Source organism: Camelus ferus, chromosome 21 (genome assembly GCF_009834535.1).
Source record: "Camelus ferus isolate YT-003-E chromosome 21, BCGSAC_Cfer_1.0, whole genome shotgun sequence".
NCBI lineage: Eukaryota > Metazoa > Chordata > Mammalia > Artiodactyla > Camelidae > Camelus > Camelus ferus.
In genome coordinates this window covers 20,434,936-20,493,150 of record NC_045716.1, presented here as the reverse complement: position 1 = coordinate 20,493,150, position 58,215 = coordinate 20,434,936, and the positions used below count along the sequence as shown (strand labels likewise).

General features: G+C 43.4%; 1 protein-coding gene across 1 annotated transcript; it reads left to right on the top strand.

Annotated features, from left to right (window-relative positions):
• The first annotated feature begins 4,797 nt into the window (after nt 1-4,797).
• On the top strand, nt 4,798-30,838 carry LOC106730838. The gene is made up of 8 exons (XM_032464765.1): nt 4,798-4,834; nt 5,244-5,422; nt 17,403-17,481; nt 18,105-18,467; nt 23,836-24,135; nt 26,022-26,132; nt 26,469-26,614; nt 28,668-30,838. The coding sequence occupies exons 1-8, from the start codon at nt 4,798-4,800 to the stop codon at nt 28,776-28,778; spliced, it is 1,326 nt and encodes a 441-aa protein (XP_032320656.1). The 3' UTR covers nt 28,779-30,838.
• The last annotated feature ends 27,377 nt before the right edge of the window (nt 30,839-58,215 follow it).

The following is a 58,215-nucleotide window of genomic DNA, read 5'->3' as shown; positions in this document are numbered from 1 at the left end:
TAGTAGATAAACTCTTCTGCTCCTTTTGTAAGAGGAAGGGCATCCACCAAAGATGCTCTCCTCTAGTGAGTAGGAGCAGGATACCAGGCTGGTCCCTCACTCTGAACAGGCCAAGTATGTGGTAAAAGATCATCTCTAAACCTGAATGCTGCCAGGCTTGATCAAACAGCAGTTGCCTATGTCCCGGCTTGAATTCCCTAGAACATCCTGCTGGTGCAGTGGGACCACTACTTGGGCTGGATAGAGAAGGCGAGATTTGATGAGCTGGTACACCCAAGAAAAGAACCAGAGCCATAAAGGACCATAAAATTACAGAAATATTAAAAGTGCCCCACAGAAGAGTTCAGCCCCAGCATTAAAAAAAGAGGAAATGTGATACCACACAGGATGGAGGAACCCAGACCCATAATTAAATATTGTGATTTGTCTTCTTTTTGTCAACTAGTAGAAGAAAATTTGCAAGTATTTTTCTGAGAAGATGTAATGAGATGGAGAAAAATTTATTCACCCAAATTCCAGAGGTTGAGGAAGTCAGCATGAGGAAGACATGAGACAAGCAATTAGAGTGAAGAGGCTGGATTCTCTCTCTGAAGGAACAGTCACTTGCCAGGAGAAGTTGACTTTGAAAGGAGACAGTGAGGGAAGTACTGACAAGGTGGTAGAGGCTACGCAGTGTGGTTCCTCTTGTGACAACCTCCAGATGTTCAGTGATGTTATTAGGCTAATAAGATGATGAGCTCAAGTGGATCATTTCAGTGGAATGCAAATAGGGCAGATCTGAAGCATCAGGAGGGATTTAGTGATGGAGAAGGCATTGGGAGGGGAGTATGAGGATGTCGAGTTCAAATATTACTGAAGACCAAGGATGGGGCTTTTGATCATCCTAGGATACAAAAGTGAGTTTCAGACCATGCGTAATCAAGCTGACTTCTGAGTTATGTACATGTTCATTCCAAGAGATGCCAGATCAGATGACTCCCTATCATTGGAATATTCAAGGACAAAGGCATCATTAATCGGTGGTGCTTGGGGGTTTTCTATATCAGGCTGGAAGAGTCTGTAACACCATAAGTCAACCAAGCTTTGGCAAGGGCTGAGCTGATGTTCTTCCTCTCCTCAGACATTGCCACTCCTCCCCCTACTGGACCAACTCTGGACAGAGCCCCTCATTATGAGCCAAGTATGGGAATTGAATCAACAACTTCCCAGAACATCCCAAACAGCAACTTCTCTGTCTCTCTCCTCCCCCAGACCTCATGACTCTGATTAGCAAGCATCTCTCTGGGCCTTTTCTTCTTAGAATTTTACTCCATCCACAAGAAAACTCAATTTCTCCTTCAGACACTATGTCACAGACCCTGTCTGTATTGGCTAAATCAAATTTCTACACATCTCTAGATCTAATCACTCCCTATAAGCCTAGTCTTGTTTGGGGTAGTTGGGATGAGGGGGTGAAGGACAGCATGGATGGGAGAGAAGGGAAGAGTCTTTTCCCTGGACAAACCTTTGTTTGTCAAAGCCAACAAGTTAACTTGGAAGAGATGCTCAGATTCACTAGTCATTAGGGAAATTAAAGTGAAAGAAGATAATCACTTTTCATATATCAAACTGGCAATCAAGATAATCATGGCCCGTACTGACAAGGCCGTGGGAAAATGGGAACTCTCATATACTGTTGGTAGGAATGCAAATATGCACAGCCTTTTGGGAAAGTAATTTGACAGTATATCAATGCTGTCAATGCACAATGCATTTTGACATCGAAATTCTACTTCTAGGTAGAATATCTTAACAGGAGCAAAGCCATCTAAATGCTCAGGAAACCATGTTTAAGGGTGCTATGGCTAAAATTGCTTTTTACCTATCTGGTCTCTATCCTTTTTAACTATCTGGAGGTAGTGATGTGTCTAACTAAAAGTTGACATTTCCCAGATTCCCCTGTAAGACAGAGAGCCAATGAAATGTAAATAGAAGTTACTGGGAAGGATTAAAGGAAAAGCCCTCTCACACTTTCCCTCTTTCCTTCTTTCCAGTGTTTGGAACTTGTACATGATGGTTAAAGTTCCAGCAGCCATTTTGTGACATTAAGGATGGAAGCCACAGACAGAACAGAAAAACACAAGGAGCCTGGGACATTGATGCTTCATAGAATTACCATTCCCGCTCTGCCCTGCTTCCTACAGATTTTTTCTGAACACAAGAGAAAAACAAGCCCATTATTTGTTTAGGTCACCATGATTAGATCTCTCTCACTAGCAGCCAAATATATTTCTAAAAGATGTGGGAGTTTGTTGCAACGTTGCTTTAAAATAAAGGAATAATGTAAACAGTTAAAATGTCCCTAGCTTCCACTTCCCTGAGGTTTTCCAGATCTAATTCCTGTCTCAGTACATGAGAATCCTGACACTGAACCTCTTCTTTTCTTAAAGCAACTAAAGCTTGGCTCCACTTCAGCTCATTCCTCCCATGCTGCTAAAGAACCACACTTGTAATGCAAATATTTTTAAATTTATGAAAAAGAAGACATAAAGTAAATAAGATTCAATAATTATAAACTGTATATAAATCCCCAAATAATATCAACAAGAACTAAGAATTGGGAGCAAGAGAGAAGAAACATACTCAATTCTCATTGAACATGGGAAAGGAAATAGCACTAAATAACAGGTTCAAACTCATTTTTATTCATTTATAAGAAACCACTAGTCAAATTGAAAATAGGATATTGATCATGATAATCATTAGAAAGTAGAGAAGGCAAAGAAATAGAATCTATATCAGTTGTCTGCAAACACTTTAAGCAGGGTTGCAAAAAATAAGTTAAAAGATTTTAAGCAGGCAATCCCAACATATGTATATTTATTAATTTGTGAAAATTAATTAAATGTGAAAATTAATTTTCACAGTTGCATATTCTAAACCATACACCAAAAATTAAAATCTATAAAACTATGAGATATCCACACTCATGAAATAAACAGTATTTTATTTTTTTCTTTTCAGAGGGGAAGCAATTAGGTTTATTTACTTATTTATTTTCAATGGAGGGATGGGGGATTGAACCCAGGACCTTGCATAAGCACGCACTCTACCACTGAGCTACACCCTCCCCCTAAACAGTATTTTAATATCTCACAGTTCATGATGGTTCATACAACATTAGCTAATACCTCAAGGCCCAATTTGCACTTAGAATAAGAGTTCTTCTTCGTCTTATTTTTAAAATTTGATTATTATTTTTTGGTGGGAGAAGGTAATTAGGTTTATTTATTTATTTTTAGAGGAGGTACTGGGGTTTGAACCCAGAGCCTCATATGTACTAAGCATGCACTCTTCCACTTGAGCTGTCCCCTCCTCCCCGAGTAAGAGTTATTATTAACAGAAGTGGAGGCAAATCCGTATTTTATATGGCATTCTTGAATTTTTTGAGAGTTTAAATTTTTTAAAGCAAAAATTAAGGCTAGGGGCATTTAGACTGTTATATATTACTCTTCTATTTTAAAGCAATGTTTAAAGCATCTGTATCTGTTAGAAATACACTTGGCAGCTAGGGAGAGATACCTCATCATAGTGACATAAATAACTTTGAATTTTTGGTGAGTTTCTTGTCCAGTTTCATTGGGCCATCTGTTTTGCCCCATAATGTGCTGACAAAGCACTTCACCAGGTGTAGGAGGAGGGTCAGCTGTGCCTTTTTCTTGTTCTTTGCCTTACCTGTGTTATCTCTAGTCCATAAATGTCAGGAGAGCTTTTTAAACAACTCGACCACCCTGTGCTGGTTAATTCACTGATATCCATGCCACCTAGAGAGCGATCATCTGAAACCGACCCGACGAATGAGAGGGCTGTTCTTGACCTTGGTCTTGGAATCTCATACTTCCTCCTGGGGTAATTTACTCACAAGTGACTGACAAGCAGACCAAGCCAGAGTGCCCGGGAAATTCTATTACACGTTACATGTGGGTTTTTCTTTCTTATTGTAAATAAAAATATAAATAGACATTTTTCTATTTTCTTCTACTACAATGGATCATCTCACATAACACACTGTATCTAAAAAGATAGCTATTTTTTTCTAAAAGGCACAGAAAAACATACCCAAAAGAACTATACAAGAATGCTTATAATCAATTAAAAAATTGGCAGAAGAACTGAATAGACATTTTTCTAAAGAAGACATACAAGTGGCCAATAGGTACATGAAAGTTGCTCATCATCTCTGATCATCAGGGTAATGCAATCAAAATCACAATGAGATATCATCTCATACTTGTTAGAATGGCTGTTGTCCAAAGGACAGGATACAATAAGTATTAGTGAAGCTGTGGAGAAAAGGGAACCCTTGTGGACTATTAGTGAGGATGTAAACTGGTGCAACCACTACGGAAAACAGGAAAGAGTTTCCTCAGAAAATTTTAAAATAAAACTACCATGTGATCCAGCAATTCCACTTCTGGGTATATATCTGAAGGAAATGAAATCAGGATCTCAAAGACATATTTGTCTCCCCATTCCATGTTCATTTCAGTCGAAACATGGAAACTCCTGAGTGTCTATCGATGATGAATGGATAAAGAAAATGTGAGAGATACATATGCAATTCTGCCATAAAAAGAAGGAAGTTTTGCCTTTTGTGACAACAGGAATGGACCTTGAGCATCATATGTTGGGTGAAATAAGTCAGAGGAAGGCAAATAGTCTATGCCCTCATTTACATGCAGGATCCAGAAAAACTGAACTTGTAGAAATAGAGTAGAATGGTCATTGCCAGGGCTGAGGAATGGGGGAGATGGAGACATGTTGGTCAAAAAGTCCGAACTTAGCAGGGATATGAGTAAGTTCTGGGAAATCTAGTGCACAGCTTGGTGACTACAATGAACAGTAAGAACTGCATTCTACACTTGAAACTTGTCAAGAGACTAGATCCTAAATGTTATCATCAGACACACACAAACAGTTACTACTTGAAGGGATAGAGATGTTAACTATCCTCATTGTGGTAATCATTTTGCAGATTATTCATGTATCAAACCATCATTTTGTCCCCCTTAAACTACGTATATGTTGATAATACCTCATGAAAGCTGGAAAAAATAGAATGTTTATGATGGTTCGCTTTGCGAGGTGTGATTTTTATCCTTCTGTACAACTTTGTTTTCCAAATTTTATATAATCAGCATGGATTATTCTTATCAGAAAAAAACACACATTTTAAAAACCTTGTATGTCCTTTGGCTCATCAGGCAAGGAGAGACTCTGGTGTGTGCTGAGAGGATTTGAGAGGAGAGCGCGTGCTGGGAGGGGCAGGGGCGGGGCAGAGGAGGAGCCCGGGTCTAAGGCTGTCACTGGGCAGTCATGGATTCCTTATGCTGCAGCTGGTCCCACATTCAGAGCTTGGTGCTCCAAATCAGCCTCATTCTCGGTGAGTAACAGGACAGGTGGGGCAGTTTCTGGGACGGTGTGGTGGGAGGCTGAGGAGTCAGGTGTGAGGGAGACAAGTGGGCAGCTGGGGCTTGCATGGTATCAGCTTCCTGATTCCTCAAGTTTCTTTAAGGGTTGAGGGAGAGGAGAGAGGGACAAGGGCCCTTCTGGGATGCCTGCAAGATCCTCAGGACAGAAAAATCCTCATCAAAACTTTACTTCAAAAGGCAGTTATTTACCTGGCTTTGCTGGGCTGCTGCTGCTGACATTCCGACCAATGTCTCATCTTCCAGCTTCCTGTTTGGCAGAATGATCTCCATAATCTCAGGCCCTTTTGTCTGTCCCTACCCATCCCCCAGCCTGTTTCCTTCCTCTGTACCCAGGCTGAAGAGGGCAGATGGGGTGAGTGAGGGGCCAGGACAGCCTCCCATCACCCCATCGTTCAGGGACAGCTGAGCTGTGGCATCAACTTCAGAGGTGGGGGAGGCGGGGGAATCGGGACCCCAGTCTCTCATCTGCTGGTGACCTTTACGTGTGGTTACAGGCTGTTTCTAACTCTTCATGGGGGCTGAGGGTAATGCTGCAGATGTTGCCCTGTGTGTGACTTGTGGGCTGGCCCCTTTCCTACTTAAAACTTTTTCACGGTGGAAAGAGGGGCTGAGCTCTGCAGTCAGACCCACACCCACGGGGCCACAAATTCTGGTTCTGCAACATTTCAGCCATGAAATCTTGGGCAAAAGTATATATCCCCTGGGACAAGTGGCTTTACCTTCCTGAGCTTCAGCTTCCTCACCTGTAAACCGGATGGAGTAACACCTAACTGAAGGAGCTGTTTGGGAGATTAAGTGAAACCGAGTACATTCTGATCAGCGTCTGGCACAGGGACACAGATTACTCATGTATGTAGTGTTATGTTTTCTATCTTGATGAAAGATTTGCAAATAGACACTGTAAAAGACAAAAAATGGTATTGTTTCCTTGTTTCATAATTGAGTTTTAAACAGTTTAAAAACGGAGGTGGTTTTCCTCTGGGAATCAAGGGGACTGTGGTAACACAGAGATGGAATGCTCCCCTGAGCTCCCTGCTCCCTCCGCCTCCTACACATGGTAAACACTGTAGGAGCCTTTAAAAAAAACCGGTTTCCCCATACAAATCAATAAGAGAAATACTACCACCATCATTGATAACTGAGCAGAGGGTATGAACAGGTGAAGCATAAAAAATAGGTAAGATAAATAAAAAGAAAAGATTGTCATCTTCACAAATAAACAAACAAATGCAAATTAAGAAGACTAGATATCATGCTTTGCCTATCAAATTAACACAGTTTTTTTTTTCTCTTTAACGAGAATACTCTGATGGTAATGGGCAGTGTGACAGTCGCTCTCATATATTATGGGAAGCTTTTTATATGAGTAAAAAGCTTATTGGTAGTTCATTCGATGTGTCAGAAACATTTAAACATTTAAAATGTTTATAATTTTTCCTTGGTAATTCCACTTCTGGGATTTACCCAAAGGCAAAAACCTTCATGCAGAAGAATATTATGCACAAAGATACTCCTTTTGGTCTAATAATGAAAAAATTAGAACCCAACAAGAGGGTAAATTACATAAGGACAAATTACAACACAAAGGTGGTGACAATGACTGCTATAGGTCAGCAATGTTGGCTGGACACGTGGGAAGACGAAGAGGACTTGGTTAGAAGGAAAAACAGGAATAAATAACGTGTTAAGCGGCTACCATACGCCAGATCTATACTAGGACTACTATGCACATTGTCTCATTTCAGCCTCACAAGTCACACCTGACAAGTTTCCCATAGGGCTTCCTAATGAGTCAGGAAGGGTCAACGCAATGGAAGCCCCCCTGCTAAGCACCAAGCACTGTGACATATGTTGGGAATGTGCTTTACACATAAGCCCCATTAGGTTGGTGACGCTATCCTCATTTTGCACTTGAGAAAACCAAGGCTCAGAGAAGTCAATCGACCTGCCTGAGATCTCAGAACTAAGAAGTATCACTAGGATTAACAGCTCCGGGACCACGTCCTGTCTTAGGCTGCAGAGAGGTGGATGCAAGCTGCACTCACTGCGACAACTGTCTTAACCCTCCCCACCACTCCCGCACACACAACTCTGACCTCTTCGTTACTCTCCTCTCACTACTTCTGGCTCTCTGTTCCTACCCCAGCCTCTAGGAAGATTAATGTATTTGCATTTCTTAATAGGGAAGCAGCTGCTCTTTTTCTGCTCATCTCTATTTGAATTATTTTTCCATTTTCTACTCAACAATGGTAGCACTGTTTCCTGCAGGGCTGTGGGGCCAGCGAGCAGTTCAGGGAGACCCAGTGGGTTTTTTTTTTTTTTTTTTTTTCTTGAGACGTAGTTACATCTAGGCTGGCTCTTCTGTGCTCTCAGAGCACTTCCACTGTCTGCTGTTGTGCCATTTGTCAACATCCTCAGAGAGCTGTGTAGGTGGCAGGGTGAGGGGTACACAGGAAGCCACCTCTGCCTCTAACAGCCCTCAGTTTGTGTGCTCTTGACTGCTGAACAACCACTGAGGGCCGGAAGTCCCTCATACAGGATGTAGCTGTTCCTACCTTGCCCAAGCAGGCATCAGTCGTGTGAATTCTCAGCAGACTGAGAGCAACCATAACCAAGGTGCATGGAGTCCTACATGACAGGGGAGGGCAGGGAGCTGGGTGGGTCCCAGTGGCTCTAACCAAGACATTCTTTCCATTCCTTAAACAGTGACAAAACAAAAACTCTTTCCTGTAAATGCATCTTGGATGAAAGCAAGTGCTGGGTTCATGATTAATTCATTTTCATTAACAGTTGAAGTTGACTGAGCTAGTGAATGCTTGTCCTTTATTTAAAATAATTTTAAGACATTTAAAGAATATTGCATCATACCATCATATTTAACTTCAGTTCCTTAAAAATTTGCAAAGGCAAAATGTTATGAATATATATTTATTTGCATGTGTCCTCAAAGCAGGACACAGGATGTGCTGATACAGGAGAGAGCGAAATGACCTTAGTTACATGGCTCTTACCCAGCCTTTCAGCCATTATTAGATTTGGTCCTTTTCCTGCATGTTCTGATGGGTTCTGGAAGTGCACTAGGAAGAGAATTAGAAATCAGAAACCTCGATCTTGTAAGGCTGGTGGTACCAATTTCCCTCTAGTGGGTTTTCTCAATTTCTTTGTAAATTGTGACTTTATCTCCTTGTTCATAGTAAAGAATATTTTCTGTAGCCTGAGAGAAACAGCTTAATAAATTCCTTTAAATATGAGAGAGAGAGAGAGAAACCAAAAACCAAAAACAAAACAAAATAAAACAAAACAAAAACAAACCCAAAAAAACCAAAACCCAAAAAACAACCCAGGAGTCAGGCAGCTCATGAACACACAAGAATTTAGCTCCAGCTTCACAGCTGTGTGACTCTCCTGCAGCTCTCTCCATCAAAGGATTCATCTCTGGAAACTCCCTCATTCCTACCTTTTCCTGAACTCTGTAATGATTTGTTTCCCTGTTCCAAAAACCAAACATTGCTTTGTGGTAACAGACTGTCTCCTGCTCTCGAGTGTTTTGTCTGAAAGAGAACGAAGCCCTTGAATCACTGCCAGCAGCACACAAGCATGATCTAGTGTCTCCTATCTTTCAAAAATCCTCCCTTGAAAACCTAAATACCCAAAAGTGGAAATTGAGAAGCAGGAACTAATCACACATACGAAGGAAATTAAACAAACAAACGAAACTATTTTGCATTAACTGTATACAAATATATTGAAAACCGTGATGAAATAGATAATTTTCTAGAAAAATGTAATCTACCAATACTGAGTCCAGAAGAGAAAGAAAATCTAAACACATCAATTACCTGCTATGGAAACACACTCCTGTGTTTCTCCTCTGCTCTCGCACTGCCCCCACACTACTTCTGACACTGGACATATGAGTTCTTTTCCCCACACCATCAATTTTGTCATTTTCCAGATACCAGCTGAGGGTCCTACAATTTAACTCAGTTTTAACACCCTCTACCTGCTGCTTGTGTGAGATCCCACAGGTTAAATGTCCTGTCCCTTATTCTCTCCCCACATCAGACACTAGTCAAAAGGCCAGGTTGTTAGCTGTGCTTTTGACAGACTGGTTCTAAGTCAGAGATTTCCATTACCTTCTTGTCAGGTTTGATTAATTCGCTAGAGCAATTCACAGAACAATGGGAAATCATTTTACTTTATTATAAAAAGATGTAACTCATGAACAGCCAGATGTACAAGATGCACAGGGCAAGATATGTGGGAAGGGACACAGAGTTTACCTGCCCTCTCCAGGTGCGCCACCCTCCTAGCACCTGCTTCACCAGCTCGGAAGATCCACCCCAGTCCTTTTGGGTTTTTATAGAGATGTCATTATGTAGGCAGAATGATTAAATCATTGACTTTGGTGATTAAGCTCCGTCTCTAGTGCTTCTCACCTGTCAGGATGACAGTGTGTGGGACTGGAAGTTCCAACCTGCTAACAGGATTGGTTCCTCTGGCAACCTGATCCTAAGGAGCTTTGCAAAAGTCATGTCATGAACATAAATTCAGCTGTGGTATAAAGGGGCTTGTTATGAGCAAGATACCCATTTCACTTTTATTCCTCTGGAGCTATATCAGAGCTAGAGCAATAAATGAAAGCAGGAAGTGAATTGCAAAGATTTTAGGAGCTATATCCCAGGAGTAGTGGACAAAGACCAAATATATAAAAGTATATATACACACACACACACCACACACACATACACATATACACACACACACATACACACACACACACATACACATATACACACACTGTAATAACACATTACTTTGTTTTAAAAGCAGAGTCAATTGTCTCAGACCTACTCTTTAAAAAAGTAACTGGCACAGGTAGTTTCATAGCTTAATTCTAACCAATGTTTATGAACTGGATGATTCTACCATCACCACTGTAATTTAACTGTGTTAGGCATCCTAGCTGATAAAGCTGATAAAACCAGCTTGATTTAACACTTCATGAAGTAGGCATTCTCCATTCCCAAGAGTCTGGAGAACTGCAAAATAGGGTGGGCAGAAGGAAGCTTTCATAGGATAAAGAGTAAGAAACATGGAAAGGAAAAATAGAAAATGAATAAGGAACAAGAAAATAAGCATAGAGCCTACAGCTGGCCTGGTGTTTGGGGACTGGCTGACTGGATATTGCAATTTCTGGTCATATGGTACATTTATAAGAAAACAAAGGTTAGCTAAGTTTCAATTTGCTGACATGGCATCCCAGGCAGGAATGGCTCAATCTTGGGCCTAGAAATTTATTTCAACAGACCAGAGAAACAAATGAGGTATAAAAATTTCAAAGAAGAGGGTTATATTATCATTACTTACAAATGATTTAGTTTTTTACTTGAAAAATCCAAAAAGATCCATAGGAAAATTATTACAAATAATAGGAGAACTCAGGAAAAGAGTTGTATACTGAATTAATACAAAGAAATAAATGAACATGTTACATAATACTAATAACTGGGAAGACATGACAGAAAAATAAAATACTTATGTATAAACTTAATAAGAGATGTGTAAGAGATATGTGACAAAGAATTTAAAATGCCATTGAAGAATACAAAATAATTCCTGAACAAATAAAAAATAGCATATTCTCCAATAGGAAAATTAAATTGTAAAGAAATCAGTTATCCTGAAGTTAATCTATAGATTACATGTGATCCTAGTTTTAAAAAATTTACCAACAAAGTTTTAAAAACAAAATACAGGTAAGCAGATTCCTTATATGGAAAAATATGAGGCAAGAATATCCAAAAACATTCTGAAAAATAAGCATAATTGTGGAATAGATCCACCAGACATTAAAACATACCACAAAACTACAGTTATCAAAACAGCAGAGCATCAGCACATTAATAGAAATAGAAAGCCCAAAAGAGACACAATAAATTATTTTGAGACAACTGGCTAGCCATCAGGGAAAAAAAGGTTATATTTGTACCACATGCCTTATACCAAAATAAATTCCACAAGGACCAAAGATTTAAATGCACCTAGAAATTTCCACTTGGAATTGGATAATAGTGATAGTTTCACAACACTGTGAATATACTTAAGACACTGAATTAAATGATCAAAATTTTAAATTTTGTGTTATGTATATTTTACCACAATAAAAAATATATCACACACAAAAAGAATTAAATAAAAAAAAGGGATAATTTATTTAATAACCAAGAGTGAGAACGGCTTAAGTATGACAAAGACAGGCACATAAACAATCAAAAACCTCTGTAAGTAGAAATGTTGATAGATTTGACAATATGAAAATAAAAATTTCCTCATGGCAAAAAGGATTACACACAGAAAAAATGTCACAAATTGGGAAAAATAGTATAACTTGTATATTAAAAGGCAAAAAAGGAAAAGTACTTAAATGTTCATCAGTTGGAAAAAAAAGAGGATCAATAACAATTTAATACATTCTATGAAGCCAGTGCTACCCTGATACCAAAACCAGACAAAGATACCACAAGAAAACAACAGACCAATGAATGATGAATACAGATGCAAAATCCACAATAAAATGCTAGCAAATTGAATCCAAAAGCACATTTAAAAGATTACACACCATTACAAATGGGATTAATCCCAGGAACTCAACTGTGGTTTAACAGAAGAAAATCAGACAGTGTAACACATCATATTGATGGAATAAAGGAAAAAAAAAACAGGATCATCTTAATAGATGCAGGAATGGCATTTGATTTAACACTCTTTCATGATAAAAACTCTCAGTAAACTAGGAATAGAAGGAAACTTCCCTAACTTCCTAACTTGACAAAGGGCATTTATGAAAAGCCCACAGTGAAGATCATGTTCCATGGTCAAAGACTGAAAGCTTTTCCTTGAAGATCATGAACAAGAAAAAGGATGTTTGCTTTCACCAGTGCTATTCAACATTGTATAAGAAATCCTGGCCAGAGCAATTAGTCAAGAAAAAGAAATGAAAAGCATTCAAATTGGAAAGAAAGAAATAAAATTATATCTATTTGCAGATGACATGATTCTATCTATAGACAATCCTATAGAATCCACACACATGCAAACTATTAGAGGTAATAAATTCAACAAAGTTGTGAGGTAAAAAAACAATACACAAAAATCTATCATGTTTCTATATGCCAGCAATGAAAAAAATCTGAAATGGAAATTAAGAAATCAGCTCCACTTATGATAGCATTGGAAAAAAATATATAGCAATAAATTTAGCGAAGAAGGTGAAAGACTTGTATGCTGAAAACTACAAAATACTGCTGACATAAATTAAAAAATCACTAATGAATGAAAGACATCCCATGTTCATGGGATATAAGACAATACTGTTAAGATGGCAATACTCCCCTAATAAATCTATAGAGTCAATTCAATCCCTATCAAAATTCCAATAACCTTTTTTTTTTTCAGAAATATAAAAGCTGATCCTCAAATTCATATGGAGGACTCACATTTCCCAATTTTAAAACTTGCTACAAAACTATAGTAATCAAAACAGTATGGTGATGGCATAAGGATAGATATATAGACCAGTGGATTAGCATTGAGAGTCCAGAAATAAACCCAAACATCTATTGCCAAATGATCTTCAATGAGGATGTCAATGTCATTCAGTGAGGGGAAAGAATACCCTTTTCAACAAATGGTGCTGGGATAACTGCAAAAGTATGAAGTTGGATCCCTACTGATGTCATATACAAAAATGAACTCAAAATGGGTCAACAATCCATTGAAACTATAAAACTATTAGAAGAAACATAAAAGTAAATCTTCATGACCTCAGATTTGGCAAAGGATTCTTAGATTTGACATCAAAAGCATGAACAACAAAAGAAAAACGGATAAATTGAACTTCATCAAAATTAAAAACTTTTGTGCATCAAAATATATTATTGAAAATATGAAAAGACATCCTGCAGAATAGGAGAAAATGTTTGCAAAATCATATGTCTGATAAGGGTCCAGTATCCAGAATATATAAAGAACTCTCACAGATCAACAACAAAAAGATAAACAAAACAATTTTTTCATGGGCAAAGGGTTTGAATAGACATTTCTCTAAAGAAGATATACAATTGGCCAACAAGTACATGAAATGATGTTCAACATCACTGGCCACTAAGGAAATGCAAATCAAAACCACAATGACATCAGCCAAATATAAGTGATCTAGGTTCTCTGCATTTTTGTTATGATTTTTTTACTTTAGCCATTCTGGTAGCTGTGTAATGATATCACATTATAGTTTTAATTTGCATTTCCCCAAATGCTATTGGTGTTGCAAATATTTTAATGTGTTTCTCTGCCATATGTATATCTTGTTTGGTGAAATGTTTCTTCATATCTTTTGCCCATGATTGATTTTTTACTGTTGAGTTTTGATTGTCTATTGTATACTTTTAGTTCTTTGCCAGTTATACGCTTCTAAACAATATCTCCAAAACTTGTAGATTTTTTTATACTCTAAATATGGTAATCACAGAGTAAAAGTTCTTCAATTTTGAAAAAAAGCACGATGAGTTACTACTTCACACCTATTAGGATGGCTTTAATAGAAAAAAAAAAAAAGGAAAATAAGAACTACTAGTGAATATGTGGATAAATAGGACCCCATGCATATTGCTGTTGGGAAGGTAAAGTGGTGTAGCCACTGTAGAAAACAGGCAGTTCCTCAAAAAATTAAATTACCGTATGACCCGGAAATCCCGCTCCTAGGCATATATCCAAGAGAAAATAAACTATGTGTCCACACAGAAACTTGTACACAGATATTCGTAACAGCATTATTCATAGTAGCTAAAAGGTATAAACAACCCAAATATCCATCAGTGAATGAAGGGATAAACAAATTGTGGTATACACGTACAATGGAATATTCAGTCATAAAAAGGGACAAAATACTAGTACATACTACAGCTTGGATGAACGTTGACAACATTATGTTAAGTAAATGGAGGCAGACACAAAAGGTTACATACTGTATGATTACTTTTATGTGATATATCCAGATCAGGCAGAAAGTGGATTAGTGGTTACCAGGGGCTGGGAGAGCGGGAAGAGAGAGTGATCACTTAATGGGTACAAAATATTTTTTGGGGATGATGAAAATGTCTAGAAAGAGGTAGCAGTTGCACAACGTTGGGAATACATGAATTATACACTTTATAGTGTAATTGTATGAGAATTCCACCTCAATTAAAAAAAAAAAGACATGCACCTGAGAGTATGCTGGTACAATTCTTGAAATGCAACGAAAAAGAACAAAAACTTCAAAAGTTTCCAAAGGGAAAATACTTTGAAAGGAAAAATAACCAAATTTCTCATCTACAACACTGGAAGCTTGATGGCGGTGAAAAAATATCTATACTCTACTTAAAGGAACAGATAGCAATCCACAAATCCTTACTATTCAGCCTCAGTGTCCCTTACTAGCAGGGTGAGAGAAGACATTAGCACTTAAGTAAGGATCCAGAGAATATATCACTCACAGAGCCTATTTGAGGAAAATCCTCAAAAAAGTTGTCTGTCAAACAAGAAGTTAGTCCTAAGAGTAAGGAAAGATAAAGAATACGCACTTGGTAAGCACAGAACCGCACAACAGTTGTAATTAAACCACAGTGGATGACGGTAATGCGACTGGAATTTGTGAATAAGGATTCTTGAATAAAGGAGTCATATTGTCAGAGAAAATGTAATAAATGTCTGGAAATAGAACACTTGACTATGTCAGCAAGACCTCCAAGTTGGAAGGATGTTGCAGAGAGAAGCATAAGATATTAGAAAGCTGTGCAGTGAGCAGAGAATGTGGGCTAGAAATGTTCTGCATTTTCATTCTACTTGAGGTGGTGGTGAGCAAAGAGGAATAAAGGGCAGGATAAGTATTATATGAATATTTTAATATAATAGTGGAAAAATAGGTATATTAAGAAGGTAAGTACTAATGGACTGAGAAGCACTGAAGAATTGTGGAAGTGTAAGAAGAAAAAGAAAAGAAAGGAAGGAAGTCTGACTTTACCTCTCAGCAGCACTGCCCCAGTTGTCCACCCCAACTTCTTGAAACACTTTCCTTCTTTGGCTTTTCTGACCCTGCACTCACCTGGTTTTCCCCACTGGCTGCTCCTTCTCCACCTCTCTCAAAGGACCTGAACACTCTGGTGGTCAGTGCTATGCCCTATTTTCTTCCCTAGCTATCATGTCTCCCTGGGTGATTTTAGCTAATCTCATGGCTTTAAGTAGCATGGCTGTGCTGAAGGCCACATTTCTAGTCTTGACATCTCCCCTGGGCTTCAGACCCAAACCTTATGGCCTAATTAACATATGTTCTTGGAAGCCGACGTGAATGTGTCTAAAATGGAATTCTTATGCTATGCCTACCTCACCCCAAACCTGCACCTACCCAGGTGTTAATGACAATTACAGCTCAATAAATGTGACCCCATCTGCCCAGATGCTTAAGCCAAAAATCTAGAAGTCATTTTTGACTCTTCCTTCTCTCTGACATCCAGTCCACCAGCAATCTCTATTATTTTACCTCCCAGTTTTTTCTGAATCTCCCCATTTCTTCTTATCCCCTATCACCATCTTTTCTCACTTAGCCTTTTGCAAAAGCCTCTGAATTGGAGTCCCTTTTCTTCCTCTTGCCCTCCTACAAACCATTCTGCAAACACTATATATTCTAAAATGATCAATGAAAATGTAAATCCCATGGTATTACTTGGGTAAAAACTATCTGGCAACTTCCTGTTGCATTTGGACTTCATTCAAACCCCCTACTCACCCTATAAAGTCTTTCTTGCCTCAGTCTTCTGTCTTAAGATCTCTTCTTCACTCCCTCTGCTCCAGCCACATCTCTTCGTTCAGTCCCACCTGTAGGTCACGATCACTTCTGCACCGGAAACTTTGCACATGCTCTTTTTGCTGCCTGAAATAATTCATCCCATGCTGTCATGATTCAGGACTCAATTGTCACATCTTCTTAGTAGGCTTTCTTGATGAACACCCACACCTCACACTTCCATCAAACCACCGGTATTCTATCACATTATTTTAAGTCTCCATCACACTTCTTGGTTACAAACAACAGAAATCAACTGACTGATTAAATATTTATTTATTTTTATATTCTATTTATTTATTTGTTTTTTAATTGAAGTGTAGTCAGTTATAATGTGTCAATTTCTGGTGTACAGCATAATGTCCCAGTCATGCATGTATATAAATATATTTGTTTTCATATTCTTTTTCATTAAAGTTTATTATAAGATACTGAATATAGTTCCCTATGCTATGCAGAAGAAATCTGTTTTTTAGCTATTTTTATATGCAGTGGTTAACCTTTGCAAATCTCAAACTCCCAAAAGGAGAGCAGTGGCCCAAAGACCTTGAGGGGTCCAAGTGACCAGTCTTTGAGATGACTCATCCAGGAGCCACACCTTAAGTTGTGCCACCAGAGCTGGTCCAGGAGAAGCAAGTCTATCACTCCTGATACAGACACCACAGCTTACATCCCAACGCCACTGTCTCTGGACCGTTCCCTGCCCCAGATCTGCTGCCACAATTGCCTCAGGTGACGAGGTGGCTGCTGCCATTGTTGACAGCACAGATGCAGTAGTCCTCCTCTCTTCATGTCACTAGCTTCTGTTTGAAATTCTGGGTAGGTGCATCTGATTGGAGGAGCCCAGGTTATGTGCCGTCTCAGCTGCAAAGGCAGCTGGGAGGGTATCTAGCATCTTGGATGGGCTTTGCATCATAAGGTAGAAAATTCCATGAATAAGACAAGGAAGTTCAGATACCAAGCAACAGATAGGAAAGCTGTGCCACATCTTTTTATTTTTTATAGCACTTACAACTGCCTGAAGTCACTTGTTTTCCCTGCTTTTTTAGAAGTCTGCCTCACTAGAATGGAAGTTCCATGAAAGCAGAGACCTGATCTGCTTGTTCACCATCTCCAGCAACCTCAAGGGTACTAGCTCATCAAACATTTATTGACTGAGGGCTGGCTGAGCACCCAAAGGGGTAAAAATTTGTATCAAATAAGTAGTTTCAAGAAAGAAAGAAGAATTATATGTCAAACCATGAGGTGGTCCTATAATACTAGGACTGGCCAGTGATATATGGATTTGTTAATTTTAGGGGGTTATTGGTAACTCAATTAAGAGCAATTTCAGAGGAATGATGGCCAGAAACCATAAGGCAGTGGGTTGAGGAAGACATAGTGGTAGCAGAGAAAGCTGAAATGATTTTCTTCTGGTGTATACAAACAAAGAGGGGGAAGTTGTACTACCATTTATAAACTTCAGTATTTTCAGATTCTATTTCCTAGAATTAGACCAAGGGGCATACTGAGTACAAGCTGCCAGGAAATGAAACAGCACGAGCATGGGAGGGTGACAGACATGTGCCTGAATCAAAACTGTCAGCTTCTAGGCAAGACCAATGCCTAAGCACGTTACCTCTGCAGCTTTGTTCCCATGTCTGTAGAAGTGGATACTTCTCTTTTCATAAATGTAAAATTATTGTGATGTGAAACAGACAGTAGATCAACAGCATAACGTTTGCTCTACTTCTTCTTTCCCCTAATCTTAGCTCTTCCTTCATCAGGTTCCCAGACTGTCAAAGACCCCAGCTCCTCCTGCACATCGAAAAGGACTGTGGGGGGATCTGTCCAGCTGCAGCTGAACTCTGCTTTGTATCCTAACATCCGAGAGATCGAGTGGAAGTGGGATTCTGAGGATGATAAACCACAGCTGCTGGTGTCCTGGAAGCCTGATGCCTCCAGTCCTGATTGGTATGAATTTGAAGAAAAATACAAGCACAGATTCAGCCTAACAAGGATGGCTTCCTTGAGCATCAGAAATCTCACGATGGAAATGAGTGGACTATATACAGCGAACATCAAATTCCGCTCAGGAAAATCCCAGGAGGAAGCCTTTAGACTCTGTTTATATGGTAAGGTGTGGGACCATGCCCCAACCATATTTTCCAACAACCAGTTTATCTAAAGTAAATTAGCCTAAAATCAGATGTTTAACACCTGCCCCCCCCTTTTCAGGAGTTTATAATATCTCTTTGGATGCCCTAAAAATAAAACAAATTTTAAAAATTACATCTTAGAAAAAACTAGATAAATTTCTTAACTTCCTGGGCCCTCTTCCAAATTCCCACCCCCAACTCTAGGGACCCACGCACAGCTGGTGGAGGGAAGGTCCAGGATACTGGGTGGGCTCCAAGGCTCATGAGAGACAACCCATGGAAGTCTTAAAGCAGGGTGATCACTTTATAGCCTCTCCCAGGAGCATAAAATTATAGAGGCTCACCCAAAAGTATAAAAAAAAGAACTTTCAATTATAAAATACTGCAAAGTTAATTATTAGAAATATACAATTATATCCAAAATGTCCTTAATTCATTGGTTCAAAACTGATTTAAAAATTCCTAAGTGACAAAAAAAAAAGTTGGCAAAACTGAAACAACAAAGCTGGACATCAAAAAACATGAAGAAAAGACACTTAAGCAGGAGTCGAGTGTTAGAACTAATCATCAGGTAAAATGCTTTTAAATCAGTTGACCTGAAGTCCAGCTAGAGAGAGCTCGGGACAAAGCTCTGTCCTAGACACAAGTCAGAGATCCAGAAAAGCCAGCCTCTGCCCCCTGAAGCTCCCAAGCCAACGAGGAGCTCAACACCCTCCCTGGGGAAGCGGAGAGCTCAGGGCAGACAGTGCGGTGGGGAAAGCAGGAAAAAAGGGAGGAGAGGGAACTCAGCCTAGGGGTATCCAACCTGTCAGAGCTCTCCCCATCGGTCCTCTTTGCCTCCACCCTCCGTCCCCTTCTGCTTGGGTTATCCCAGCAACCTCCTAACTGGCTTTCCTTCCTCTGGTCCATTCTCTTTTCCAAATTATCCTCCATACAGCTGATATTTTGATGTTTTTAGGCTGGAATTCTCTTCCTGTTATTCCCCTGCTTAAAACCAGACAATGCTCTGGGTCTCCATCCCCCATAGGATAAACGGCACTCAGGAAAAGAAGTTTAACCCTGCACACAGGATCTGGTCCTTGGCTGTCTCCTCAGGCTCGTTTCCCGATGCTTTCCTCCATGTGCCATGCTCCAAACTTTCTACCCTTCTCCTCGCCACCAGGCCCTCTCCTTCTTGACATATGCTGGTGGCTCTCTGGAGAGTATCCATCTCCCACACATTCCCTGAACCACCAGCACCTTCCCTGCACACCTCACCTAGTGGGAGCAGGGGAGGGGTGAAAGACTCCAACAGAGGGAATTGAAAAGCTTTATAAGAAGAGGCTGGGTTGACTGCGTTGACTCCCCAAGCTGGGGTTTCCGGTCGGCGAAGGATGGAGAAACACATCAGTGGCCTCCCTGGTCTCCAGCTTCTGATTCCTCAGCTTGTCTCTCTCTCCTCCTAGGCTGATAAATTCCTGGCAGAGCTATCTGAGCAACATCATACGGGTATAGTCTCATCCTGTCTCTTTTGGCAGCAAGAAATGGAAGCTTATTCAAATAGGTCAATAAAGAGTGTTTTCACGGTAAAGGATGCATAGGTCTCTAGGAGGAAGAGGCAATAAAGGAGTTCCTTTTGTGCTCATGGGAACTGGAAAGCTGATGGGCTTTTGTCTTCTGTCTGGCAGGGATCGTGTACTCTCTCACCTTTGCTTTCAGTGTCTCTCTCCCTTTCCCGTCGGCCTTTTTTCTCCTGGGCTTCTCCACGTGGTAGGGAATATGGCCTTGTGCAGCTGTGGGTTCCATTCAAGCAGACAGCAAAGGGAGTTTCCTGGCTCACTCCACCCAGGGAATTTCTAAGGAAAGGCACTTAGTGGTTGGGTGTGGGTTATAACGTCACCCTTAGACGGGTCACTGGCCAGGAAAATAGCATATTATAATTGTTAAGCCCTGGGACCTGCGTCCTCCGTTGGAACCAGGGTCAGGGTGCTTTGACTAACATGTCAGTACCACAAGGTTGGAGCAAAAGAGGAGTTGTTAGAAAAAGTAAAGGTGCTATTAGCTGGCTTCCCTTTGTCTCGCCTTCCATTTTCTGGCATTTTCTGGCAGCCCACCAGGGCCCATGTTACTCTCCCAGCAACACCTGCTCGCACCCCATCACCTGTACAGATAAGCGCTCATCTCATCATCAGACAGCCTCCATCCATTGTCCCAGCCGTGTTTCTAGCCAGGCACATTGCGCCTCAGATACAGCCCCCACCCTCTCTCTCCATTACCTCGTGGCTTTCAGAGCTGCTATGTCCTAAGAAAAGGCTTTTCTGATCCGTATTAAATGGATATTTCCAACTGAAAGTTCTTCTTCCTAATTCTTTTATGGATCGAGTTTCTCTCTGTCTTGCTCTACAGTTATTTGTGTGGGCTACTCTCCACTTGAGAGCAGGGCTCATGCCCAACTCTTCTTGGCATCTGCCTAGTGTTCTGTACAGCTCCCAGGAGGCATTCAGGAAGTAATTTCCAACCAAATAGATGTAAGCAATTTTTAAAGGATATCTACAGAAACACATCTAATTCTTCTAGGATTTTTATTATTCAAGTCTGATTAATATTCCTTCACCTACTGAAAAGAGCATAATAAAAGTTCAGAAGAACCACATGCTGAGTGAATACATGCCTCAGGGCATGTACTTCCTAAATGCCTGTCTGTGCTTCATGACGCTTTGTAATAGTCATCCCACTTGGTTTTATATTTCAGTTATTATCTGTTCATTAAATCAGATCTTTTAAAGAAGTGACCTAAAAATGTCATTTTCAGTGAGTCTTGGGAAGGGCCCACAAATCTGCATTTTTAACAACTGCCCCAGATCAAGGGGGCAGATCAACTATAACCACTGGTAAATCCAGCCCAATGTCTGATTTTTATAAATAAAGTTTTATTGGAACACAGCCATACCCATTCTTTTACATGTTGCATTTGGCTGCTTTCTTCTTCTCATGGCAAAGTGGTGTAGTTGTGACAGAGACCATATGGCCAGTGAAACCTAAAGTATTTCTATCTGACCCTTAACTCTTTTGCTTACCCCTGCCCTAGATGATTCTACCGACACAGCTAATCCATGTAACTTTACAGGGTTACAGTGAGGATTAGATGAGTTTATGTAAAGCCCTTGGAGCTTTGCCTGGGAATAGATACCTTCTCAATAAATGCCAGGTGTGTTTTTCTGTTCATCTGCTAATAGAGTAAATTATACTAATAAATATCATAATTATATTATCCTTGCATTCCTATAATAAACCCAGCTTGATCATGATGTATTGTGTGATTATATTTGTGAATATTTAATTTAGGAATTTTAAAATTCTTTATTTGTAACTGACATTAGTCCTTAGATTTGTATAATTGTATTGTGTCTTGTTTTGGTTTTGGTATTCTTGTCTGATGTGAGTATTAAGTTAAACTGTCCTTTCAGAATGACCTCAGAAACATTTCACCTTTCTAAGCTCTGGAACAGTGTATATAACACAGGAATTGTCTTTTCCTTGACCATTTGGTAGCACTCACTCTAAAGCCATATGCACTCTGTGACCTTATAAGGACAGATCTTTTCCACCTTCCTCATTTCTTCTAAGAACTATGGGTGTATTCAGGTTTGCTGCCACTTATTAATAGGATTTTGATCATTTACATTTTCCTAGAAAAGCATCTTTTCATTTACCTTTTCAAATTTATTGATATGTAGCTGTATATTATGTTTTCTTACAATTAGTAATATATCCTCTTACCTGTAGTTATGCCAAATTATTTATTCCTAAAGACATTTACTCACAGCTTTAATTTTTTAGTAAGATACCAAGTATTTTTTCTTTTGACTGGTCTTTTAAAAAAATCAACTTTAATTTTGCTGAACAAATCTTTTTTATTGTTATCTATGCACACAAGTTAGGAATATGTTTGACTGAAATTAACATTGAACTTGATTTTTAAAGGCTTAAGCAAACAGGGAATTATTTTTCTCACATAATAAGAAGTGAAGAGATAACTTTTGCTGGGATCCACCTATCTGCTCAGCACTGTCCCTGGGGACAGAGGCTCACTCCATCTTTCTGCTCTGCATCCTTGGCACAAGCTTTTTCCTCATGCTTGTTGCCTCTTGGTCCAAGATGGCTGTTGCTTCAGACATCGTTCCAAGATAAAAATAGTAAAAGAGAGAAAGACACGGGGAAGAATCTTTCTTGTTTTGAGGCTTTCTCTTTTCAGGAGTGAGGATCTTTCCTCTCACCCAGAAGAGTTCCCCTACTTTATTGGTCAGAACCAATGCAGTTGTACAAAAGACTAAAATTGAAGAGTAAGCTTTCTAGATTCATAATAGTCAAGACAGTGAGGGAGGTGGGACTGAGTGCGGAATGAGCGTCCTATGAGATTGGCCACCTGGCCATTAATGTCTGTTTTTACCTATAGTTTATCCTGTCTTCTAGTCTATTTAGGCCTATCTGCCATTGGAAGGTCATCCATGGAGTAACAGTGAACTTGACTTACACATTTCCAAACCATGTTGTTAGGTCCATATTTATTTAACATATTTCTACTTGGCCCACTTAATGTTTTTTATCTCAAATTTTATTTGAGACTCTTGCCACACCGTGACTCTTGCCACACCTGCAATCGTTTTGTTGGCCTTTTCCTCATCTATTGTTTTTAATCTTTCTGTGTCATTAGGTGATGTAACATACATCTGGCTTTGCTTAATCTGGGTCTTGCTTTTAATGGAGGATATAATGCATTCAAATGTATTTTTTACGTGTAATGGACCTATTCCAGACATTTTATTTAATGTTTTTTATTTATACTTTTTCTTATTTTTTTCTTGCCTTTTGCTTGATTAATACAGTTTTCTTTGATCCAAATTTCTCTACTAGCTTGGAAATTATACAACGTTGTACATTTATCCCACTGGTTATTAAACTTATATCTTTACTTCAACATTTAATCAATATATTTTTCATTCTCTGAACAAAACAAGAGGATTAACATGTTTTTCCACTGTATTCTCAACCCTTCTCATATTTTCTTTACTATATATACAATAATATATATGACTAGCATATATATTAATATCACATATACACCTAATTATCATATATATCATGATAATTTAGTTATCTAGACTTAACTTAGCATAGAAGGGACTCAACTGTCTACCCCAGTGCTGGGAATCAGAACCTTTTAGGCCGGGGGGGAATAGGTTCCTTCCCCAGACCTATAGTTAGAAACTTCCCACAACTGCATCATGTAGCTGAGAGCGGTGATCTACTTGGCTGGGCCTCCAGTCCTGAACCTCAGTTTCTCTTTTGTCCCCTCTTACCCTAGAGCCCATCCCTGACCCCCAGATCCAGATTCATTCATCATCCAACACATCAGGCTGGTGCAACATCAGTCTAGAGTGTGAGATCCCAGGAAGCACAGAGAACCTGACAGTGACCTGGCTGAGCCAGGGCCTCCCCAGGGAGCTGGAGCAGAGAGGGCCACTGGGGCCAGCCCCCAGCTCCAGGAATCTAAGCCTGAGTGTGCCTCTGAGCCACTTCAATGGTCACCTCACCTGTGTGGTCAGCAACCCGGTGGATGAGAAGAACACAAGCTTACACCTGGAGGACATCTGTCCGTGGAAGGGTGAGTGTGATCTGCTGGGAAGGGTTATGAAAATGAGCTGGCAGAGAATCGGGGAGGGCAAGACTGGGAGGACTCAGGGAAAATGGTGGGACGAGGAACATTTTAAGGCAGTTTATATGATGCAACTAAAAAGTCCCCACCTCAGTGAATGACCACACGCTCATGATAGCCTTCAAACCTGCAAGTCCAAAAACTGGACCAATATATGGAGACTAACACATCACCCAGGACATCAGTGTGGGACTGGCACGTGGACACCCCTTTTCAGCATGGAGGATCCTGGGATGCTGAGTTAGACATCAGACCCAAGCAGGGAAGGAGAAGGATCTGAGGAGTAAGGACTGAGGAACCTCAGGGCACCCTGCTCGCAGCCCTGGAGTGCTTCTGTCCCCTAGACTCGGGCCCCCTCCCCTAGTCCCTGGAGAGCTGGAATTGCACAGTGGGTTTAGGTTGATAGATGCCTGTCTTTTGCTGCATACCAGACTTGCCCTTTCAAAAAATGGTTACATGAACCATGAGTACATGAACCACAGCTCAACCCTCTTCTGAGCAGCGTGAGCACCTGCGGTCACTACGACCAGTTACCACACTACCCCTATCAGCCTAGTGGGTTGCCTCACTGCATAAAGGGACTACACAGGGTAGTTTAGGGGGTGGGAGTCTTTATAAAGGAGCCTCAGGCCCAGGTGTCATCAAATACAAATGCTTCTTCTTTCCGTAGGAGTACAGAGCAGGAACAACTGATGTAATAAAGCAGGTTTAATTACCAGTTGAGTTGCCCCATGCCATCAACGCCCTCCTGACCTCTGCTTGCTCACTGGGGGCTCTCATCTGAACAGTCTCTTCCTTCTCATTTCCTTACTTACTCAGTATTCACCCCACACACTCGGATTGAGTGCCTGCTAGTTGCTGGTGGGGGGAAAGCTCAGTGAAAAATAAGATAAGCCCCTGCCCTCAAGGAACTTACAGTGCAGTGAGGGCTTCACAGTACACTGGCTATGTGATCCCGGACAAGTTAATTTCTGTAGGCTTTCAATGATATAGATAATAATTGTATCTATTTCACAGGGCTGTTGTGAGAATTAAAAGAAATAATCCACATAACCCTATCAGTGCAGTTTATGACAAGTAATGTGTCAGCAATTATTAGAAAATAGTTCAGAAAAGAGGAGGATAAATTTCTAAATATAAAACCAGAAGTTAAATGCTAAAGTTGGGAAAAATACAAAGCTTATGGTTCAAGCACAAAGAAAAGAAGGAAGGAAGGAAGGGAGGGATGGGCAGAGAGAGAGAAAAAAACAAAGAAAGAGTAAGAAAGAAAGAGAGGGAAAGAAAGAAGAAAAGGGAAAGAAAGAAAGGAGGGAAAGAAAGAAAGGAGGGAAAGAAAGAAAGGAAGAGAGAGAGAGAGACAAAGGTGAGTAACTGCTGCTAGAGTTGGGAAAGGCACCACAGAGAAGGGATGGGCCTTGAAGGATGAATAAGAGTTTTCTTGTGGCATTGTGCAAAAGACATTCCAAACAGAGAGAAGAACATACCCTGAGATCTGGTGACCCCAGAGTCTTTTACCCCTTCTCCCTCTTAGAATATATTTTTCTTCTGGGAGTCTGAGAGGAGAAAAGAGGCAGACTGAGGGGATGAACATTGGCACATGCAGCTAATGGGTGCCTCTGAGGTTCCTGTGCAGAGATGGACAGAAAGCCTGGTAGAAGAAACATTAAGGTGGTAGTGGCTAGTGTGTAGAGAGACTAGAAAGGAGGAAACCTCAGGGCTGCATCAAGGATGTACACTTGGGATACAGGCCCTGAGCCAGGGTAGTCCCACCTCCTCCCTGTTGCCTACCCAACAAGCCTGACTGAGGCAGATCTGACACCAGTCTTTGACTCCAGGTTCTTTTCAGAGCAAATGGCTTTGGAGAGGCATCCTTCCCACAGTTCTGATGGTGATCCTCGGGGCTGGAGTGTGGATCTGGATGAGGAAGAAGATGGAGACTAGGAGAGGCAGGTGCTGGGTAGACCCTAAGGGGAGCCCTGGGATGGGGGGGCCCTAGGGATGGGAGTGGATGGAGGAGACTCCAGGGAGGGGGGCAGGACAATGAGCAGATAGAGGCTCATTGACCTCTCCTGTGAACCATTCCTGGTAGAAGGCTGAGGTAGAGCAATGCTGGGGGCAGGAGCAGCATACATGCCCAGAAAGGAAGGGGGGTGGATGGCAGGGACAGGACAGGGTCTGGGGCCTGATCTAATGACTCAGAGGGCAATGGCTGCCCTTCCACAAGGGCTGATGAGGGGTCACCTCAATTCCATACATGCTCCTTGAACATGTGCTGCATACAGGCGAGTCCACTCTCCTGCCAGTAGTGCCAGCCTCTGCAGCTGCTCCTCAGGCCCTTCCCACAGAGGAGTCTGCTGACCTGCAGACTGGTGAGGCCAACAGCCACGACCCTTTCTATGAAGAGAGCAGCCTCCTGAGACACCCTAAGGTGGGTTTATGGGAATCAGATCAGGTTGACTGACATATGCTCAGAGGCAGTGAGTCCTGGGAAGCCCAGAGTATTCTGTTCTCTGTTAGGCTCTGGGTCCAATCCTTGCTTTGGACAATATGGAGGTTGTGCTGGGTGCTCACAACATCCTGGGAGCTGAGGTGCAAAGGGAGGACACCACTGATGGGGAGCATGCCTCACTTACACGTCCACAACCTCATCAGATCCCCACTGCCACCCAAGGAGGAGGGATGGCAGAGCAGAAGAGGCAAAAGTGTAAATGACTGGGTTTCTGGTAGATCCTGCCATCTATATAAGACTCAAGGAAGTGTAAGTAAGCCACACTAACAGGGCTTGGATACAGGGCAGGAGCATCAGGAAAGGCTCCTTTTCCCCTCTCCCCTACCTGGAGTCCCTCTCCCTCCTACCTTCTTGAGGTCCTGCCATTAATACCATTTCTTTCGGTAAAGCTTTTTTTTTTTTTTCCCCCACTGATGAGATGCCCCTGGGAGAGTATCTCATGTGGCTATTGGCCCTTAGTTGGAAATAGGTGCTATGGTCTCAGATGGGATGATTTGACCAAGGGGAAGATCTGGAGACAGGACTGGCAGGAGGAGGAGAGGACACTTAAGGGACTTCAGTGGTTCTGAAACTGAGCTTGCATCAGAAACCCCTGAAGGGCTTGGTGAAATTAAGGTTGCTGGGCCCACTCCTGGGGTTTTTGACCCAGTGATACTTCTGGTCCTACCCTTTGAGAGCTTCTAGGCTAAAAAAGAGGAGAAGCAAGTAGAGCCGCTGTCAGGATGCCTAGGAGTAGCCAGTAGCCAAGTCCTTTCCTCTCCCATCCTTTGACTTCTCTGATGAAGGAACAAAACACCAGGACCTGGTTCAGTCCCAACAGGTTATAGTGAGGGAAAGTGGGACACTAAGGAAACACTTGGACTTATCAGAGAACCATAACAAACACAAGACAGAATGGGGTGTCCTCACCCCCAGCCCAGTGTTCTGTGCACTGTCCTAACTGCCTCAGTGCCTGCCACATTGTGACTTCCCATGTCAGTCCCTCTGAGTTATGTCTCTATATAACCTGGACCTCAGAAGACTCAGGAAATAGGTCGTTGTGATCCAACCCCTAGTATTCTGACCAGAGAAGTGCAGGAGGGGAGCAATGTGTGGCTTTGGGATAGAGAAACAGATCAGGCCACATCTGACCCAGAAGCTCAGGCCTGTCCTGAAGCCCCTGCCACCTCAGTCCTTGCCCTTGGGGAGTTCCTAGTCTGATGGAGAAAATAAATTTCCTTCACAGAGACAGGGAGCTAAGTGCAGAAGAGAGATGGGATGGCATGAAGAAGAAGCTGGAGAAAAGGGTGTAGGACCCAGCTCTGACACTGACTTCTTGATCAACCCTAGAAAATTACTTTCCTCCCAAAGTCTCAGCTTTTTCTTTTAGAAAATGGGGATTACAGTAATAGTACCTTACACTTTCCTGATGCTTTTCAGTTTTTCAAAGCACCTTTGCAATGATATCAGTCAAGGTGATTCACAAATGTGTTTAACAAACATTTGTTGAGTGTCTGCTGTGTTCCCTCTGGGCTACAGAAGTCAACAAAACAAGAAAAATCCTTGTTAGAATATACATTCTAGGTTGAGGGAGGGGAGGATGACAAATCAATGAGTGAAATATGTGGTGCTAGGTGATGATGAATGCCAGGGGAAAATGAAGCAGCAAAGGGAGGTGGGGGAGGGGGAGGGCGTGATTTTAACCAAGAAGAGAGAGACCCTGAAAGAGATGAGGCAGTGAGCAAAGTTGGGGGGGGGTCTTGGAGTGGGGAGAGAAAGGTAGCATCCTGAGTAGAAGACAGAGCAAGTGCAGATTCTGCAGTGCTCAAGGAGAGGTCTGTGCTGAAGCTATAGTTTGGGGAGTTTTCAGGACTGAGTGCCAGAATTAAATGGTTAAGGACAAGAAGCTCATGAAGAGATGTAGTTTGACTGACTCTTCCACCTAATGCTTAGAAATTGATGAGACCATGCCTAAACTCTGCTTGAATTGTAGAAAGACACGGAGAAGGGCACCTGCCACTCACTTAGCCCTGAGTGTCCTTTGGCCATCTACACTGTCTATGAGAAGATCAGGACAAGCCCAGAGCTCCAGGAGGATGCTTAGACCACGAAGACACTGGGGTATTGAGGGGCCTTGGCAAGATCTGCCCCATCCTACCCTTTACCCCTGGGTCCCCAAATATCCCTCCTTAAGGTGGAGCTGGGACTAGAGCCCAGGTCCTTCTGATCAATCTCACTGAGACAGCAGAGCAGCATGAACTGCTCCCCTGGGCTCCCCACCAAAATTTTCTCACATCACAGATTTTGGGTGGTGACTCTGCTACTTAAATATCCAAATATGAGAAACAAACCCTTCAGCCTTCAGCCACACTTCTGGCTGTGACCCACTTAACCCCATTAGGGAACACTCGTGGTCAGGCAGGACCTGCTTAGGGGACGATCAGAGGAGACAGATGGTTTCCTATGACAGGGAGGGTCCTGGGCCCCTGAGAAGGATGGGCCTTGGGTGGATGCCCCTCAGGATCTCACCACCCAGCTCACTACCCATGAATAGAGAGAAGAATGGCCCTTGACTGTGGAAAAAGCAAAAAGCTGGCAGATACAAAGTTCAGGGCCAGCTGTGCTGTTGAGTGGAGTGGTGGAAAGGGAAGGAAATAATTTTTTTGAGCTCCATTACCTCCTAGACTTCATTCTAGGCACTGGAAATGTACTATCTCATGTTCTTAAAATTCAAGTAATTCACAGACTCTTGTTTTTATTACATAATATGTGTATGCAGCACAAAAGTAAAAAGACATGTCTTGTTGAAATGATGTTGGATCATTTTGTTGCTATTAAGATGGGATCTTATTCCCATTATATATTTTAACCCATTGATTAAAATAATACATACAAAACATATATTAAGTCAAGTTACTAAATTTCTGTACTCTTTGAACAGTATTTCACTGGGTCCCTTTTAATTTGAGGGTAAATAAAAATATTAAAAACAAGCAATTATAATTTTTGTTTCCTGCTTTTTTATTTTTATGCCTCACTTCTTTCTCTTGACTAACTGAATTGACTAATACTCCTAAAACCATGTTAAATAATAGTGATGATAAACAATATCCTTGTATTGTTTCTCACTTTAATATAAATGCTTCTAGCATTTCTCCATTAGGCATGATTTTTTTTTGGTTATGATATATTTGTTGTATCATGTTAAGAAAATATGCATTTATTCTTATTTTATCAAGAGTTTTACCAAGAATAAAATGTTAAATTTTATTGTTTCTCTTTTATCATTTGTGAAGATATCATATGGTTTTCTTTTTTATCTATTAATAATATGTTAATAGATATCTTAATATTGAACCATCCTTGCATTATTGGAATAAATCCTAGCTGATGTATTATTCTTTTAATGTGCTAGTGTTTGATAATATTTTTATTTGGGATTTCTGCGTCATTATTTATAAATGAAATTCTCCTATACTTTTTTTTTTTATGCTTTACTTGGTCAATTTGGTATTTGTGTCATGCTTATTAAAGATCCCTTTTATCCTCATTTCTCATAATAATTCAATTAAAATTTGCTTTATAGTAAAAAAAATTCCTCTTAAGAAAATAATTGTCATTACTCAGTGTTGATTAAATTTTTATTATGTTATTTAAAGATGTATCAACATGAAACCATGTATTTATGTCTTATGCTATAGCTTTTATATTATAAACCAAAAATTATATAAAGTAACTGAAAATAAAGCAGTAAAACAATGAAGCAATGATTATTCAAATTAATATTCAAACATACAACTTTAATGTAATGTGATGAGTGGTTTTGTTTTGCTGAAACTAAAACATTAATGTCAATATTAAGAGGAAAAACCTTCAGGTTCACATCAAGTCCTGTTTTTAAGTTATTATTTTTTAAGTTGAATACAGAGAATGCTACTTCAGATACACTTTTTTTGTACAGCATGTAATTAAAGTTTTTGTTTACTAGTTCAGAATAGTCAACCTCATCTTAACCAAAACTCAACCAGGTGATAATTGATACATCTCTAAAACTGTTTCATATACCTGAAAAAAATTAACATTGCAGCACTATTGAAATCCCCATTGAATAAATATCTATCTATGTATTACTGGAATCATACAATAAAAAAGGTCTTCATTGGATATCTCCCCGTGTAGCGGGTATTTACCACTTAACTACTAGTGAATTTTACAAGTCGGTGCCACAAAGATAGAATCCCATACCTCTGCCTGCAAGTCAGATGTGCCCCTGACGGCTACAGAGCAGGAACTTTTGAACGTGACATGCCTGTTTGAGAGGTGCTGAGGGCAGAGGGGGGCCAGGTTGCCAGATGCCAATTCAGTGAATGAGCAAGTCATCAAAATGATCAAATCTATCCATTTACCAGAAACTCCTTTCTTTTAACTATGTATAAAACTCAAAGCAATTCATATTGGATAGAATGGTTTAACAGTTTTTGAAGAGTTCTGAGGTTTTAGTTGACAGGTTTTTGTTATTTCTTCCTAAGATCACCTTAAGCAGTGTCCATGTTTCTCTACCCAGCTCCCTGCTGGAGACAGAAAGGGAAGTCGGTTCACAACACAGCCTGGGAGGGGAAGGTTAGGGGGCAGAGAGATGAGGAGACTGACAGGCAGAGGAGGGGATACAGGCTAGGGGGCCAAGCTGAAACCAGATCGCTGGGGTTTTTGCTCCCCAAGGTTCTCACAGGCTCTGGTAATCCATCTGATTCAAATTGTTATGAGTTTTATTAATAGCTGAAAGATACTAACTAATATATAAAAATAGATAAACAACAAGTTTATACTGTATATCACAGGGAACTAGATTCAATATCTTGTAGTCACTTAATGGTGAAAGAGAATATGAAAAAGAATATATGTATGTTCCTATATGGTTGAAGCATTGTGCTGTACACCAGAAACTGACACATTGTAAACTGACTGTACTTCAATAAAATATATATATATATAAAGAAAACTGCTTGCAAAAAAAATTTGCCCAGTCTACCTCTTACCTCTACAATTAATTCAGTGTCTTTGTTCAAATTTGCTCAGATCTAAGATAATAAATATCTGCATAAAATAAGAAAAAAGTAAGAAAAAAGTAAATATTTTATAAAGTTGGCGAACTGAACAAATTGGTTGTTCAGTGATTTAGAAAATGGATTCTTCTGTAAACTATCTTTTAGTAAACTTGTTTTAGCTGAATTGACTTTTGGGTAAAGGTATGTGAGTCTTACTGTTTAATTGGTAAGGAATTTGGCTTTGGGGCCCAGCTGCCTGCATCAGACCCTCAGGCCAAGTCCCAGCTCTACACTCCTGAGCAGAGATATGACCCCCGAGGGCCTCAGTGTCCTCAGCTATAAAAGTGGAGGAATCAGGGCCTCCCTCACTGAGTTGGGGACAGAGTCACTGAGTTAATACGCTCACAGTGCTCAGAGTGGAGCCGACATCAAAAGCACATGTTATTAATGTTGCTCTGCTCTGCCCCACCTCATGGCCAGTTCTCCCTGCCCCCCAGTCTCCTCCACGTGACCGTGAACCAGGTCGTCCCCATCACAGGATGATGCTCTGTGCCATTATCTGGTCCTCCTGTGAAGATGCTTTATCACAGAAGCAAACATAGCCCTGAAAATGCCCTTGTTACAAGGTGGGCACCTGCATGATCCAAAGATGCCTGTACTAATCCCCAAATTATTAACTGTCAGATTATTGTTACAATGAAAGCATGAAATACAAACATTCTACAGAGCACTTGCAGGACCCTGAGACTACCAAGCACACCAGTTTGAGAAACATCATTCCAGGAGCAACGGACCCAGATGGGAAATGCAGCATGACAAAGGAGCAGGAGGAGTGGGGGACAGAAAACCCATGAACCAAGAGGATGTCACACCACATGGCCTGCCCGGAGGAAGTGGGGGGAATGGAATCCCATAGGGCGCTCCTCGTGGAGCAGGAATACTACCCCCCACCACCCCACTGCCCCGGAGGAGACTGTTTCCATGTGGTTTTCACAGAACAGGAGCAGATGGAGCAGACAGGATTCTCTGCTCCTACTGCCCAAAGTCCACGCTCTCTCCCTCCCCTCTCCAACCAGCAGTGAGACCAGACAAAGAGTACAGCCATCACATCTAGTTCTCCAACTCTTGTGCTCAGACTTCAGTGCCCTGACAGAAAGCAAACTCAAAAGGAATTCAAATATACATGTTTGCTGGGGCAAACAGCAGAAATAATAGAAAGACTCCAATCAAACATGAAAAAGCAAGGAAAAAAAACCCCAAAAAACTGAACATGAGACCTAGATAAATATTTGGTCCTCCAAAATAAAGGAAAGAAAAATTAGTTTGCAAAAGACTGACGAAACCAGCAGTGAAAGATGAGCTAAGATGTTAGAATATGATTGCGGGGAAGGGCTTAGAAAATAACAGGAGAAAAGTAATTCTTTTGCAGAATTTAAAAATGCAAAGAACAGAATCAATACCACAGGAAACTTTATCAATGATGTGAAAGACAGGATGAGAAAATAATATAAAAAAACAGGAGGGAAGCAATTAGAACAAAGAAGATCAACAAGGACTGACAAGGGAGACCACATGTGTAGACAACCAGTGTCCCCAAAGAAGACAGAGAAGGAATGGAGGAAAAGTGCCATGATCAACACCGTCCGTTTCCTCCCCCAGAGCCCCCCTCTTCTTACTAGCGGAGCCCTGATTGTCCTGCTGTCAAGACGAGATGCCTGGCTCAGGGGTGTAGGTGGGGATACTCCCCTGATCTTGTGTCAGCCCAGTGACCCTAGTCTGGACAATGATATGTCAGAAAAGTTCCCTGGGAGCTTCTGCGAATGGCTTCCGTCCTGACAAGCGGAAGGTGGGGGAGGAGAAGCCCTTGCCCCGTGCCGCCCACGGGCTCTTGCCTCTGAAGGCTGCTGTGTGAGAATGTGGAGCTTGACACTGTCGGAGACGTTTCAGAGCAGAGGGAAGGTCGGGAGATGCGGAGGCCGAGACACAGCTCGGCTCTGGGCTTAGAAGTTACCAGGGGAGCTGCAAGAGTGATGCTACAGATGTGGGAAAAAGCAACATGTAGATGGGTGAAAGGGAACGGCTTAGGAGTTTGTTTGTATTTGCTAAATTATAGAGAGCAAAGAAGGAGCGGTTGGAGATGAAGTTGGACATGTAGATTGAAATTAGGTTCTGGATTTCTTGTTCAAAATGTTCACGAACCAGGCAAATGCATGTGTGTCCTCTTCTTCCCCAGAACCTTAAAGCTATAGTAGATTTATTTAGTTTAAGTTTCTCTATCAATCACATCAAAGAGAGACAAGGAGGCAACTAATCAGGAGACCAGAGATGCCTGGAATCTCAGAGAGAAGGAAGAGGGCTGCCTAGAGCCAACCCTGGACTAATTACATCAGAATCCCTGGGGTAGCACCCAGAGGACAGGACTTTGTTAATGACTCAGGTGAGACCAGTGTGCAGCCACGTTTGAGAACCACTGACCTAGAACACACACCCAGGGGGACAGCAGAGGATGGCGCCATCTGTACAGAGGAACAGCAGGGCCTCTGGGCTCAGAGGGCCAGGTAGGAAGGAGGGCAGGGTGAGAATGGGGCTGAAACAAGGAACCTACCAGCAGGTCTGAACATGAAATAGTCAACCTCCAACCCTCTGCCCAGCCAAGGCGGGAACGTCCAGGAGTCAGGCACTTCCTTCTCAGTTATCAACAAAGGAAGTCTCTTCTAAACCAAAAATAAAACCCAGTTACCCTGAACGCATGGTCTGGAGAGAATTCCACAGCTTCTGAGGGTACTGGGGCATCAGGAAAGCTGCCTTATTCTGACATTTAGGAATTCCCCAGCATAAAAGCCTGCCCTCTGCTCCCACCCTAAGGTGGAGTCCAGTTTCCCACAAAGCTTCCTGGCTCTTTTTCAAACATAAGAGTAAACCCAAGGGTCACCAGCACATGAGAAAAGCCAGCAGCACAAGGATCAATTCCAACCACTGGGAGTGGGCTGAAGGGGGCAGGGGGCATCAGGGAGTTAAATCCCCCCCAGAGTAGCAGGAAGTCGCTAGGTGATGTCTGAGTTTGAAAACTCCAGAAATACCCTTAGAAGCACTACCTAGAGACTAAGAATAACCACAGAAAAACTAAAATTAGAAATAATAGAAGTGGTTGACTCTGGGGAGATGAATTGGGGCCCGCAGGAGACTGAAACGGTTCGGTGCTTGCATGACTTGATGCTATAAATATGCATGCCACAAGTATATATACATAATACTTATGACGGTATTATATATATGATTATATATATTTAAACAGAAGAAATCAGACCATGGAGCAGCACTTCTTAAACTTGAATGTGCACACAACTCACTTGGCAACCTTGTTAAATAGCAGATTCTGACTCAGTGGGTCTGGAGGCCCTGAGAGTCTGCCTTTCTGACAAGCTCCTGGGTGGTGCTGTCTGAGGATCACACGCCAAGTAGCGAGGCTGCAGATGATGCTAAAAGCCAGGCTGGTACATCTGAAATAAGTTCTGTGGCTAACTGGAAATCAGCGAAGCTCTTTGAGCATGGGTGAGGCAGGCTCAAAGGATGGTTAAGGGGACTAATCAGGGCAGCACGGCCTATCAGGAGACACTGGAGGTGGAGGGTCAGACAGGGGACATGGTAAGAATCCAGGCAGGAGATGAGGGGCTAAGTCAGGGCAGCGATGGAGGGAAGAGAGGGCAGGATAGGGAGACACGGCTGCGGCAGAATCCCTTGGCAAAGGACTGGATGTGAGAGGGGAAGGCAAGAAGGGACCCATCTGTCTAGTAGAGAGGGTGCTGGGCCTGCAGGGACTCTGGGCAGGACAAGGAGCCTTGCCTGGAGGACTGGCCATGAGGAGCTTGTGGGACCAATAATGGTTGGTAATTTTGAGGTAACAGAAAAAGTATATTTTGGTCCCTGCCCTGAGTTCCCGGCACAGCACTCCTAAAACCCTCGTTGCTTCCTAAGTGATAAGGCACTAGGAGCACTTTTTGTTGTTGTTCTGATATTTGGTCTTTGAGCCTGGTTTCTGAAACAGTTTTCCTAAGTTCTGGGAATTTCCTGGTTGATAGCAGAGTCTTTTGTTCTAACGAGCGGACTCTCGGTGAGCTCCTAGACGGAGGCTCATCACGAGAAAGCCCAGGCTATGATTAGAAGTTTGGAATTTTCAGCCCCACTCTCATTTCTCCAGAGAAAGAAAAGAAACTGGAAATGGAGTTGTTAATTAATCATGCCTACATGAGGAGGCCTCCAGCAAAATTCCAATAGTCTGGAGTTTGGAAAACTTCGGGGTTGGTGAACACATAGACGTGCTGAGAGACTGGCACGCCTGGAGAGGCAGCGGGAGCCCCGCACCTCTTCCCACATACCTTGCCCTCGGCATCTCTTCTGTTTGGATGTTCATCCATATTCTTAAATATCCTTTTATAATAAATTGGTAAACAGGACGTAAACTGTTTTCTTGAGTCCTGTGAGCTGCTCTAGCAAATTAATTGAACCCAAGGAGGAGGTTGTGGGGACCTGTGATTTACAGCATCATCAGAAGCACAAATGACGACCTGGACTTGTGATTGGCGTGTTAGGGATAGTTTCATAGGATTGAATCCTTAACCTGTAGGATCTGACGCTGTCTCCAGGTAGTGTCAGACCTGAGCTGAATTGTAGGACAATCAGCCGGTGTCACAGATGTGCTTGGTGGGGGGACCCCCTCCCCACACCCAGTGTCAGAAGTGCAGTGAGTATGGTGGATATGGCATGAGAGTCAAGGGGGGACACACAGGAGGAAGGAATGAGTTTCTCCTACACAGTAATGCAGACCAGGAGCTCAGAAGAGGTGGAAATCAGTGAGGAAGTGACCTAAAGGTGGAACCATCCGTTACTCACAATTGCCGGATTGTCCCGTGTCAGGAGTGTGCCCAGACCTGCCTATGACCTGGGTTCTGGCGATCGGGATCACATTGCAGCCATCCAGGCAGCATCTTTCCTGCACCCTTTCCACCCTCTGGCTCCATCTCTGATGCTAAGAGCTCATTTGCAAGTCCAGGGCCTGAGGCTGACCTGAAGAGCCAGGACAACTCTGGACCTTCCAGAGAAAGACCCCAGGACCCCAGGACAGACCTCATTCTCAAGGAAATGTGACCTCCCTCTGGGGCCTGGGCTCAGAGCTCCACTTCACATGCCCCCAAAAGGGTCAGGGTGATGCAGAGTGGCAGGGACGGTGGGGACACCCCTCAGGATGACTTCCACATCTTCAACTCAACAGATACTGAGCACAGATCAAATGCTAAATATATGCATGGTCTCAGGACAGTCACTGAGGAATCTATTTCACGGCACGTTAACTTTTTACATCTTTTACTTATATGGTGCTTTTTTAAAAAAAATCAGTGATGTGATTTGCTGTATGTAGCATGAAAAAGACATTTAAAACAGCTGCCTGGTTCTGTGTGAAACAATAGGAAAATATGTCCATCGTATGCAGCTGAGCAGCCTGAGAAAACCATTCTGGTGGGAGAGGAGCCCCCAAAGGTGGGCAATGGGCAGTCCTGTGCTCAGGTCATGGAGACGGGCCCCTGTGCCCATGGCAATGAGGTGGGAGCCCAGCTCCGGTCTAAATTCTAAAAGGTTAAAGATGGGAAAAATCTGACCCTTGGATAAGTGGGGTCACTGCTTAATCTTTTTGTGCTGAATCTACCCAGGTATTTCCCCTGCTCTCCAGCCTGTCAAGGGCACGGAAGAGCTTAATCACCACCAATGCCCCCACTTGTCTAGCACTTCCCAGTGTAAAAGCACTTTTACCACTGAAAGGAAGAAAAGGACCATTATGATCACCTTCCCATTTTACAGATGAGGAAACTGAGGCTCTAGAGGTTGGCTGGTAAACTCTAAGGGATGGAAGCCAGTATATGGTAGAGCCTGGGCTAAGACTAGGTCTCTGGCCTTTCAGATCAGCAGTCTTTCAGGATCCAAGTCCGTCTTAGTGCAGTGAATCTCCCACACTCAGATGACTTCAGGCCTTGAGAAGCCACATGAGGGGGACGGAGGCCAGGCTTGTCCAAGGGCAGAAGAACTAAGGCCTGTGGCTGCATCTCAGCACCTGTGAGATCAAGGCGGCCCGTGTCCAACCACAGCCGCCTCCCCCTGCACTCAGTGCATCACAGCCAGGCCTGCACCCCCAGCCCAGCCCAGCCCTGCAACGGCTGCTGGCCTGAGAAGCCTCAGCTGGTCTCCCAGCAGGACCCAGGGACCTTCAGTGTCTGTGAGCTACAGGCTGGTGGACCATCCCTTCTCCCTGGTGGAGGGACTGCTCTCACTCTGTGCTTGTACCCAGCTCCTGTGAGGACCCCTCCCCGACCTCAGCTTGTGGGTGACTCTCAGCCCAACCACATCAGTCGGCCTCTTTCCGCTGGGCTTCCTTTATCACTAGGTTTCCCTTGCGGTTCTTGGCTGGACAGGTTCTCACCATCTCTCTTCCGTCCAGCGAGGGGAGGACAGACCACAATACTAAACTCAATTTTCTTTGCACCCAAGGGGCTCAGACCACAGCACTCCACCCCACGGGGAAGAGGGCGGGCTCTGCACATCCCCACTCGCAGCCCCCGAGAACGTGCCCACAGACATTTGAGACCCTCTTATTGGGGGCACAGAGAGGAGGGAGAGCCCCAGCAGGAGCAGGTAAATGGGGAAAACCTCCCCATTTGAGGGGGCAATCCCCATCCCTTATGTGCCTAAGAGAGGAACACCCTTCAGCCTCCAGCCCGCACACCTGCTCCCGCTCCCTGGAGGAAGACCCTTCCCTCTGCCCCCTGTCTAATGCCCACCGACCCTTCCAGATGCAGCTCACATGGCCCCCGGGAACTGCCCCGTCCAGCCCCAGATGGAACTAGGTGCTCTCCGCGCTGGGCTCCCCCAGCACTTCAGCAAGTCGTCAGTCATTTGTGACATGACCAGGTCACTGGCTCCTGTCCCCTCCTTCTGATGCAGCCCCAGGCCCTGTGAACAGGAGAGGCAAGAAGGCCCCACTCTCAGGCCGGTGCCCCTGCAGGGTCGGCACCTGAGGGTGGCTGTCTTGCTGTCTCTCCCTTGTCCCAGCCCTCCTGTGAGGACGCTGGGGTGTCACATATGTTCTTGAACAGGACACACATCTTTCAGCTAAGCTGCACATGGTGACCATGACTGATTTCCACTCAGCAAATATTTACTGGATACATGTGTGTCTCGGCACTGCCAGGGCCCTCCCTTCCTGTCCGGGTCACCATCTTCTGTGGATGGTGCTTGAGATGGAAGCTGTAAATCCATGGGTTCCCTCGGGCCCCTCGGCTCATCCCTCCGCTCCCACCCGCTTCCCCGGTGCCGGTGCTGTGCGGGACCTGTGTGACAGCCGGCTCTTTGGGAGGAAAAGGCCCTGGGCTCCAGCATCTGTCAGTTCCTGTGGCGCAGACACCATCGCTGTGGCTCATTTCAAACCCCCAGCGTGATGACACTGAGCACAGACATGGGGAAAGATGCCTCAAACCAGCTCTCACAAGCCAGTTCCCTGTGTTCCCAGCACATCACTGTCTGGGGGCAGAATCTAACGTTTCAATACGCAGGCACATTTTTCATGCAGGGCTGCCGGGAAACACAGCCGGCTGTGTGTCAGAAGGCAAAGGCAGCCTCTTCCAAAGCAGGAGGACAGCTTGCTGAGGGCGGGACGTGGGTCTGCAGCACAGCAGAGTCCTAAGGGATTCACATGAGTGGTTTTAACTGTACCTTATTTCCCCCTTAAAACCCCCTTCTCCCCTTCAGTAACCAGAGCTAAGGCCTGGTACTCCTCACCCACCCTCCTCCTTTACGAGACGGCCCGGCCCAGGCTCAGGTGCGGTGTCCCAGGTGCCTCCCCGTCAGCGTGTACATCCTGAGGGAACAGAATGACTTTTTGAGAGCCCAGAGGGCTGGGAGGCAGGACTTTGCAGACAGACAGACGTTGACTCCATTTCTGCTTCCCCCACGAGGCCAGGTAATCGTGGGCAGATGCTCAGTGGCCACATCTGTAAAATGGGACAATACCTACTTCCCAGGGTGGTTCGGGGAAGTAAGTAAACGTGGTGCAAAGAGCACCCAGTGCAGTGCAACCCCAGCAGGCACGAGGATGCTGCTTCCCTCCCCACCTTCCCAGGGAGCCGGCCTGAGCCACCGTCACACAGTGTCGCCACTCAGTGGCTGAGCTCAGAAGGGCCCCAAAAGTCTGCAGCTGTTCCTGGATCGGAGGGAACCGGCTTAGAGAAGGGTAGGGAGGGTGGGTGTCTGGTGAGAACCAAGACCGCGGTTTCTAAGGGTTCACTTGGAATTAAGCAAGTTCTCACCAGTGTTGCTGCAGACCAGTTCCCATCGCAGGATGTCGGCAGGAATGTTGAGTCTACAGGGGAGCTTAGCCACACCCTCACATGTCTCTCTGTGCGCTGTAGAACCGCAGGAAAGAACTGGCAGTTCAGGTGAGCTGATGGGGCCCCTCTCCGTAAACTAATTTTCAGAGGCTAGAGGTTAGCGGAGCCTTGGCATGAATTCCCAGCTTTCCAGTTGCTTCCCCAGCATTAGATGCTGCTCTGCTGAGGCCCCTTTCAGATCCTGCATCATAAGGCCCACAGCTGAGGCTGCCGAGCTGAGCCGAGCCTAGCTGAGGGGAGGACCCAGGTGCTTGGCTTCGCCGATGAGACCAGCTGCGGAGGCTCAGAGCTCTGGGGTCAGCGGTCTTTGAAGCAAGAGCTGGTAGAGGCAGCTCTGGTGGGGCCTTGAGGCTACAAGGACATCTGGGGCAAGGGTGAAACAGCTGCGCATCTTGGCTCGGCTGTACCTCATGGGGGTGTCAGGAAGGACAGAGGGGACCTGGTAGTTTTGCTACCCAGGGTCTGCGGAGCTCATGGACTGAGGAGCATAAGGAAAATGTTAATAGTAATTGCAATGGTTTGTATTTATATATAACTCTTTTAGGAGAATATTTCAAAAGTAATTAGCATTGTAATGAGTCAAAATTGCAAGGGGAACGAGTGAATTGAATGATTGAATTTACATTCTTTAAGTTATTGGCTCATCAAAAGAATGGGGTTGATGGTTTGGTTAAAATGAGTAAATTTTTAAATAGGCATTTTGAAAATGACTCAAATGACGGTCCATCAGGTTTGTCCATCACTAAAAAATGTGAACGCATTAATTTTGCATTCTATTAAATTTGACATCACCAATTTAGTTCCAGCAGACTAAAACTACCCACCACATGAAATTAACATTAACTTGAATTTTTCTACTGTTTCTATTTTTATACTTGAAATTTTACTATGAGATAGTAAGCACATGGTGTATAGACTTTGTATTTGTATACCTTTGAGTAATGTAAAAATAAAATAATTTAAATGAAGATTGCAGTTCCAAGTGTGCATGGTGAGTTTTACTTTTAAAAGGGATCGGATTCTCAGCTTTAACGTAAGTAGTATCTGTCACGTGTAAAGTTAGTGACATTTAGTGGCATGAGACAGAACTGCACCTTCACTGATGGTGGGTTTAAACATCCTTCTCTTGGACTGATTAATCTTCGGCATTCATCTGGTTGAGTCTTGAAATAAAGTGACCACCAGTCCCTGGTCCCTCCCTGTGGCTCTTCAGCTATGTGGAACAACTATATGGAGGAGAAAATTAGATTTCATGTGCTAGGAACAGAACATAGAAACAAATGATGACTTTTAGAGTGAGGACGTTTTCAGCCTTTGTCACCGTGACAGGCTCAGAGGTGGTCATGTGCTTAATGTGGGGCAACGTGGGCAGATGGAGACTCAGGGCTCAGAGCCGTAGATTTATAGAGAAATCCCCATAAGGACAGCAGGTGCAGCACCCAAACCCCCTCGCGGGCTAAGGCCCATCAACCATGACTACCTGCAGGAAAAATCCACGAAGGCCGGGAAGAAGCATGGCCACAAGATAAGGTTGTTCAAAACAACTGTGATGAATTTAGGAAGGTCATGGACAAAGTGCAGTTAAAAGGACACGAGAGATTCATCGCAAGTCCTGCCGTGACCAAGGTCACATTTATACGGAAGAGAATTATGGGGATCCTGAGATAAGAGGAACTTGTGTGCTAGAGAAATATTCAAAACGAAACAAAGGAACTGCCAAGGTTCCTACGGACTGGGAGAGTCAGGGCAGAGCAAGAGGACAGTCGTCAGATGAAGGAGGCTGCCTAACACAGCAAGAGGCGTGGGAAGAGATACGCACTACTGTATACAAAGTAGACAAACAACAAGGCCCCACTGTACAGCACAGGGAAATATGTTCAATATCTTGTAATGGCCTGTAATGAAAATGAACATGAAAAGAAATATATATGTATTTACAACTGAATCTCTATGCTGTACACCAGAAACTAAAACACAATATTGGAAATAAACTATACTTCAATTTTAAAAGGAGGGCGGGGAGAGAAGAAGGAAGGCCTGGCTGTCCAGGTTCTCCAGGACTGGGAAGTGATCAGATGCATGGTTTCTGCACAGTCCTTCTCAGCAATGCCTTGAGGACTCTTCTTGTTTTCGGACTCCAGGCTGTGGAGCCCCTGGATTGCAGGCCCTGGATCTGTGCTGTTTGAAGGAGGTGCTGCCCACCCTGGAAAATCCACCTGATCTAGGATCTGAGATCCACGTGTTACACTGGTGGCCCGACCAGCCTCTCCTTGACTGGGCCTGCCTGCAAACAACCACCTGTAGATTGTGTGTAACTCCTACAGGGGTAACCTGAGGCTTAATAGCAGCTGAGAGTTTTTGTGAAAACCTCATGGGCTGCAGGCATTGGGGCAGCTGTGAGAAAAAGGAACTTGACAAGAATTTCCTCAGAATCAAGTGACGCAGTGACCCTGAGCTCTGGGAGCACGTGTAACCCAGCTGGACACTATGGGGACTTCTTGGGTCAGACCCCTCCCTCCATGTTCTCTGTGTTAGTTCCTCTCTGAAGTATCTGGAAGACAGTATCTGACGCACATTTCCCGAGTTGTTTTACTGATGCTAAAACCCCCACCAAATGGGAGACGGTAACTACTGGGTGACCATGAGCATGTGGGTTTGGAGATGTTCACAGGTGTCCGGAGAGCTGGCGAATAGCCGGGGTGTCCTGTACGCTTCTGATGCCCCAGAGGAAGTGAGGCAGACTCTGGGGATGCTCATTATGCTGCCCAGGCTTCCAGCCACTTACAGAAGCTGGCCCTTCCATGAAGGGACTTGAGGTCTGCCAAGCGGTAACAGGGTTCAGTGACCCTGGGATGGGACAGCACTGTGGTAACCCACAGACGCTGATGTGTGGTCCCTGACATCTGGTGACTTTTCTGTCATGAGATTTTAAGCCTGTGTGTGGATGCTATGACTCAAGTGACAAGGCTGAATGAAGATAAAGAAATAGACATGTGCCTCTACTTTAAGGAAACCCTAATGCTTTCGGACACGTTGCACCATCAAGGCTGACAGAACAAGGGAATTAATGAGTGAGTGAGAATTTGTGCTGTGCGTCCTTACGCAGCTGTGTCAAGGGCGACAATATGTGACAATGCCTTCCAGTCCATGTGACAGTACTTTAGTATCATGTTTTAAACTTTTGGTTTTGGCTTTTGGTTTGTCTTTTACCAAAAGCCTTTATCAGAATGGGCGGAGGTAGGTGGGGGGTGAGTGGGCCTGGTGGGGGGGGGGGCAGGGGCCTCTGAGAAGGGTGCTGCCAGCATCTGCCAGGAGCCCAGGCACCCAGAGCCCAGTGTTGAAGTGACCCTTTTGGGCTTTTTATGTATTTTCTTGATGGGTAGTTTTCTCGAGCTTCGTCTCTTTCACGTAGCACTTCCTGTTACGGAACATCTTGCTCTGATGCTCGACCACCTGCTTATCATCCCCGGCTCTTCTAGAAAACACTGTGGCCAGTGAGGCTGCCCTGGAGGCCTGACCGCCCTGCCTCCCCCACGGGCCATGCAGCCACTACGTGGCCTGCTTTTGGGCACCTGAGTCCCGCACCTGTTATGTTTCCACCCCCCCCCCCACGTTGGGGACCTGTGCGGTGAGTATGCACCACACAGGGTTACTGGCCCTTAGAGGCCTTAGAGGAAGGATGGAAATGGAAGACGCCTTCTGTTTTGAGGCCAGTGACCTCATGAATGTGGCTCCCAGTCCCACTGTTGAGAGTTTGGTGGTCCCACCGGCCTTCTGGTAGGAATCCCAGCCCTCCCTGGACCCCCTCCCTTTCCTCCCACAAGGTCCAGGGCCCAGCTTATTTTTCTTTCCTTTTAAAGCTTTTAACAGCCACTTTAACTGGGGTTTTCTCTTCCCTTGGCTCTGACTTTGGACCTGGCTCCCTTGGGCCTGCCTATTCCTGGGCACATTTGTTTTCAGGACTTTACTGGTCTTTATTTTGGGGATATAGACTAGGGATACAGAAGATAGGCAAGTTATAAAGCTCAGTAACTCTTACAGGGGAAAACTGAGGCTTAATAGCAGCTGAGAGATGTTATGAAAACCTCATGGGCTGCAGGCACTGGGGTAGCTGTGAGAAAAAGGAGACTAGGTGGGGGTATGGCCAAAAGCCTCAGGTGCGTTTTTTTCAACCCTTAGTGGGAGCTGGAAATAAGGTAGTGTTTGTTTGAGATGTGAAAGACAGTAATTGCCAAAATAAAATCACTACAATGGATTTAAATTTTAATTTTTTAAATTCATAAATTACTTAATTTTGTTGTTGTTGAAAGAGAACAGTGAAATTGTTTCCTTGACACCACAGTTGTCTTTTCAGCATTGAAAATAAGTCTTTATAAACTCTAATTCGAAAAGATACATGCACCTCAGTGTTCATAGCCACACTGTTTACAATGGCCAAGACATGGAAGCAATCTGGATGTCCACTGACAGGTGACTAGATAAAGAAGTTGTGGTATCTTTATACAATGAAATACTACTCGGCCATAAAAAAGAATGGAATAATGCCATTTACAGCAACATGGATGGACCTGGAGATTGTCATTATAAGTGAAGTAAGCCAGAAAGAGATAGAACAGTACCATATGATATCACTCACATGTGGACTCTAAAAAAAAAAAAAAAGAAAAGAAAAGAAGACACTAATGAACCCATCTACAAAACAGAAACAGATTTGCAGACATAGTAAACAGTCTTATGTTTACCGGGGGAAAGGGGGTTGGAAGGGATAAATTTGGGAGTTTGAGATTTGCAAATATTAACTACTATATATAAAAATAGATTTAGACAAATTTCCATATAGCACAAGGAACGATATTCAGTATCTTGCAATAATCTTTAATGAAGAATATGAAAATGAAAAAAAACCCTTATAAATTGGGAGTTTTAGATTTGCAGATCCTAACTACTATTTATAAAATAGATAAACAACAAGTTTCTACTGTAGAGCACAGGGAACTACATGCAATGCCTTGCAGTAACCTATAATGAAAAAGAATATGAAAACAAACACATATGTATATATATGACTGAAACATTATGCTGTATGCCAGAAATTGACACAACATTTGACTATCTTTCAACAAAAACATTAAAAAACTAAAGTCCTTAAAAACCATGTACTTAGAAAGTTTGATAAGTTTACTGCTGAATTATTTGTATCAACTCATGTAATTTTTCAAATCACCTTTTATTTTTACCTAATTATTTTCTTATGACTTAGATAACTTAAATAAACAACATTTCAATCCTTCAAATTACTGAAACACAAAGTTTTAATGTGTATTATGTGAAAAACAATTAGCAGACTTTGTTGGACTGGGGGACTGGATTAGCGGTTTGGATTCACACACCCCTCTTAACCAAGGTTTGTTAGGAGTTTGAGTACAGTGCATGGAGTCAAAGCAAAAATACACAAATGAACAAAACAAAAACCAAAACACCCCAACAACAACAACAACAACAACAACAACAAAATTTTGCCATGAGGCTTTTCTTTAAATCTCAATAGCAAAAACTTTACTGAGTAGAAACCATTTAGTCAACTAGCTCGGCTATTATAGTTGGGGCTCTCCAGAGAAACAAAGCCAATAGGATAAATAGATAGATAAATAACAGACAGATAGACAAGAGATAGATAATAGATAGATAGACAATAGATAGATAATAGACAGACAATAGATAATAGATAGATAAAAAATACATAGATAGATAGATAGACAGACAGACAGACAGATATGTATGTATTATGAAGGACTGACTCATTACATTATCAAGCCTGATGAAGTCCCATAATCTGTTTTCTGCTTCACAGAGACCCAGGAAAGCTGGTGGTGTAAGTCTTACTCTAAATCTGAAGACCCAAGAATCAGGAGTGCCCGATGTCCAAGAGCCGGAGAAAATGGATGTCCCAGCTCAGACAGAGAGCAGAATTCGTCCTCCACCTTTTTGTTCTATTCTGGCCCTCGACTGATTAGCTAATATCCACCCAGACTGATGAGGGTGATTTTTACTTAGTCTACTGATTCAAATGCTAATTTCTCCCTGAAACACTCTCGCAGACACATCTATAATTAATGTTTTACAGGCTATCTGGTCATTGCTTAGCTCAGTCAGGTTGACATATAAAATTAATCACCAGAGCTGCCATAACGAAATGCCACAGGCTAGGTGGCTTACACAATGGAAAATTATTCCTCACAGTTCTATGGGCTGGAAACCCCAAATCAAGTCCAGCAGGGTTTTGTTTCTGGTGAGAGCTCTCTTTCTGGATTGCAGAATAGGCTGCTTTCTTGATGTGTCCTCATGTGAAAGAGAGACAGAGAGACAGAGAGAAAGAGAGAGAGAGAAAGATCCAGCCTGCTGGTGTTTCTTCTTATAAGGGCACTAATCCCATCATGAGGGCCTCACCCTCATGGCTTTGTTTAACCTTAATTGCTTCATTATTCTAAATACAGCCACTCAGGGGCTTCACTATATGAACTGGGGGCAGGGGTGTATTCAGTCCATAACATTCCACCCATGGCCTCCCCAAATTCATGTACTTCTCAAATGTGAAATACATTCATTTCATCCCAACAGCCCCAAAGTCGTAACTCATTCCAGCATCAACTCTAAAATCCAAACTCATATACACATCATCTTAATCAGATATGGAAGATTCAAGGCACAGTTCATAATGAGGCAAAATTCCTTTCCCCTTGTGAATGTGTGAAACCAGACAAGTTACGTGTTTCCAAAATAAAAGTGAGACAGGCATAGGATAGACATTCCCATTACAAAAGGAGGAATTGGAAGAAAAGGGTGACAGGTCCCAGGCAGGCAAGTCCCACAGCGAGCAGGGCAGATTCCAGTAGGCTCAAGGATAATCCTCTTTGGCTCAGTGCTCTGCCCTCTAGGCCCAATGAGTGGCAGCGTCACTCCTACAGTTTTAGGTGGGGGTCTTGGCCTCCATGGCTCTGCAGGACAGCCCCACCCCCAAGACTTAGGGAAGAGGCCATCTGGCCTGTTGAAACGCAGGTAATGGCCCTTATAACCTCCGTACTGCCTTTAGGGCAACAAAATGCTTAGGGCAGTGCCTAGCACCTGGAAAGACCAGATGACACATTTGCTATTACCTTCAGTAGGTATAATTATATTTACCACAATCAGTGGTAGTAATGGTTCCAGTCAATGCCCCTGTCATCTTGCCCTCTTCTTGAAGAATTGTACAGGTTAGCAGATGTGAGAGAAGAGTGAACCTGGCAGGGGAATTTTAACTTAGAGGAGAGGAGACGCAGGAAACCCCAGGTGAGGAATGAGAGGGGAATACAGGCCATAAATCGGTTGAGCAGATGTGGGTTCAGAACATTTTATGGCGACCTCTCTACTAAAAAGGCGCAGTTATCACACTGTGCAAATAATGAGGCTCTCGTTTTATCTCAAGATGTTTTGGGGGGAGGTGGCAAAATGTTCACTTAGTTCTCCCTAGAGCTATAATCATTTATTTCCCCTGTATTATTTCTTAACATATATCGCTTTACTTAACCAGTGGATCTTTACACTAACCATAGATAATAATAAAGTAGAAAAAAAATTAAAGAAATAGACGTCCGAAGTACGTCTGGTACCGGCCTTAGGCTCCTGTGTATGCGCACGAACTCATCTAAATCTTAGTAAAGCTCCCCCTGTGGCGAGGCTGAGTATTGCAGCCCCGCAGTCCGTCTTCCTTCACAGGCACCAGCAGGGTATGACCCACGCTGCCACAAGCCAATCTTTCGAGGCTAGAGCTCTTCTTTGCCACTGATACGTGTGTGTGTTGAGGGTTGGCTGGGTGGGTGGACGGAATGTGCGTAGAGGCTGAGGTTGGACAGAAAGCCCATGGGTTGTAGTTAGGCAGGAGCTGAGGGCAAAGAATCAGGAGACCTAATGGTCCCTCCGCATCCCCTGGTCCTCTCTCGGCAAGGGCTGAATTCCTGTCGCCCAGGAAAGGCCCCTCGTCACACGGGGGAGCTGGTCCACAGCCGCACGATGGCCTCCACTGCACACCGCATCCCTGTTTGGGTTTGGTAGCATCTCTTCTACGTCTGCACAGCCAGAAAAATACAACCTGGTTTTGACGGAGCCTTCACGATGTGTGTGGTCCTTCAGCTGGAAGAGAAGAGAAGCCCGCTCACCTTACTTACACCCAATGCCATCTGTCATTTTAACAAAGAAGATACATGAACTGGAGCCATTACCACCACTAGCCGTGATACATGTAATTACATATAATGATGCTAATAGCTAATGCCTACTGAGTTTTTCTCATGGGCTAAGCCCAGCTCTAAGCATTTAATTCGTTCATCATTCATAAAATACTTAATGACAGCCTCCGAGGTACCAAGTATTATTCTAAGAGAGGGAAATGCAGTCACATGGACAGCACTCGGGAGCAGGGCAGAGCAGATGAACAAAGAAACAAGCCTATGGAACACGAGGTTATGCCGTGACAAGTGCTGCAAGAACCGAGAAGCAGGGCAAAGGGACAGTAAGTGACAGATGGAGGGCCAGTCTGTCTGGCTGGGGAAGCATCGTTTTGGGCAGAATGGGCCAAGCCAGTCTCTCTCAGGAAGTGTCATCTAAGGAGAAACTGGAATGCAGGGCAGGAAGGAGTCCTGCCAAGCTCTGGGGGAGGAAGTGTCTGGTGGAGGGCACAGCGGGGGCAAAGACTCCCCAGTAGGAATAAACCACACTGAAAAACAGATCCCCTCCCCCCAGTTTAAAAACTTACATTCTTTTTAGTGCATGGTCTGTACTTTTGGACAAATATACACATTCATATAACCACCACCACAGCCAAGATAGAACATTCCATCACTCCCAAGAACCCTGTGTTCCTCCGCAGAGGGAGTTCTTCTCCTGCCCCACCCCCATCTCTGGCAGCCACTGATGTATTTGCTGTCCTATGGTTTTGCCTTGTAAGAATATCGTAAAGATGGAATTGTGCCATTTGCAGTTTTTGAGAACCGCTTCTTCCACTTGGCATAATGCCTTTGAGGTTCAACCATGTTGTAGGTAGCAGTAGTTTTCCGTTTTTCAAACTGCTGAATAGGTTTCCATTGTATAGAGTTTGTCCATTTTGTTTACTGAGTTCTCAGTTAAGGGATATGTGGGTTATTTCCAGATTTTGTCGACTATAAACAAAACTGCTAACAAACATCCGTGTGCAGGGTTCAGTGTAAGCATGGGTTTTCATTCCGCTTGGGATTGCTGAGTTGTACAGGAAGTGTATGTTTCTTCACAACAGCTGTTTGGAGTAGGTACTGTCGCTCCTTTCCAGGTGAGGATGCTAAACTCTGCTGACTTAGACAGCGGCCTGCTGAGGGGGCCCCCGACACTGTGTGTGCCCCACTGGCCAGTCTGAGGCTGCCCGTGTCTGGGGCATTGCTGGCCGCATGCAGAATGCCAGCTCCTGCCACTGGCCAAGCCACTGGCCTCCGCCTGCTTCCTCCCTCTGTCCCCTTTCCCTGTCATGGCCCCAAGGAGACAGGAGGCAGCTCCCCCAGGTTGATGCTGGCTGAATACTCTGCTCCCAGGCCTGGCACCAGCCTGGGAGCCCAGTGACGTCTAGTGGTCACTGTTAGAACTGCGGCTTTACTTTGAATTTTCAATATGTGATCATAGCGACTCAAAGGCAGATTAAACAGACGTAGTTGTGTGTAAAGGATACGTGCTCATGTTTAAAACTCAAACAATAGATAAAGGCATTCAATAGAAACTAAAGTTTCTCTTCCTTATTAATCCACATTTACCCCTGCAATGACCAATTTCTGTTTTTTTGTCATCTTGTTATTACAAGTATAAATAACATGATAATATATGCAAATTCTTGGTTTATCAACTTAAGATAGTAGCTATTAACTACCTGGTAGGAAAGATAAAGAATTTAGGGCATTAGATGGCCTTGCTTTCTTCCTGCCCCCTCTACTTCCTGCTTTTGATCTGTAATGTTACTAGTTTTCCAGTGGTTAGATGTAGGCTTTACAAGTGTGTACTTAAATCTCGATTTCTTCATATGTCATCTTTAGACATAACCTGCTGATTCTCCACTACACAAAACAAGGAAATCCGTGCGTGTAGACTTCCCTCCACCCTCCTCCTCCAGATTTCTGTCAGCCATACTATCACGTTTATACTGAGCATGTTTATAGCAATTAAATACTGAAGTAACCGTAATTAAGCGTTCTGTTCTCTGGGTTGATTCTGAAAACTGAAACCCGTTAAACAGTATTTAAGGCATTATGATTATGTAAACATTATCCACTGCAGAACCCAGTACTGTGATTAGGCCCACGGAAAAGGAAAGAAAGTAACATGTAATTAAAGCACAGGCACTTGGGGGAGAATGTGCTGTGAATGAAGGTCTTTTTCCCTTCTACTTGGTCATTTACCCACAATTACGCGACGCTTGAGTTTGCACCAGATTTGAACCATGACTTTCTTAGATGCCTCCAAATAAGACTAGCGACGCTTGCATTCCTCCAAGGACACTGAATGAAGTGACTGAGAGCATGGACTTCGGTGCTGGACAGTTCCAGCTCAAAACTACTAATGTGCGCTCTTGAATAAGTAACTTGATCTCTCTAAGCTTCAGTTTCTTCACCTATAAAAGGGACAGTGATGGAAACTTATTTCATAGGCTTATAGTGAGAATTAAATGATTTATGCAGAATGCCTAGCATGATGCCTGATGTTTATTCTTTCTTCAAAAAATAGAACTTATTCTTATGAGTTAGGTCTCTGCGGAGTGGGCAGTGCTGGTCAGAGGGGACAGGAAGAGGGGAAAGACGACGAAGTTGGCTAGCTGATGCAGAAGGAGTTAAATCAGGAGACGCTGTGCAAACCAGCCAGATTCCAAAGAAAGAGGGACCCTGAGGAGGGACAAAGGGCCAAACAGAAAGAGAAAACAGGTGTACCCTTGAAATGGTTGACATTCTTTTAACCGCAAAATTGAGGGAGGCCAGAAGGTACCACCCCTCTTTGAGGAGATCCCTCCAATAGCACCCCTCTTTCCTGTCCAAGCGCTGAGCCGACTGAGAAGCCAACCAAAAGACATGCTGGAGCCAGTAGACCACCGTTATGATTGCGATGGTGAATTTTCAAATTAACTGGTCCATGGGGTACCCAGACATTTGTACAAACATTATTCTGGGTGTGTCTGTGAGGGTGTCTCTGGATGAGAGTAACATTTTCATTGGTGGACTGAGCAAAGCAGATTGCCTTCCTTAATGTGAGTGGACCTCATCCAATCAGCTGAAGGCTTGATAGAACAGAAAAGGCTGACCTTCTTTGAAGTAAGAGAGAATTTCTCCTGCCAGCCTAGCTTCAAGCTGGGACATTGGTTTGTCTTCCTTCCTTGGACTCAAACGGAAATAATGGCTCTTCCTGGGTTTCTCACGTGCTGGTGTTTGCACTGGAGTTACACCATCAGCTTTCCTGCGTCTCCAGTTTCCCAAATGCAAATCTTGGGACTCGTCAGCTTCCAACTTGTGAGCCAATTTCTTATAATAAATTAATCTCTCTTCTAGATAGATAGATAGATAGATCGATCTCCTGTGGCTTCTGTTTCTCTGGAGAATCTTACTGAAATGATTATTAAAGCTTGGGTGTGAGGCCCAGATGAGCCGGCTAACAGCCTTCTCTCCAGGCTGGAGCTTGAGAAAGTGCACATGAGGGAACATTTCAGTCTGCAGAGAAGACACATGCATCTAGATGGCAGGCTTACACTGGTCCTGGGTAGAGAGAAAGGAGAAAGGGAAGGAATCTCCACGCCTAGGACTTGGATAGAGCAGATTCACTGGTGAAGACATGTGAACAAATGACCATCACCCACTAACTGGGGAAAATATAAGGGGGTGTTTAGGAAAAATCCTAGTGTTCCCTAGATTTTTGTTCTGCTCATTGTACTTATCCATGAGGCCTGGGGTCGGTCAGGGGTGTGGGCAGCAGGAAGACTGTCTGCTGATGCCTCTGTGGGAGGCTGCTCTCCCAAACCAAATGTCCTGCCTGTGTGCAGCCTCCTGGGAACAGAGCTGCAGCTGAGGCTTTGCTGACAGCTCTGAAGTGGGTCAGAACAGTGACCCATTAGAGTCCGCTCCGGGTCACAGGGTCCCTGAGGCTGGGCCTCTCTGTTCCGTTACCCATCTCGAGTTATTTCATTCATGTTTTCTGACAGTCTGTCAGAGGCTGTGCAGTGAGGTCTGATGACATCATTTCGTTTTGCAATCATAACATGCCAATATGAAGATACTCTGATGTCAAAAACAAACTCCCTTCCATTAGGAAATCCTCAGGGAGGAAGGATAACTCAAAAATGAAATTTCTAGAGGGCAAGTATAGCTCAGTGGTAGAGCACATGTGTAGCTCAATCCCCAGTACCTCCATTAAAAAAAAATTTAATTTCCAAGGAAATTAAAGTAAAATATGTTAAGTTTAAAATCCCAGTCATCGTCCTCGATGTCCCATTCGGCTCTGTCCTTGGCCAGGAGTCTCAGTGCCTGAGCCAAGCAGGGTTCTTGCCACACCAGCAGCAGAGGAGGGTGGCTCACAGGGCAGGTGGAGTTATACCAGCGACTCAGGGCACCTATCAATTCAACGCCAAGTGTCTGAGGTGCTTCCTTCTCCCCCACCTGATATTTTATTTAAAAAGTTTTCAAATTTCAGGAAAGCTGAAAGACTCATACAATGAATAACCAGCATGCCCTTCCCTGCATTCACCAATTGCTAATTTTTTGGGCCACATTTGGGCTCTTTCTCCTTCTTACACACACACACGCATTAAAAAAATTTTACCAAATCATTTGAAAGTACTTCAAATATTTTTTAGAAATATTTATAAAGTAGTATCAGATTATTGATTCAATAGTATCAATAATATATTGTCCATATCCAGTTTTCCCTAATTTTCGCCTTCCTTTGGCTTTTTTTTTTTTAGATCCAGAGTCCAATCAAGGTTCCTATTAGGTTGTCGTGCTTCTTCAGTCTCCCTTAGTCTCACTGCCCTTTTGTCCTCTTCTTCGTGACATCGACAATTTTGAGGAATCTCTCTCCAAATCGTCCACATTCTGAATTTGTCTCCTCAAGCAAGTTCTGGGTTAGTGTCTTTGACAACAGCACCTTGAAGGTGAGACTGGACCTCCTACAGCACCACGTTAGAGATCACATGGGGTCAGTGTCTCCACCGCTGGTGATGCTACACTTAGTTAAGCTGGCCTGCTAGGTCTCTCCGTTGTAAAGGTACATTTCCCCTCTTGATTAGCAAGTACTGTGGGTGGTGATGCATTGAGACCATGTGGACCTCCTGTTGCCCAGCAACCTCTCATCCAGCAATTTTAACATCCATGGGTGATCCTGGCCTGGATCGATTGCTGCCATGGGATTGCAAAGTGGTGATTTCCTGTTGTCAGCATTCCTTCCACATTTATCATTTGTTGTCTCTGTATATAGAAGTTTCTGCCTGCTCTCTTTTTCCCTTTGAGAATAATTATCTCATAAATTCTTTTAAAGTTCACTGTGCTACAGCTTATTACTACTACTATTATTTTTCATGCTCAAATTACCCCAAGGTGAGCTCACAGGTGATGTGTCTTACAATTTGCTACGTGTTAGGTATTTGTGTTCCTCCAAATTCTTATGTTGAAACCTAATCCTCCGTGTGATGGCATTAGGAGGTGCGGCCTTTGGGAGGTGATTAGGTCATGAGGACAGAGCCCCCCTCAAGGGGATTCGTGTTCTTATAAAAGAGACTCCGGGGACCTCCGTTGCCCTTTCTGCCAGGTGAGAACATGTCTATGAACCAGGAAGCGGGCCCTCACCAGACACTAAATCTGCCAGCACTTTGATCATGGACTTCTCAGCTTCCAGAACTGTAATAAATAAATTTATGTTGCTAATAAGCCACTCTGTCTATGGAATTTTTGTTATAGCAGCCCGAGCAGACTACAACCCTATTTAAAAGAAGCCACTGTGTAGCACAAGGAACTATATTCAATATCTTGTAGTAACCTATAGTGAAAAAGAATATGAAGACGAATATATGTATGTATATGTAGGACTGAAACATGATGCTGTATACCAGAAATTGATGCATTGTAACTGACTATACTTCAACTAAAACATAAAATAAAATAAAATAAAAGAATCCAGAGAGTTAAATAGACAGGTCAGACTACATAGCATGGGCCCTAGACTTACCAACTTTAGAAAAGAAGCCAATCTCAAGCCCCTAAAACACTTATCTCAATAAAATTGTGTCCCCGGAGCCCAGCATTGAGCGCTGCCAAAGAAACTGGTGTCTGAATCCCAGATGGGAAGGATCTTTTCACCAAAATGACGTTAGAGTCTATAATTTTACATCTGTCTAAAGTCTATAATTTTAATTCAAGTGGAAGAAATCTGGAGGTTTGCTTTGCTGCTATGCATCTACCATCCTGGGGAAGGGGTAGAAATCCACCTAGGAGGTGCCTTTCTTTTCTTTTAAAGGATTAATTTAAAAAAAAAGTTGTTGTTGTTTTTTTAAAGCCTGGTACTACCACCTTGTCAGAGCGGCCTTGGGTGTGGGCTTTGTCGGGTAACGTGGCCTCCACCACAGACTCCGAGCAGATGTTTTTCCTTTAGTCCTGAGCTGCTCTTGCTGTTGTCATCGCTTGATTTGCAATTAGGCCTAAAATCCCACCTCCGAGAAAGCGCTTTCCCCTTTCTCCGTCTTCACACTCGCCGCAGTCCTGTCGTGAAGCCTCTCGTGCTCTGTAAGGCAGCCCGGGCTGTAGTTCAGGCTCGCGTCTCTGGTGTCTGGTTCTCCTTGTTAAAAGGCACAGCTGAGGTTGGGTCAGCAGACCCCGCCCTGACCACCTTGGCACCACCCTAACACCTAACAGCTTGAAAAGCTCTCTGACACACATGGAAGTCAGTCTCCTGGCCACTGAAAGCAGAAAATATTTCCCTGGCTCCTCCCGATATGAAAAGGCCTTGAATGAAAAGACTCTGATGGCTGAATCTTGGCCACAGCTGCAGCTGTTCAGGAAAGCCACATCTGTTGAAGGAAAAGCAGGCTCCTTTTCAAGGTCGCTGGCTTTGCTGGGGACCTTGATGTTTACCCAGAAAATAGCCTGAAGCAGAAACTCATGTGCTGACACACCATGGGTGAGAATAACCCCAGGGAAGAGGGAGAGAGAGGAAGTAGCAGGGGCTGGGAAGGAAACACATTTAAGGGTGTGTGTCCCCAACTTGGCCACAGCTTTGTGATACATTGACTACTTGGTCTCTCAGGGTGTCCTCAGAGAGGTCATACAAATAAAGCTTTTGCATCTCTGAACAATGCATTTGGGGAAGGGGTCGTGGAGAGGAGAAAAGGAGCAAAATTAATCCACTGCCTTTAATATCCCATTGTCAAGGTCAACTTCCCTGCCCATTTGCACTTCAGCCCAACAGAGGAGTCCTGGTATGGAGGTGGGAGGTGCATGGCATGGGTGTGAGTGAGATGCTGGCAGGTCACGCCGCCAAGTGCCAGGAGGAACTAGAACCCTTGACTGGCAGAAGTAGCTGCCTGGATTCACAACCATAGGAATTGTGTAAGCTGTGTCTAGCACCCTTGCAGCCAGAAGAGTTCAGTGCACTTGATCACCATTGCTTAATTGTTTGTGAATACATCCCCAGCCTTATAACCTTTGGTCGAAGACTTGCCCAAGCTCTAGTGCCACAAAACAGCACAATCTAAGGCTTTGAGCTCCGCTCTCAACTTCAGCAGTCAAAAGCCAACTCAGCTCCAATAAATTGCCATAAAGAACCACAGTAAAAAATACAAAACAAAACAAAAAACACCCAGACTTCAATGATCCATGCCTGGAGAGCACCACCAATGCGCAAAGCCATCCGTCCTGGCTAGAGCAGAAGCTTCCATCTCTTGCTGTGCATTTTGTTCCCCTGAATTCTCTATTTTTGTTTCTCAAGGTTTGAAGTCTCCTAAGCCAAACACTGAGGTTGGGGTTACACCTGTGAAACCATAAGTACATCTCTATAGAGACAGATCCTTTCAAAACTTAGGGCAGAGGGGAACACAAGCTCCATTGGGCTGCTCTTGGCCATGAAAAAGGAAGACAGAGGTGCTGGACCATGCACACCCATATTCTCCTTCTAAAACCACGAGAGGCCAGGAGTGTGATGCTAATGAAACTCTCCCCCCATGAAAGGAAACAACAAGAGTGGGGAAGAAAGTGCTCCCCTCCAACATCCCCAAACCTCAGGATGCTCATGTCAAGACCTCCTACAAGCTCTCTCACTGGGCTCTGCTCTGGGGGCAGCCAGGGCCTGTGAGTGCCCGAGGCTCAACAATTCTTGAGTGGTGAGGGGAGGCGTCAGCTTCCCCTCTTTAAGCAATTATCTAGGAATCCTGCCTTCCCCTCACTGGAGTTGGGAAGGAAGGTGAAATGCCCAGTGCCCTGCACCAGATTACCATCTCCTCCCCCATCACCCCTCAGTGAGCTCTACACATCAGCGGACAGAGGGTGTGCAAGGAGCCAGGGAAGTGACCAGGGGTCGTGTGGCCACTTCTGAGTCAATCCTGTGCGATGTGTCTAGAAGCTCCTCTTCAGAACATGTGAGTTACTATCAAATGTTGAGTGCAGATTGGGGCTTTAGGTGTTATCCTGAGGAAAACAGGAAAAGTACATTCAACACTGTTGCACATTTATTTATTTACTATGAATTGAACGTCTATGATAAACTAGGCCCTGTGTTGTGGGTTGAGGGTGATGTGAGGACGAGAGGAGGGTAACAAACTAGAACTAGTCATGACACTAGTCCTGGAGACTTTAAGTAGTCCAGGGAGAGAAGAAAACACGCGCACACACACACACACACACACACACACACACACACACACTCTTGTAAGGGCTAGAGGAGACAGAGATGCAATAGGTATGGAAACCCATAAAGAGAAGTGAAACCTCACTGAGTGGTGACATTTGAACTAGGTCTTGAAGGAAGAGTGAGGTGGACAAGACAAAAAGGGGAAAGTTACTAGGAAAAAGTTGTTAGGAAAAAGAAAGTTACTAAGAAAAAGTTACTAAGAAAGTTATTAGAAGAAAGCACTGTGCAAAGCCACAGCTGCTTGAAAGAAGGTGGTATGTGCAGGAAATGAAAAAAAAAAAAAAGAGTTTGTGTGGCAGGAACCCACGGTATGTGTTCTTGTCAAATAAAGGCAATATTGGGAGAGGATGCTGAAAATGTAAGTTGGAGTTAAATCATGAAGAGCCTTGTATCCCATGATAGATTCTGAACTCTGGACAACTGAAGGATTTCAAGCAGAGGAATAAGCAAAAGAAAGGTCACATTAGCAACTCTTGGGAGGTCGTACTACTAGCAACTCTGTTGGGGCTGGTTGTGTAAGGAGAGAGTCTGGAAGTAGGGAAACCTGTTATGAGGCTACGACAGTAGTCCTGGTGGTAGGTAATGAAAGCCAGTACTAAGGCAGTGGTACTGGGAACTGAGAGGAGGGTGTGATTTGAGAGATATTTCACAAATAAAGTTGACTGGATTGGCCTGGGTGACCAATACAATGTAGGGACTCAGAGATAGCTATGCATCTTCTGTCTTGGGTGACCGGATACAGTGGTATATTCAAGTAGGAAAAAAAAAAGATGAAGAAGAAAAAAGAAAAAGGGAGAAAGAGAAATAGAAGAGGAAGAAGGAGGAGAAGGAGGAAATGAAGGAAGGAAGTGAGAGAGGAAAGAAAGAAGAAAGGAAGGAGGGAGGGAGGAACAGAGCACAGGAAGGGAAGCAAGTTTTGTGGGGACAACTGGGTTTTTCTTGTTGTTGGTGTTGCATTTGAGATACTGTGGGTCATGCAGGTTTTGAACAAGATGTAACATTCATCTCAAACTGACAGGTGGACCTAGTAGCAATGATTTTATTGGCATTATAAAGAAAACTCTGAGGTCTGAACATGCATTGCACTTCTCTGGGTTAACACAGAGCAGGCAATGACATAGATGAATTTGTGGAGCTGACA

Coding starts and splice junctions, on each gene's coding strand:
- LOC106730838 (XM_032464765.1), top strand. CDS start 4,798: ATGTTGGTCAAAAAGTCCGAACTTAGCAGGGATATGA. Junction 5,423..17,402: donor CCAAATCAGCCTCATTCTCG/GTGAGTAACAGG, acceptor CTGCTTTTTTAG/AAGTCTGCCTCACTAGAATG. Junction 26,615..28,667: donor GCCTCCTGAGACACCCTAAG/GTGGGTTTATGG, acceptor CTTGAATTGTAG/AAAGACACGGAGAAGGGCAC.